The 72,089-nt window shown below is 39.7% G+C and overlaps 2 pseudogenes across 1 annotated transcript; both read left to right on the top strand.

The window, feature by feature from the left end:
• Positions 1–37,887: 37,887 nt before the first annotated feature.
• LOC142873453 (olfactory receptor 2T12-like) lies at positions 37,888–38,738 on the top strand (annotated as a pseudogene).
• Positions 38,739–41,184: 2,446 nt separating this feature from the next.
• On the top strand, positions 41,185–42,355 carry LOC105862173 (katanin p80 WD40 repeat-containing subunit B1 pseudogene; annotated as a pseudogene). The gene has a single exon (XR_001149933.3). The product of XR_001149933.3 is annotated as a katanin p80 WD40 repeat-containing subunit B1 pseudogene (transcript).
• The last annotated feature ends 29,734 nt before the right edge of the window (positions 42,356–72,089 follow it).

Below are 72,089 nucleotides of genomic sequence, written 5' to 3'. Positions count from 1 at the left end.
CCCAGAACCATTAGACAAGAGAGAGGAAATAAGAGTGTGTCCGAATGGGGACAGAAGGGATCAAACTATCACTCTTTGCTGACAATCCTGTATTATATCTAGAAAATCCCAAGGATCCAAACAAGAGACTCCTAGAAGAGATAAATTAATTCAGTAAAGTCTCAGGATACAAAAATAATGCACAGAAATCAGTGGCATTCACATACACCAATAACAGTCAAGCCACAAATCAAATTCAAGACCCAACACCTTTCATAATAGCATCAAAGTAAATTAAATATCTGGTAATGTATTTAACTAGGGGGTGAGAGACATATATAGGGAGAACTATGAAACGAGAAAAGAAATAGTAGAAGATGTAAACAGATGGAAAACCCTACCATGCTCATGGATTGGCAGAATCTATATTGTTAAAATGTCATTCTACCTAAAGTGATCTACAGAATTAATGCAATCCCTACCAAATTACCATCATCATTGTTTACAGATCTATAAAAAATAATGCTATGCCTCGTATGGAACCAGAGAAGACCTCATATAGCCAAAACAGTAACTATCTAACTACAGCCAACTGATATTTGACCAATCAGACAATGTACACTGGGGAAAAGAAACCCTATTCAATAAATGTTTCTGGTGATATTGCATAGCTACATGCAGAAGAATGATATAGGACTATATTTCTCATCATTCACACAAATTAATTCAAGATGGATAAAAGGCTAAAATGTAAGACATGAAACCGTAAGATTCTAGAAGAAAATATAGGCAAAACTCTACTAGATATCAGGAAAAGAATTTATGACTAAGACTTCAAAAGCAATTACAGCAACAACAAAAATAAATAAATGGGATTTGATTAAACTAAAACCCTTTGGCATAGCTAAGGGAATAATCAACAGAGCACATAGACAATCTATAGAGTGAAAGAAAATATTCACAAAGTACAAATCTAATAAATTGCTAATATCCAGAATCTACAAGATTCTCAAGCAAAGTAGCAAGAAAAAAACAATGTCCTTAAAATGTGGGCAAGAGACACAAAGAGAAACTTTACAAAAGAAGACAGAGAAATGGTCAACAAACTGGGTATCTACCCAAAGGAAAATAATTCTTTTTAATCAAAAAGACTCCAACATTCAAATGTTTATTGCAGCACAACTCAACCCATGTGTCCATCAATTCATGAATGGATTAACAAAATGTGGCATATGTATATCATGGAATACTAATAAGCCATAAAAAGGATGAATTAATTCCTTTTGCAACAGTTTGGATGGAACTGAAGACCACTATCCTAAGTAGAGTATCTAAAGAATGAAAAAAACAAACACAGCATGTACTTGCTATTAAATGGAACTAATTAATGAGCACACATATGCACAGAGGAAAGTAAAACTCAGTGGAAATCAAACATGGAGGATGAGGGAGGAGAGGAGGGGCAAAAACCTACCTAACAGATACAGTGAACACTATCTGGGTGATGGGCACACTTGTATGAGTGATGCAAGCATTACAAAAGTGATCCATGTAAAAACATTTGTATCCCCTTAATACTTTTAAATAAAAAATAAGAGAAACAACAGAATATTCTCTGCCCTCAGCACTTCATATTTGAATTTTGGTTTCAAACTAGCTGAAAACATAAAAAGAAGAAAAAAGTATAAAGATTGATGACTGGTACACAGTATTGTCATCAAAGATTATAAAATAGTTTATATAAAAAAACCAAAAATAAATTAAAAACCATTTATGGGAATTAGGAGAAGTTAAGAAATCCTTAGAATAAATATAAAAACATTTAATTGAATAAGAGATTTAGAAAATTTATTTGAAAAATATATAAGTGAGATAAGAACAAAGCATCATACATGAATTTGATTTTTCAGAATTTAGGTTTTCAATAGAAAGCCAAATAATTCATAATCTTGATGGACATTAAAAAAGAATATATTCATGGTCACAGAGAGGTTTTCAGAGCCTAGAAGCTCAAATAATAAAAAAATGAGAAATTTAAATGTTTTTGCTTAAGAAAATTTCATTGTGAAAGGACATGACACAGAATAAAATGAAAGCCATAAACTTGGAGAAGAAATGTGCAATATTCATAACTACTAAATGATAAAAAATATAAAAAGAATATTTGCAAATAAATATTATGAAATCCCAAAAGAAAAAATAGATAAATTGCATGACTAATATTTCTACAGAAAAAGAAAAAAGGATTTTCATTAAATGAGTGAAAAAATGTTTTACCTCATTAGAAATCAGGGAAATGCAAATTATATAAAAATATTAATGCATTTCCTAGTTCACAAATTAGAAAAATTGAAAGTTTATCAATATCAAGCATTAGTTAGGATGAAGGATACTAGGAATTTTTATGCACTTAAAATAAGGACGTAAAACTCAATGGAAAGAAACCAGAGGAAGGGGGCAGTGGAGAGGTACCTATAGTACCTAATAGGTACTATGAACAGTATTTGAGTGACAGGCAAACCTATAGCCAGGACTCAAGCATTACTAAAATGATTCATATCACCTAAACATTTGGACCCCTATAATATGGTGAAATAAAAGAAAAACATTCTGAAATAAAAAAACAAAGTGCAAGGGGGAGGCTCAAGATGGCAGACGAGAATACCGCCAGACAGAGTGTCTCTGTAGAAAAGACAGATTCTAGCAGAAATTAGAAAAAAGAAGCAAGAAGATGAGCATACAGCGGACGAGGGCCAGAAGGAGGGGTACCTGAGACCCCAGGAGACTCCACGGGAGGAGGTTGCGGAGGAGAACTGGAAGTTGAGACCATGGGAGCAGCCCAGAGAGCAGCGGGAAGGGTGGGTGGATCAGTCACTTTTCCCCTCCCCTGCATCTGGGACTGCTGGTGGGCTCCCCAGTGGCTGGAGAGACCTGCGGACACCAGCCCAGAGACTGCCGCCGCCAGTGAGCAGTAAGCCTGTAGTAGACATGGCACCAGGCTCCCAAATCCCTCGGGGCACCTCCGTGTGCACAAACCCGAGCCGCGTGGCAGGGACCATATTGCCTCCTTTTCCCCTCCCCCAACCCTACCTGCAGCTGCCCAGAGAGACAATATAGCCACCAACAGGAAGCACCTCCAGGGAATGGGACCTTCCCTTTTGGGAACCTACAGCTGACTAAGGGGAACTCAGACTGTGAGCTCCCTACCCGCCAGCCCTCCCAGGTCAGCTGGCAAAGTGATCCCAGGAGAACGGTGCAGGCCCTGAGGCTGAGAGACATAGACCCAGCTTGGGCTCCCTATGGGCGAATTGGGACTGGCACTCCTCTCCCTGCTGGGGATATAGTTTGAACTCTGGGACTCAGAGGTCAGACCTGCAGATGAGATCCCATGCACTGAGGTCTCGCATTGCCTGGGACACAGAAGGGATATACGTGAACAGCCTACGGAGGTGTGTGTGCCTCCAGGGGCAGATCAGCATCCTGGAGGGCAACCCTCCTCCAAAAAGGAGGCCATACGCCCAACCCAGGTGGCATTCCTGTGCAGGGATACTCCCCGCCAGCATCAGAGTCTGGGGAGGCCTGGTGGCGTCTGGTCTGGCATGCTGGCAGAGGCCCAGGAGTAGCTGCGGAGTTGGAGAGGGTGGAAAGAAGCGAGGCCCACTCCAGACTGCTGGTCTCAGACAGCCACAACCCACACACAGATTGTCTGATTGAGCGGAACCATTCAAGCCCCTCCCTGACAGCTTTTATTGGAAGCAGAAAACAGAACTTTGACCCCTGCTAACTGCATTGGTGGTGCCTGAGGGTAGGCTTACACAACCCAGCTCCACTCAGACTATCTCCTAGACCAGCTCTCACTAAGGAGGAGAAAAGGACACACCTGGAAGTCCAAGGGCCCCACCGACCACCTGACGCACTAGAGTGCCTCTCTACAGGAACAAGAGCTGATAACAGGACACAAAAACAACAGCGTAGCCTGTTCCTCCAAGCAGGTGACACCTACTGACAGGGAGGGCAGCCTGCACAGCCTTTTCACAGCACCTACTGACTCATTATACAGGGAGTGGTCGAATCTCACCCACAGACACCACCTACCGGCTCAGAAACTAAACAAGGCATGTGAATACCCAAACAAAAACCTAAAGGAAAGAAACAACAACTGATCAACATGGCAAGAAATCAGCAAAGGAACTCAGGAAATATGAAGAACCAAACGGAAAACACACCCCCAAAGAGGAGCACCAGCCCCCTAGAAAAGGACACCAACCAAAATCAGGCAACCAAAATGACAGAAGAGGAATTTTGTATGTGGATCATAAGAACACTCACCGACCTGCAAGAACAACTCAATGGCCAACACAAAGAAACCACAAAAAGCCTCCAGGACCTAGAACAACAGTACACTAAAGAAATAGACACAATAAAGAAAAGTTTAACCAAACTTCTGGAAATGAAAACTCAATTGAGGGAACTACAAAATACAGTGGAAAGTCTCAAGAACAGGGTAGATCAAACAGAAGAAAGAATTTCAGAGATTGAAGATAACACCCTCCAACTAAATAAAATAGTCACAGAGATAGAGCAGAGAAACAAGAGAAAAGAGTAAAGCCCGCAAGAGATTGGGATTATGTGAAGAAACCTAATGTGAGGGTCATAGGGTTACCAGAAGGGGAAGAAGACAACACTCAAGGGTTGGACAAGCTATTTGAAGATATAATAGAGGAAAATTTCCCAGGCCTTGCTCAAAATCTCGATATACAAGTTCAAGAAGCTCAGAGGACCCCTTGGAGATTCAATGCAAACAGGAAGACATCACGAAATGCAGCCATCAGACTGACCAAAATATCAACTAAAGAGGCCCTTCTAAGAGCTGTAAGATGAAAGAAGCAAGTAACATACAAGGGAAAGCCAATTCGAATAAAACCAGACTTCTCTAAGGGCCCCATTCTCACTCTTCTGAAACAAAACAATGCCCAGCCTAGAATCATATTCCCTGCAAAACTAAGCTTCATATATGAAGGAGAAATGAAGACATTCTCAGACAAGCAAAGTCTCAGATAATTCACCAAGACAAGGCCAGCCCTAAAATAGGTATTCAAAACAGTGTTACGCACGGAATACCATAATAAAAACTCACAAATATGAAAACAACCAAAACCCAAAGATTAAAGGCCAGATATTACAATAGCTCAAGTGAGAAATCAAAGCAACAACATCCAACCCAACAGAATGAACAGTAATCTACCTTACCTATCAGTTCTCTCAATAAATGTGAATGGCTTAAACTCTCCACTCAAGAGATAGGCTGGCTGAATGAGTAAGAAAATACAGTCAAGTATATGCTGTCCTCAGGAAACACATCTAACCTGCAAGGATGCAAATAGACTAAAAGTAAAAGGGTGGAGATCAGTATTGCAAGCAAGTGGAAGCTAAAAGAAGGCTGGGGCAGCAGTCGTAATTTCAGACAATTTAGTTTTTAAACCAAGAAAAGTAGTGAAAGACAAAGAGGGTCATTATATAATGGTGAAGGGCACGATTCAACAAGAAGAGATAACAATTTTAAATATATATGCACCCAACTTAGGTGCACCCAGTTTCACAAAGCAAACCTTACTGGATCTAAGCAAATGGATTAATAGAAACTACATAATCACTGGAGATTTCAACACCCCACTGACGGCACAAGACAGATCCTCCAAACAGAAAATTAATAAAGAAATAATGTACTTAAAAAAACTCTGGAACAGGCCGGGCGCTGTGGCTCACGCCTGTAATCCTAGCTCTTGGGAGGCCGAGGCGGGCGGATTGCTCAAGGTCAGGAGTTCAAAACCAGCCTGAGCAAGAGCGAGACCCCGTCTCTACTATAAATAGAAAGAAATTAATTGGTCAACTGATATATATATATAAAAAATTAGCCGGGCATGGTGGCGCATGCCTGTAGTCCCAGCTACCCGGGAGGCTGAGGCAGAAGGATCACTCGAGCCCAGGAGTTTGAGGTTGCTGTGAGCTAGGCTGACGCCACGGCACTCACTCTAGCCTGGGCAACAAAGCGAGACTCTGTCTCAAAAAAAAAAAAAAAAACTCTGGAACAATTGGGTCTGACTGACATTTACAGGACATTCTATCCAAAATCCACTGAATATACATTCTTCTCATCAGCTCACGGGACATTCTCTAAGACTGACCATATCCTAGGACACAAAGAGTAAATCTCAAGAAATTTAAAAAAATAGAAATCATACCATGTACCTTATAGGATCACAGTGGAATAAAAGTAGAAATCAATCCTAACAGAAACTCATATTTCTACACAAAAATGTGGAAATTAAACAACCTCCTACTAAATGATTATTTCATAAATGAAGAAATCAAGATGGAAATTAAAAAATTCTATGAACAAAATGACAATGGAGAGACAAGTTATTAAATCCTCTGGGACACAGCTAAAGCAGTTCTGAGAGGAAAGATTATCTCCATAAATGCCTATAACCAAAAGACAAAAATATCACACTAGACAATCTAACGAAACAACTCAAAGAGCTGGAAAAGAAGAACAGACCAACCCCAACCCCAACAGAGGAAGTGAAATCAACAAGATCAAATGAGAACTAAATGAAACTAAAAACAGGGAAGCTATTCAGGAGATTAAATACAAAAAGTTGGTTCCTTGAAAAAATAAACAAAATTGGCATGCCATTGGCTAAGCTAATGAAAAGCAGAAAAGAGAAATCTCTAATAAGCTCCATCAGGAACAAAAAGGAGATATCACAACTGATCCCAAAGAGATACATGATATAATTTATGAATACTACAAAAATCTTTATGCACTCAAACTGGAAAATGTGGAGGAAATAGGCAAATTTCTAGAAACATACAGCCTCCGTAGGCTCAACCAGGAAGAAATACATCCCTGAACAGACGAATCTCAAGTGCTGAAATTGAAACAGCAATTAAAAATCTCCCTAAAAAGAAAAGTCCCGGTCCAGATGGTTTCACACCCAAATATTAACACACTTACAAAGAAGAACTAGTACCTATCTTGCAGAAACTATTCCACAACATCGAGAAGAACAGAAACCTCCCGACACCTTTTATGAAGCGAATATTACTCTGATACCAAAACCAGGAAAGGATGCAACAAAAAAAGAAAACTACAGACCAATATCCCTAATGAATATACATGCAAAAATTTTCAACAAAATCTTAGCTAACCGAATCCAGACACTTATCAAAAAAATAATCCACCACGACCAAGTGGGCTTCATCCCAGGGATGCAGGGATGGTTCAACATACGTAAATCTATAAATGCAATTCACCACATAAACAGAAGCAAAAACAAAGACCACATGATTCTTTCAATAGATGCAGAAAAAGCTTTTGACAAAATTCAACACCCTTTCATGATACGAACACTTAAGAAAATAGGCATAGAAGGGACATACTTAAAAATGATACAAGCCATATACGACAGACCCATAGCCAACATCATATTGGATGGGGAAAACACTAAAATCATTCCCACTTAGAACTGGAACCAGACAAGGCTGCCCACTATCTCCACTTCTGTTCAACATAGTGCTGGAAGTCCTGGCTACAGCAATCAGACAAGAAAATGGAATCAAAGGTGTTGAAACAGGGGCAGAAGAGATCAAACTTTCACTGTTTCCTGATAATATGATATTATATGTAGAAAAACCCAAAGATTCAACCAAGAAACTCCTGGAACTGATCAATGAATTTAGTAAAGTCTCAGGATACAAAATCAATACACAGAAATCAGAGGCATTCATATACGCCAACAACAATCTAATTGAGAACCAAATCAAAGACTCAATTCCCTTCACAATAGCAACAAGGAAATTAAAGTACCTAGGACTATACTTAACCAAGGAAATGAAAGACCTATACAGGGAGAACTATGAAACACTGAGGAAGGAAATAGCAGAGGATGTAAACAGATGGAAATACATACCAAGCCCGTGGATTTGCAGACTTAACATCATTAAAATATCTATACTACCCAAACTGATCTACAGATTCAATGCAATACCTATTAAAATCCCATCAGCATTCTTCACAGATATAGAAAAAATAATTTTAGGCTTCGTATGGAACCAAAGAAGACCCCGAATATCAAGAGCAATTCTAGGCAACAAAAACAAAATGGGAGGCATTAATATGCCAGATATCAAACTATACTACAAAGCTGTAGTAATTCAATCAATATGGTATTGGCACAAAAATAGGAATATTGACCAGTGGAACAGATGTGAGAATCCTGATATAAAACTATCCTCATATAGCCATCTAATCTTTGACAAAGCAGACAAAAACATACATTGGGGAAAGAATCCTTTTTAAATAAATGGTGCTGGGAAAACTGTATAGCCACCTGTAGAAGGCTAAAACAGGACCCACACCTTTCACCTCTGACAAAAACCAACTCACGCTGGATAACAGACTTAAACCTAAGGTATGAAACTATTAGAACTCTAGAGGAAAGAGTTGGAAACACTCTCCTAGACATCGGCCTGGGCAAAGAGTTTATGAAGAAGTCCCCAAAGGCAATCACAACAGCAACAAAAATAAATAAATGGGACATGATCAAACTACAAAGCTTCTGCACAGCCAAAGAAACAGTCATGAAAGTAAACAGACAACCTACAGAATGGGAGAAAATTTTTGCATCCTACGCATCTGATAAGGGACTGATAACTAGAATATACTTAGAACTCACGAAAATCAGCAAGAAAAAATCAAATAACCCCATTAAAAAGTGGGCAAAGGACTTGAACAAAACTTTTCTAAAGAAGGCAGAAGAATGGCCAACAAACATATGAAAAAATGCTCAACATCTCTAATCATCAGGGAAATGCAAATCAAAACCACAATGAGATATCACTTAACCCCAGTGAGAATGGCCTTTATCAAAAAATCTCCAAACAATAAATGCTGGCGTGGTTGCGGAGAGAGAGGAACACTCCTACACTGCTGGTGGGACTGCAAACTAGTTCAACCTCTGTGGAAAGCAATATGGAGATACCTTAAAGTGATACAAGTGAATCTACCATTTGATCCAGCAATCCCATTGCTGGGCATCTACCCAAAAGATCCAATGACACTCTACAAAGAGGGCACCGATACTCGAATGTTTATAGCAGCACAATTCATAATTGCAAGGCTGTGGAAACAGCCCAAGTGCCCATCAATCCAAGAATGGATTAATAAAATGTGGTATATATACCATGTAGTACTATTCAGCTCTAAGAAACAACGGTGATATGTGGCACATCTTATATTTTCCTGGTTAGAGCTGGAACCCATACTATTAAGTGAAGTTTCCCAAGAATGGAAAAACAAGCACCACATATACTCACCAGCAAATTGGTATTAACTTAGCAGCACCTAAGTGGACATATAGGTACTACAGTAATAGGGCATTGGGCAGGTATGAGGGGGGAGGGTATATACATATATAATGAGTGAGATGTGCAACATCTGGGGCATGGTCATGCTGGAGACTCAGACTTTTGGGGGGAGGGGGGAAATGGGCATTTATTGAAACCTTACAATCTGTACCCCCATAATATGCCGAAATAAAAAAAAAGTGCTGTGCAGAAGAACAAAATCTACTTAATTTCTAGATGCATAAATACTAAAATTAGTAAGTTCCAATTCTAGAGCCTATAGATGTGAGCAGTGACACTCAATAAAGTTCTATCAGTATTTTGGCCAGGGAATATGTTACATGTATAGGTATTTAGCAACAATGACCATTAACCACTAATTTCACCCTTCAAATCTTAGTCATTGCAACAGACAAGTATTTCCTACACATTTCTGAGGCCCCTAATGTGATACACACACTTACATAAGAATTATTTCATAGATTAATGGACCCTTAATTACTTCATTTTTATCTGTGTTTTTACATTTGTTTCTTGGGTCCTGGATTATTATGTTTTGGAAACCTTTTGTAAGTCTGCAAAGGACAGTAATTTTCAAGTATCTCATTATTCCTTTCCTCCCATTCACAATATTTTGGCCATGGGAGACCAAGTCCTTACTCTGATCTTTCCAGTTGGGTTCATACGAAAAGGAGGGGGAGTCACTTTGCTCACTTTTGAGGTTGGTAACCTTAAAAAACCACCTTCTCAATTCCAAATAACCAATCCCCAGTCCTTTTTCAGATGGTCGCTTTGCATGGTGATGTGGCAACTCATGTTCTGAATATTCTCTCTGGTGGTAGCTAAGGTAAAAGGAATGTCAGTTGGTATTAATGTCTTACTATGTCCTCCAAAAATCATATGTTGAAATTTATTCACCGATGTAAAGCTATTTAGAAGGTGATTAATTAATAAGGCCAGAGACCTCATAAATGGATTGGGGTTTTATAAAACGGCTTGAGGGAATCAGTTCACTCTTTTCTCCTCTTCTGCCATGTGAGGACACAATGTTCAGTTCCTTTAGGGTTTTTGTTGTTGTTGTTTTCCCCTCTACCATTTGAGGATGCAGCAAGAAGGCCCTAACCAAATACCAAATATTGATGCCTTGATCTTGAATCTCCCCACCTCCAGAACTGTGAGAAATAAATTTCTATTGTTTATAAATTACCCAATCTCAGGTATTTTGTTTTAGCAGCACAAATGGACTAAGATATATGTTACCAGGGTTCTGCATAAGAAATATGGCAAAGAGAGTTGTCTGCTTATGAGGCAAACTCTACTCTGAACAAATCAGTTTTAAACTTGAGCCAATCTAAGACATGATCACATGTATCTTCTGCAAAATTATAACTTTTCGATACCTGCCAAAGGTATATTTAACTCATCTATGAGGGAATCAATAGGATGTTAGTGCTGGTGTAAAGGGCATTTCAGTTGAACAAGGCTTTTTATAGTTGTCTGAGAAAGCCATACTGAAATAAATGCTTCTAATTTTTATTTTTACTTTGAGATTTTGTTGTATAATATGAAAAATGTTTGGTCTTTGTCCCTAGTTCTTGGCACATACCTCCCAAATCCCTTGTAATTTCCTGAGTGATAACAATGATAAGAGAATCTGTTGTTCTAATGAGGCAACTCTTGACAGAGCCCTAGATCTCTTATAGATGGGGCTTGTCAGGAAGACCAAGCTTTGATCAGAAGCTTGAAACTTTCAGTCCCATCTCCCAACCTCTTGGGAAGAGAAAGGCTGGAGATTTAGAGAGTCAAACAGCATCCATGATCATGTCCACCTAACATAACCTCCATAGGAATCCCCACATGACAGGGTTCAGGGAGGCTCTGAGTTGACAAACGCATCTGTGTGACCAAAGGGTAGCACACCCCAACTCCACAGAGACAGGGGCTCTTGTGCTTGGAATCTTTCTGCACTCTTCCACATGTATGTCTTCATCTGACTGGTCATTGGTACACTTTAGAATAAGTTGTAATAGTAAGCATAGCATTTTCCTGATTTCTCTGAGTCATTCTAGCAAATTATCAAACCTGAAGGAGGGTAGTTGTGGGAACCTTTGATTTTGTAGCCAAGTCAGCAAAGGCTGCCCCTTTCATTAACCATTTTTGGTTAGGCTGCCCCTTTTTGCAAGGCTGCCCCTTTCATTAACCATTAACATTATTTGCAAACCTATAAAAAATAGAAGTTTATAGATCAAAGGGTTATTTTGAAGATTAAATAAAATGCATGTGCATGCATGTAAAATGCTGAGCATATTCACTAGCATGCAGAGATGTCATAAACAAAAGCTATTACTATTATATCCTACAATTATAAGAAATTCAATAATTTCTTTATTTCAGGCAATTAAGTCACATCAGTTCAGTTCAAGGATTATCAATGAGCAAAATTGCAGTTTTTGCCTCTACTAATTGATTAATTAAATTTTCTGCCCTTAATAATGCCATATCTTCTCACCTTCCCATTCACAATGCTTTTGCTTTTAACAAAACCTGGATGCTAAATTTTTCACTGAATTCTTACCCTTAGGAAATATTTAAATCTATGTTTACTTGCTAAAGGTGATTAGCCTTTTGAAGTACCATTGCTCCAGGAGAGGTATGTTGTAGGTGTAGGAAACTTTCAGTGGTCATATAGAATTCTTCTACTAAATATGGCATGAGGTCAGGAGCACAAAGCAATATCCACAACACCAGTGTAAGTAAATACTTCTAGCCTAGCGATCAGAAAGATCCAGCCCCGTATAGATGTCTCATTGACTGTGATTCTCTACTACAAAGGTGAGTCTAATTTGGTTGACAATTATTTTTCCATTATATTAGGAAGTTATTTCAAATAATTCATATTTATTATGTCTTTGGTATTGTATATGTAAATTTTGAATGGTTAAGTAACCTTTGTAAAATGGTACCCATAAATGATACAAAGTAGAAGTCTTTCTATTGTCCACATGATGACCTGAAAATATAACTTGTGGTCTATGTCCACCCAGAACCATCAGGACAAAAATTCTTCTTGAATAAACAGTCATTTCAAGTCCCAGTCCAGATGGCTTCACACCTGAATTTTACCATACTTACAAAGAAGAACTAGTACCTATCTTGCAGAAACTATTCCACAACATCGAGAAGAACAGAAACCTCCCGACACCTTTTATGAAGCGAATATTACTCTGATACCAAAACCAGGAAAGGATGCAACAAAAAAAGAAAACTACAGACCAATATCCCTAATGAATATACATGCAAAAATTTTCAACAAAATCTTAGCTAACCGAATCCAGACACTTATCAAAAAAATAATCCACCACGACCAAGTGGGCTTCATCCCAGGGATGCAGGGATGGTTCAACATACGTAAATCTATAAATGCAATTCACCACATAAACAGAAGCAAAAACAAAGACCACATGATTCTTTCAATAGATGCAGAAAAAGCTTTTGACAAAATTCAACACCCTTTCATGATACGAACACTTAAGAAAATAGGCATAGAAGGGACATACTTAAAAATGATACAAGCCATATACGACAGACCCATAGCCAACATCAGACTGAATGGGGAAAAATTGAAATCATTCCCACTTAGAACTGGAACCAGACAAGGCTGCCCACTATCTCCACTTCTGTTCAACATAGTGCTGGAAGTCTTGGCTACAGCAATCAGACAAGAAAATGGAATCAAAGGTATCCAAATAGGGGCAGAAGAGATCAAACTTTCACTGTTTACTGATGATATGATATTGTATCTAGAAAACCCCAAAGATTCCACCAAGAAGCTCCTGGAACTGATCAATGAATTTAGTAAAGTCTCAGGATACAAAATCAATACAGAGAAATCAGAGGCATTCATATACGCCAACAACAATCTAATTGAGAACCAAATCAAAGACTCAATTCCCTTCACAATAGCAACAAAGAAATTAAAGTACCTAGGAATATACTTAACCAAGGAGGTAAAAGACCTCTACAGGGAGAACTATGAAACACTGAGGAAGGAAATAGCAGAGGATGTAAACAGATGGAAATACATACCATGCTCGTGGATCGGCAGACTCAATATCATCAAAATGTCTATACTACCAAAACTGATCTACAGATTCAATGCAATACCTATTAAAATCCCATCAGCATTCTTCTCAGATACAGAAAAAATAATTTTACGCTTCTTATGGAACCAAAGAAGACCCCGAATATCAAGAGCAATTCTAGGCAACAAAAACAAAATGGGAGGCATTAATATGCCAGATATCAAACTATACTACAAAGCTGTAGTAATTAAATCAATATGGTATTGGCACAAAAATAGGAATATGGACCAGTGGAACAGATGTGAGAATCCTGATATAAAACCATCCTCATATAGCCATCTAATCTTTGACAAAGCAGACAAAAACATATGCTGGGGAAAAGAATCCCTCTTCAATAAATGGTGCTGGGAAAACTGGATAGCCACCTGTAGAAGGCTAAAACAGGACCCACACCTTTCACCTCTCACAAAAACCAACTCACGCTGGATAACAGACTTAAACCTAAGGTATGAAACTATTAGAACTCTAGAGGAAAGAGTTGGAAACACTCTCCTAGACATCGGCCTGGGCAAAGAGTTTATGAAGAAGTCCCCAAAGGCAATCACACAGCAACAAAAATAAATAAATGGGACATGATCAAGCTACAAAGCTTCTGCACAGCCAAAGAAATAGTCATGAAAGTAAACAGACAACCTACAGAATGGGAGAAAATTTTTGCATCCTACGCATCCGATAAGGGACTGATAACTAGAATATACTTAGAACTCACGAAAATCAGCAAGAAAAAATCAAATAACCCCATTAAAAAGTGGGCAAAGGACTTGAACAGAAACTTTTCTAAAGAAGACAGAAGAATGGCCAACAAACATATGAAAAAATGCTCAACATCTCTGATCATCAGGGAAATGCAAATCAAAGCCACAATGAGATATCACTTAACCCCAGTGAGAATGGCCTTTATCAAAAAATCTCCAAACAATAAATGCTGGCGTGGTTGCGGAGAGAGAGGAACACTCCTACACTGCTGGTGGGACTGCAAACTAGTTCAACCTCTGTGGAAAGCAATATGGAGATACCTTAAAGTGATACAAGTGAATCTACCATTTGATCCAGCAATCCCATTGCTGGGCATCTACCCAAATGATCCAATGACACTCTACAAAAAAGACACCTGCACTCGAATGTTTATAGCAGCACAATTCATAATTGCAAGGCTGTGGAAACAGCCCAAGTGCCCATCAATCCAAGAATGGATTAATAAAATGTGGTATATGTATACCATGGAGTACTATTCAGCTCTAAGAAACAACGGTGATATAGCACATCTCATATGTTCCTGGTTAGAGCTGGAACCCATACTACTAAGTGAAGCATCCCAAGAATGGAAAAACAAGCACCAGATATATTCTCCAGCAAACTGGTATTAACTGAGTAGCACCTAAGTGGACACATAGGTACTACAGTAATAGGGTATTGGGCAGGTGGGAGGGGGAGGGGGGAGAGTATATACATACATAATGAGTGAGATGTGCACCATCTGGGGGATGGTCATGATGGAGACTCAGACTTTTGGGGGGAGGGGGGGAAATGGGCATTTATTGAAACCTTAAAATCTGTACCCCCATAATATGCTGAAATAAAAATAAAAAAAAAACATTCATTTCAGTCAAATGATTGATTTCCTATTATAGAATTTTTTCACTCAATAGTGTGGCTGTTTCAAGGAATTCTCCATGGTATCTCAACAGCTTTGGACATAGAGCCACTGTCTTCATGGAGGGAAAGATGGCAAAAAGAAGAGAAAGGAGGTTGTTGAATGGAATTCTAATAGTCTAGAACAATGACTTGTGTTTGCTTTCAAGTGAGTATAAATGTGGGAAAGGAGATTGTAATCAGTTTACCTACCAGCATCAGAAGGGACATGGTTTTGAGACTAACAGACACAAAGTTTTTCAGACACTTCTAAATAAATGGCTTTGAATAGATAAGAAAAAATTAAGGGCAAGATATACTGCTACTTTAAAAATAATGAAAAAATCTCCTATTCTTTCTCTAAAGGATGCATACATGTATAGTTAGAAAACTATCTAATAGTTCTGTTCAAATTCTTATAATTTTCTGAGCTAATGGAATGAATTGCCTTTTAACTGAGATATGTTCACTTAGCAAGAAAAATTGTTAGGAACCGAGGCCTTTGAGTGTCTTAACCCATAAATACCCTGAGCTGTCAGAAGGTGCTTAATGGCCTTCCAAGAAAGATCACAAGATATTCCAGGGTGGCGCCAGAGGCTGTTTGTGACTGATAAACCCTCCAGGGTTGGTGCCAGAGGCTATCTGTGACTGATAAACCCTAGGATGTTTGTAACTGATTGACCCTAAACTGTTTTTGACCGATCAACCCTAACCCCCCACTGCCCCTCCCTACTTCTTTGTTTCTGTGTGCTTATAAAACCAACGAAAAACCTAGTAAAGCAGACCTTGACAATCCTTTGCTTGGTCTCATTCCTTTCTCTCGCCCATCTCTTTCAGGCATGGTCCCCCTTGACCCCCGTGAGTAACAGAAGGTCCCGCGGGTCGGGACAAGTGGCGCCCAACGTGGGGCTCGAGGTACGGACCTTTTTCGGATGACGCCAGCGCAAGCTCCTCGGCCGAGAAACCCTTAGAGAGACCTCCATTCTGCCGCTTACAGAATCGACGGTCTGGTGAGTAGATTTTTTACATTGTCATCCCATTGAGATGGGCCATTCATTGTCTAAAGAGGCCGTTTTTATTAAGGATCTCAAGGCCTCACTCAGAGAGAGAGGAATTAGAGTTAAGAAAAAGGACTTAGTAAAGTTTTTTGTATTCATTGACTGAGCTTGTCCATGGTTCATAGTTGATGGACCTGAAATTCACCCACACAAGTGGCAAAAGGTAGGTAGAGATTTAAACAATTTACTTCTGAATCAAGGCCCAGATGCCGTCCCTGTATATGTTTTCTCGTACTGGGGACTAATCAGAGATATTGTTGAAGGGGCAGATTCAGATCCCAATAAGAAGCAGCTGCTCTCTGTAGCGGAATTTTGCCTCCGACCCCGTGTCACGGTCCGCTTCGAGAACGTCGTTAGAGGTGGCCAAAGGGTTGACTTCCCCTAATAATCCTGAGAGACCAACATGCCCTTCCCCTTGCCCCTCAGTTTGTATTAATATACCCCCGCCAGACCCATCGGTTGAGCTCCAGACATCTAGGGACGAGACCCCAATTAGTAGGCCAAACACCAAGACCCTCTACCCTCCCTTACCCGAGGGTACTGCCCCTCATGCATTCAACTACCCGGTATTCAAGAGACAACCCCTCCGAGAGTCCCTCGACACCACAGAGAAAGCAACCCTCGAGGAGGAAGCAGCCCGATATCACAATCCCGAATGGCCGCCTCTTGCCGCGGCACCCCATAGACTCCTCCTTACGCGCCTCAGCTTTCCGCACCTTCATTAATGCCTCCCCTTACAATGCCCTTGCTTTTGCGTGCCAAAGAAGACTTAAGTCAAAGGGTTACGCAATTAAAGGATGTCTTACAACTTCAAAAAGAGTTTTCCCAGCTTTCCAAAGACTTGTCCTCCCTCCAAGATACGCTTAAAGATTCGGTCTTCATTAGCCACCCACATCATGAGACCGCCCAATCATATGCCACCTTAAATAAAAAATCCTTAAAGTCCTCTCATAAAGCCCTAGCATTCCCAGTAGTTACCCAGTCTGGTAGCCAGAAAGACCTTACCGCCCCTTCCTCAAGCCAGTTCCCGCCCCATGATTCAGATAATGAGGATACAGAAGAGAGAGAAAGGGAAAGTGAAGGTGATGACCCCCCGGAGGAGGCAGTCCCGGGGCCCACTGCAGAGCCCACTGAGTTCCACAGACTAAAACTTAAGACTTTAAAAGAATTAAATTCTGCTGTTAGGATGTATGGGCCCAATGCACCCTTTACCTACTCCCTCCTAGAGGCAGCCTCAGGGGGCGGCTACCTGCTCCCCGGAGAATGGATCAAACTAGTACAGGCGGTCCTTTCTCGCGGGAAGTTCCTCTCATGAAAGGCCGACTTTCTCAACAGCTGTCAGACTACGGCTGCTAATAATTTAAAAAACCCCAATTCTGCATCTTGGACCCTTGAAAAACTTAGCGGACAAGGAAAGTTTGCCACTGAACAGCGCCAAAGGGGACTCCCAATTGGGCTTTTGTCTCAGACCGCCGCAGCCGCCTTCGGCGCTTGGCAAGCACTTCCCTCTATGGGATCTGTTCTCACTCCCCTGACAAAAATCACCCAGGGAGCTCAAGAGGGCTTTAGTGAATTTGTAGGTAGGCTTTTAGAATCTGCTGAGAGGACCCTCGGACAAGAGGATGGCAATAACAAACTCCTCAAACAATTGGCCTATGAAAATGCCAACAGCACCTGCAGGGCCATCCTCAGGGGCAAACTTAAAAATAAAGACCTTAATGACATGATTAGAATGTGTAATGATGCTGACCCCTTCGCCCATAAGGTATCGCAGGCCGTACAGCTTGCGGTTGGGGCCGCCATCCAAGGAACCACGGCACCGAGAGACTGCTTTAAGTGCGGTCAGCCAGGGCACTTTGCAAGACAGTGTCCCTTAGCCACCTCCTCTGCTGCCCCTAACCTCAGTGGACCACCAGGCAGGCCAACTCGGCCCCCCTTCCTCTGTCCTCGCTGCAAGAGGGGATATCATTGGGCTAGTGAGTGCCGCTCTAAGACCGATGCCCTTGGAAATCCCTTGCCCCCCTTTCGGGAAACGGCCTGAGGGGCCAGCCCCGGGCCCCTTGCCCTATTCAATTTCAGTCGGCCTCGGGGAACAGCCGACAAGAGGATCCCCAGCCCCTAGACTCCTCCGAGCAACCACAGGGAGCGCAGGAGTGGACTTGTGTGCCTCCTCCGACACAATATTAAGACCTGAGGATGGTGTTCAAATTTTGCCTACTGGCTCCTTTGGACGCCCCCCTCCCCCCCGGCTAACATGTTCTTTTTTATTCTGGGCCGAGCCTCCTCCACTCTTGCAGAGCTCATAGTCCACCCTTCCGTAGTAGATAGTGACTTTACAGGGGAAATTAACATCCTAGCCAGTGCGCTTACTGGCCCTGTGTGTGTCTCTAAGGGACAATGCTTAGCTCAGGCATTACCCTTGCCCCTTAATACATCATTCCCAGCCATCGCCTCTACCCGAGGTGCTTCTTACCCTGGCTTTTCTGATCTCTATTGGGTCCAAGCTATCACCAAGGAATGGCCCACCCTGAAGCTAAAATTAGATGGTAAACTTTTTGAAGGCCTTCTTGATTCAGGCGCCAATTCCACACTTATTGCCTAAGACGCCTGGCCCGATTCATGGCCACTGCAGCCCTCCCTTACGCACTTGCAAGGTATAGGGCAGTCTAATAATACTCTCCAGAGCTCAAAAATTTTGATGTGGGAAGACCCTGAGGGAAACAAAGGCACCACTCAACCCTTTGTAGTCCCAAACCTACCCATTAACTTGTGGGGGCGTGATATTCTTGCACAAATGAATGTCATTATGTGCAGCCCCAATGAAGTTGTGACCAGCCAAATGCTTAAACAGGGATTCCTCCCAGGACAGGGTTTAGGCAAAGAGGGTCAGGGACTAAGAGCACCCGTAACCACCCTCCCTAAGTCAGACAGATCAGGACTAGGGTTCAAAGACCATTTTTCGTAAGGGCCATTGATCCCCCTGCACTTCAGGCAGATAAAATCACTTGGAAGAGTGACTCACCTGTCTGGATCAATCAGTGGCCCCTCCCATCTAACAAGCTAGCCGCAGCTACAGCGTTGGTGCAGGAACAATTAGCTGCCGGACACATAGAGCCCTCTACTTCACCATGGAACACCCCCATTTTTGTCATTCAAAAAAGGACTGGCAAGTGGCAGCTGCTACAAGACTTACGGGCTGTTAATCAAACAATGGTTCCCATGGGAGCACTCCGCCTGGTTTGCCTTCCCCCGTAGCTATCCCCAGAGGCTACTATATGATAGTCATTGACCTGAAAGACTGCTTTTTCTCCATACCATTGCACCCAGACGACTGCAAATGCTTCGCATTCAGTCTCCTGGTAGTAAACTGTATAGGGCCCTCCCCGCGTTTCCAATGGCGAGTATTGCCTCAAGGCATGGCCAACAGCCCTACCCTTTGCCAAAAATATGTGGCTCAGACAACTGATTCTTTTAGAACTCAACATCCTCAAATATATATAATTCATTATATGGATGACATTCTTTTTGCCGGAGCCGACGAGGCAACCTTACATCAAGTTACCATGCAGGTTGTCTCGGCCTTACAAGCTCGAGGCCTCCACTTGTCCCCTGAAAAGATTCAGGTTTGCCCCCCTCACCTGTTCCTAGGCTTTGAATTGTTCCCCAATAAGGTCCTCTCCCAAAAGGTGCAAATCAGAAAAGACTCTCTTCAATGCCTTAATGATTTTCAGCGCCTTCTAGGCAACGTTAATTGGCTTCGCCCATATTTAAAACTCACCACAGGACAGTTAAAACCCCTATTCGACATCCTGCAGGGAGATGCCAATCCAACTTCTCCCTGCTCCCTAACTAAAGAAGGGCAGCAAGCGCTTAATTTAGTCGAGCAGGCCATAAATGCCCAGGCCATTGGCTACTTCTCCCCCGATTCCCCCTTGTACTTCATTGTCCTCCCCACCCCCTTCTTGCCCACGGGACTCTTTTGACAGGGCAAGCCTCTTTTTTGGGTTCACCTATCGGCTTCCTCCCCTAAAGTCCTTCCCACCTACCCTTACTTAGTAGCTAAGATTATTCGCTTTGGCGAGAAAACTCCCTTAAGCTCTTTGGAAAAGATCCGGATGTCATAATACTCCCTTACAATGCTTCTCAAATTCTGTGGCTAATACAAAATGATGATGACTGGGCAGTTAACTGTACATCTTTCCAGGGCAAACTAGATAATCATTACCCCCCTGATAAACTAATTCAGTTCCTCTATCGGATACCTGTAATATTTCCCCAAAAAACAAGAGTCTCCCCCATTCCCGGAGCCGTCTTAGTCTTTACCGACGGATCCTCCTCGGGCACCACGGCTTATAGCATTAATGGCCAGGTCCACAGTTTTCCCACCGGGTTATCCTCTGCTCAACTCGTTGAGTTAGCAGCCTTAGTCACGGTTTTCAAAAACGTAGATCAGTCGCCATTTAACTTGTATACTGATAGCTCTTATGTTGCTCATGCTGTTGCCACCTTAGAAACTGTGCCTCATATTCGGCCCTCCAACAATACCACTCAAATGTTCCAGCAACTACAAAGACTCATTCACTCCTGTTCTGCGCCCTTTTTCATAGGCCATATTCACGCCCACACTGGCCTTCCTGGGCCTCTAGTCTCTGGAAATAATCTTGTTGATCAGGCAACCTGCGTTGCAGGCGCAGTCCACACTATCACTGTTGATCCTGTCTGCGCTGCATGCCAGGCTCATGATTTACACCATCTCAATGCCCATACCCTCAGGCTTAAATTCTCCATTACTAGAGAACAAGCCAGAGAAATCGTCTGCCAATGCAGGGCTTGTTTTACCCTTCTCCCTGAGCCACACCTAGGAGTCAACCCTCGAGGCCTGATCCCTGGAGAGCTCTGGCAAATGGATGTCACTCATTACCCCCCTTTTGGAAAGCTTAAATATGTACATGTCTCTGTAGACACTTGCAGTGGATTTATCTTTGCTTCCCTACAAACAGGCGAAGCCAACCACCACGTTATTAGTCATATTATAGCCTGTCTCACCTCCCTCCCTCAGCCTAAAGTTATTAAGACTGACAATGGCCTGGGATATGTCAGCTCCAACTTCAAAAGGTTTTGTGCTCAGCTAGGCATTAAGCATATTACAGGCATTCCATATAACCCTCAGGGCCAAGGTATTGTAGAGAGAGCTCATCAGACGTTAAAAAATACGCTCTCCAAACTGCAATCGGGAGGAGGAATTTTGTACCCTTTTACAGGTAATTCCAAAACCCTGCTTAATCACGCCCTGTTCATTTTAAATTTTCTCACCTTTGACACCGCCGGTAAGACAGCCGCCGACCGCCTTTGGCACCCATCCACCACCGATACTTATGCACAGGCCTTATGGAAGGAGCCGCTTATAGGCAAATGGCTGGGGCCTGACCCTGTCCTCATATGGGGAAAAGGACATGCCTGCATCTACAATACCCAGGCAGGAAACGCCAGATGGCTACCAGAGAGAGCGATTAAGTTATATAACCCACCCAGGGAATCCCCTGAGAAGAATTCTTAATTCTGTTCTCTTCCAGAAATACAATGACTCCCCGAGAAAAGGCGCTGCCCCTCCTATGCCTAATTCTAGTCGTGACCAAGAGCACCATCTCAACCAACATCCATCAGATCTACAACTATACATGGCAGGTAATTAATGAGGCAGGAGACGTTGTTAATTCCTCCTCATGTCTCTCCGCCGTTATACCATGGGATCCATTAAAAATTGACCTATGCGTATTAGCTCTTGGGGCTAAAGACCCTGCATGGGGCCTTCCCGCACTTTTCGCCCCTCAGCCAGCTCCTCCAATGACTGACTCCTCCCCAGGCTTTTGCTCCTCAGGAGCCGGACGCTCTGCAATGAGATATAAAGACCTTTATGTTTGCCCAGGGGCCCATCGACCTCGTACCAACAACTACCAATGTGGTTACACCCCTGACTTCTTTTTTTTTTTTTTTTTTTGAGACAGATATCTCACTTTGTTGCCCAGGCTAGAGTGAGTGCCATGGCGTCAGCCTAGCTCACAGCAACCTCAAACTCCTGGGCTCGAGCGATCCTTCTGTCTCAGCCTCCTGAGTAGCTAGGACTACAGGCATGCGCCACTATGCCCGGCTAATTTATATATATATATATATATATATATATATATATATTAGTTGGCCAATTAATTTCTTTCTATTTATAGTAGAGACGGGGTCTTGCTCTTGCTCAGGCTGCTTTTGAACTCCTGACCTTGAGCAATCCACCCGCCTCGGCCTCCCAGAGAGCTAGGATTACAGGCGTGAGCCACCGCGCCCGGCCGCCCCTGACTTCTTTTGTGCTTCCTGGGGCTGTGAGACCACCGGTGATACCTATTGGAATCCCTCCTCTTCCTGGGATTATATCACCGTCAAGAAGCAGTTTCCCCATCAAGCTCCTTCGTCCCCTTACGCCCCAGAACCACCCACTGATCCTCAGTGTAACAACCAATGGTGCAACCCCCTGTTAATTTTATTCACCGAAGCTGGAAAAAAGACTTCTTGGGATCAGTCCAGGGGATTTGAGTGGGGGCTTAGACTTTACATATCTGGAAAAGACATTGGTCTCACATTTAAAATCAAATTAATTAAAAGCCTCCCCAGAGGTCCTACGGTCACAATAGGTCCTAACCATGACCTACACCCACCTCGACCTCACAGTCCCTCCAGGGGCCTACCCTCCTCCCCAGCTGTGTCCCCTTTTCCGTTTAGCACCTCCCTATACCAACCTACCCTGCCCGAGGGGCCCCCCTCCTCTGCAGAACTAATTCTCACCTTAGTCAACGCCTCTGTCAGGACCATCCAAGAGGCCAACAATTCAGAATATCAGGAATGTTGGGTATGCTACTCCCCCCGGCCTCCCTTCTATGAGGGTGTTGCTACATTTGGTAAACTATTATTTACTAATGACACCAGCAAACTCAGATGGGGCCTGGAGACCCATGATGGCCTGACACTCAGCCAAGTCACAGGCCTAGGCCTTTGCCTTCTTAGCCCAAGAATGCTTCCCCCTGCACCCTTAGAAAAAATATGTAATCAGTCAATTACTGTCGACTCCACCTTTCAGTATATTCAGGCACCTAACACCTCTTATTTTGCTTGTTCCTCCGGTCTTACCCCGTATGTAGTCACTGCAACGTTTCTTGAGCATAGGGAATATTGTGTGTTAGTCATGCTCCTCCCCAGACTCACTATACATCCTGCTGACAAATTGCTCAGACTTTGGGAACGCGGCATCACAATGCCCCGGAGAAAGAGGGAGCCCATCACGGCCATAACACTCACAGTTGTCCTAGGCCTTGGTGCCACAGGGGCTGGAACAGGCATAGCCTCTCTGGTCACCTCCAACCAGCAGTACCTGCAGCTCTCTGCTGCCATCGATAATGATCTCCGAGAGCTACAGCAGGGCCTAAAGTATCTTAAAGAGTCCCTTGCTTCGCTTTCTGAGGTAGTGTTGCAAAATAGAAGGGGCCTAGACTTAGTGTTCCTCCAAGAGGGAGGTTTGTGTGCAGCACTTAAAGAAGAATGTTGCTTCTACGCAGACAAAACAGGCCTGGTAGAAGATAGCATTGAAAGAGTTAGACAAAGCCTAGAAGATAGAAAAAAACGGAGGGAACAGAGTGAAGAATGGTATCAAAATTGGTTTTCCACATCCCCCTGGCTATCCACATTGCTTCCCAGTGTCTTAGGGCCGCTTGTAGGATTTCTGTTGCTCCTCACCTTTGGGCCTTGGGCATTCAAAAAACTAACTGACTTTGTAAAGTCACAGGTGGACGCAGCCACACAAAAATCGGTCTCCGTGTTTTACCAACGGCTGGAACAAAGAGGCTCCAGAGAAGACCTCCATACAGAGTCTCCCCATACAGCCACAGAGAGTCTAAATTTTTCAAACCTTGCCTCAGCCATGGAACGCAGTTGGTTCCAAAGGCTGTGGAGACGCCCATGATGGGATTATCGTGATGCCCGTACCAGGTGCACGCCCCCACCAGCAGTGAGGTAACTCCATGATGGGAATATTGTAGGTCCATGCCTGGGGGCACACTTCATAATCAGAAGTGCCGGAGCTGGATGCCACCTACATAGTCTAAGACAGAGGCCTCAACTTCACATTGATCGCCCAATCTTATATTTGGGGTGCTGGTCGCGGAAGCCCATCGCGTAGCCTCAGACAGGCTCTCCACCAACTTATACAAATCTCCCTCATATTAATAAAGAGAGGGGGAGATATTAGGAACCGAGGCCTTTGAAGGTCTTAACCCATAAATACTCTGAGCTGTCAGAAGGTGCTTAATGGCCTTCCGAGAAAGATCGCAAGATATTCCAGGCTTGGCGCCAGAGGCTGTTTGTGACTGATAAACCCTCCAGGGTTGGCGCCAGAGGCTATCTGTGACTGATAAACCCTAGGATGTTTGTAACTGATTGACCCTAAACTGTTTTTGACCGATCAACCCTAACCCCCCGCTGCCCCTCCCTACTTCTTTGTTTCTGTATGCTTATGAAACCAACGAAAAACCTAGTAAAGCAGACCTTGACAACCCTTTGCTTGGTCTCATTCCTTTCTCTCGCCATCTCTTTCAGTCATGGTCCCCCTTGACCCCCGCGAGTAACAGAAGGTCCTGCGGGTCGGGACAAAAAATTAGCTATATAATACCAAAAATTTCTTTATTCAAAAAATGGTTTGAATGATCATCAGTAAAGATGATCAAGCTGCATTAGCTCTGTATACATGAAAGAAGCAATGCATTTAAACTAATTTTTCCATTAAATTGTCTCATTGCCATAGCATGCTGAAAAGACTAATTTATTACAGCATTATATATATCATAATTTTTCAGTGTAAGAGTGGGATACAAATTTATTTATTTACTTGTTGCATTTTTACTTTAAAGAGCAACAGTTACAAATTAAAGTGATATTTTATTTAGACACACACTAAATGTGTGTGTATCTATATCATTGGTCTAGTTCTTCCCCTCTCTCTGCTCTTCTCTCTCTCACACACACATTTTACTCTACCTCTAGAGTAAGAATATTTACTTCTGAGAAAATATAACTATTTAGAATGTGGAGTTTATTTTGTTCAAACCTTAGAATTTCACCTTCATGTTGCCATAGCATTTGGTAAGATGATCTAACTGACATTTTATGATATGTATTTCAAGCTTCTGATTATGTGAAGAAATGGAAGCATGTCACCTAGACTGAAAAATCAAGTTAAAATTAAAAATGCAAATTTTATTTCAACATACAAAATGACTTCGGAAACTGTTTCAAAACTCTTTCATATGCAAACATTATTTAATTCCTTGAGTAATCTGTTTAGAAAGTTTATAACTTAAAACATATCAGTAAACAAAAAACAAAAAAAAAACAAGTTTAAGCAGCACAATTCACTATTGCAAGGACATGGAAACATCCCAAGTGCCCATCTATTCATGACTGGATTATTAAAATTTGGTATATGTTTACAATGGAATATTATCCAATTCTAAGAAATGACAGCGAGCTAGCACCGCTTGTATTATCCTGGATTGAGCTTAAGTCCATTATCCAAAGTGAGGTGACATAATATCAGAAAAATTGGCTCCACATGTACTTGCTATCAAATTGGTACTGACCGATTATCAACATGGTGCCCAAATGAGCACCATGTTGGAGTGGTGGAGTTCACCAGAGATTCGGGGGTTGGAGGGAAAGACCCATATCTGAGGGATGTGGCAAACAGTGTAGAGGGAAAGGGTATACCTCCAACCCTTGCTAGGTAAAGGCAAAGTTATAAAATCTAACCAAAATGCAAAAAAACCACAAAACATTTATTGGGTGTGGGGCAGGTGGGAGGGGGGTGGAGGGGATGGTTATATATCTACATTATAAGTGCAATGTGCATTGTCGGGGGGATGGACACTTTTGAAGCTCTGACTTGATGAGGGAGGGAAGGCAAGGGCAATGTATTTAACCTTAACATTTGTACCCCAATATTATGTTGAAATAAAAAAAAAATAAAAAATGAAAAAAAAAGAAACTTGCCACTCACCAGATAGATAGAAAATGACAGGAATTAATCTTTTTTCTATAATTTGTTTATTTTTTTTCTTAATACACATTAAAATTCATCTTTAGCTGCTCAGATACAAAATGTTATTTCTGATACTCCCTAAAATTATGTGGCATACTACCAGTGGGACTCTCTCTGTCATCCAAGCTGGAGTGCTGTGGCACATAGCTCACTGCAGCCTCAAACTCCTGGGCTCAAGGAATGTTCCTGCCTCAGCCTCCTGAGTAGCTTTGACTATAGGTGTGCACCACCATGCCCTGCTTATTTTTACTTTTTTTTTTTTAGAGACTTGATCTTGTTGCTCAGGCTGGGCACAAATTCCTGGACTAAAGTTATCCTCCTGCCTCAGCCTCCAGAGTAGCTGTTATTACCTGGCACGGTGATAGCAATGATTCTTAAAACAGGACTTCTTTATCCCAAGTCCAGTGCTCTTTTATCCATACATTATGGATCAATATCCCAGGGCAGTTTAAAGTTATAATGGAGGCAGTGGAAGCCTGTGGTTCAGGAGTCAGGGGACTGTGACATCTATACAAGAAAGGCACTTTAAATAACATATAAAACAAGGCACTGCATATACTAGATAGAAAGAAGGTGACATAGATCAACAAGGCTTGGCAAAGACTTGATTAAGTAAAGTTTTTGCCTATTTTGCCTGTTTTTTGCCTAAAATCTTTGTTTATTTCCCAGATACCCAAAGCTTAAACAAGTCATCTCAGAGATGCTGGTGTTACTATGTGTTGTAGTGCCCCTTCACATCTGGACGCTTGTGTGGGGGACACAGCAATTCAAGAGCCACAGGCTCTGTCTTTCTTCAGGCACCTGAATGAGACCCCCATGTGTGAGATGGCTCTGCAATAAGTGGGCTCTGTCTACCACCTACATTTTATACCATTAGGGTATTCACCAAATCATGCCCTGGTTAAAAACATCATCACCATCTTGTTTCTGCAGTAATCAATGACAAGACAAATTCCACACAAGGAGCTCATAGTCTTAACATCTTTGTACTTTGAATGAAATTAGTCTGAACTGTCTGTACCAGAAAGAGGTTTACAACTCAGCATACCTACAGAAGCCGTGCATTTTTACATTTTTATGCTAATAAAAGATGGAAATTAGCTCCTTGCGGCTATGCTCTCTTCACCTCCTTAAGAGTTTCTAAGTTTTTTTCTTTGTATGAAGTTTTTTTTTGTTTCTTTTATTTCATCATATTATGGGGGTACAAATATTGTTAAGGTTACATATATTGGCTTTGCCACCCCTCCCCCCTCGCCAAGTCGGAGCTTCTAGCACGTCCATCTTTGCCTAGGCCAATGTCTGATAGTGTTTTTCCAACATCTTTTTCTAGGATTATTAAGGTTTCATGCCTTACGTTTAAATCTGATATCCATCTTGAGTGGATTTTTGTGAGAGGTGAGAGATATGGATCCTGATTCAATCTTCTGCATGTAGCTATCCAGTTTTCCCAGAACCATTTATTGAAGAGAGATTCTTTTCCCCATTGTATTTTTGTCTGCTTTATCAAAGATTAGGTTACCATATGCAGATGGTTTCATCTCTGGAAACTCAGTTCTATTGCAAATATCAATGTTTCTGTTCTTGTGTCAGTTCCAGGCTGATTTAACTATTATTGCTTTATAGTACAGTTTGAAGTTAGGAAGACTGATGCCTCCCAGTTTGTTCTTTTTACTTAAGATTGCTTTGGCTATCCAAGGTTTTTTTTGGTTCCATACAAAGTGAAAAATTATTTTTTCTAGATCTGTAAAGAATGATGGTGGTATTTTGATGGGGATTGCATTGATTCTGTAGATGAGTTTAGGTAATATTATATTGATTCTACCAATCAATGAACAAGGTAGATTTTTCCATCTGTTTACATCTTCTACAATTTCCCTCTTTAGTGTTTCATAGTTCTCCTTGTATAAGTCTTCATATCTTTCATTGAATGTACTCCTAGATATTTAATTTTCTTTGGAGCTATAGTAAAAGGTATAGCATTTTTTATTTGAGTTTCAGCTTAATGGTTCTTGGCATATATGAATGATTCTGATTTGTGCATATTGATTTGTAACTTGAAATTTTACCAAATTCATTTATCAAATCCAGGAGTCTCTTGGATAAATCCATGGGGTTTTCTAGATATTTCTAGATATTTCATATCATCAGTGAAGAGTGATAATTTGATCTCATCTGCCCCCACTTGGATGCCCTTAATACCCTTCTCTTGCCAGATTGCTATGGTTAGGACTTCGATCACTATGCTGAATAGAATAAAATAGCCCCAAATCTCCTTTTTTTTGAGGATTTTTGCATCTATATTCATGATGGATATTGGTCTGTAATTTTCTTTTTTTGTTGTGTCCTTTCCTGGCTTTGGTATCAAGGTGATATTGGCTTTGTAGAATGAGTTAGGAAGGATACCATCCTTCTCAATGATGTGGAATAGTTTCTGTAGTATAGGTATGAGTTCATCTTTGTATGTTTGGTAGAACTCTGAAGTGTAGCCATCTGGTCCGGAACTTTTCCACGTGGGGAGGTTGTTAATTACTGCTCCAATTTCTAAGCTTGAGATTGGTCTATTCAGGAATTCTGTTATCTCCTCGGTGAACTTAAGGAGGTTGTATGAATCCAGGAATTTGTCCATTTCCTCTTTGTTATGTAGTTTTGGTGCATATAGATTCTTATACTAGTGAAACATAATGTTTTTTATTTCTGTGGTGTGTGTTGTGATCTCTCTTTTTTCGTTTCTTATTGAGTTTATTAGAGTCCTTTCTCTTTGACTCCTTGTCAATCTAGCAAGAGGGTCATCGATTTTGTTTATCTTTTCAAAAAACCAGCTTCTGTTTTTATTGATCTTCTGTATAATCCTCTTGTTCTCCATTTCATTAAGTTCTGCTTTGATCTTCATTGTTTCTTTTCTTCTACTAGGATTGGAATTTGTTTGCTCTTCTTTTTCCAATTCCTCAAGTCTATTCATTAGGTTGTCAGTATCTAATTATTCTGGTTTTTGTACATGAGCATTTATTGCCATTAGTTTTCCTCTCAGGAAAGCTTTTGCTGTATCCCACAGGTTTTGGTAACAAGTGTCTCTGTTATCATTTTGTTCGAAGAAACTCTTGATTTCCCTCTGAATTTCCTCCTTGACCCAATAATTTTTCAATAATAGATTGTTTATTTTCCATGATTGTGTGAGGCATTGAGTGTTTCTATAAGAATTGCACTGTAATTTTACACCACTATGGTCAGAAAAGATACAAGGCATAATTTCTATGTTCTTGAATTTTTTGAGATCTTATTTGCAGCCTAGGATGTGGTCAATTTTGGAGAAGGATCCATGGGCTGCTGAGAAGAATGTAAATTCAACTTTATTGGTGTGGAATGTTCTGTAGCGATCTGTTAGACCTTTTTGATCAAGAGCTCTATTCCAGTCCATTATTTCCTTTGCTTATTTTCTGTTTGGAGGATCTATCCAGATCATTCAGTGGAGTGTTAAAGTCCCCTGCTACTATGGTAGTGTTGTGTAACATGGTGTTTAGAGTAGACAAGGTTTGCTTTATGTGATTGGTGCTCCTTCATTGGGTGCATAAATATTAAGAATTGTTAAATCTTCTTGTTGGATCTTCTCTTTCACCATTATAAAATGGCCATCTTTATCCTTTTTTACTTTTGCTATTTTAAAGCTTATGTTGTCTGCAAATAGTATTGCTACCCTAGCTTTCTTGTGACTTCTGTTTGACTGGATTATAGTTTTTCATCCCTTGACCTTGACCTTTCATCCCTTGACCAGCTGGGAAGCATCTTTGTGAGATAGATGTGTTTTCTGTAGACAGCAGATACTAGGCTTGTGGATTTTTATCCACTCTGTCAGTCTATGTCTCTTCAGTTGACAGTTTAAGCCATTTAACATTAATTGAGAGGATTGAAATTGGAGGTAGATTTCCATTCATATTATTGGGTGAAGTCTTGTTGCTTTGTCTTACTCCTTGAGCCATCATGTAGTTTGAGATCTAACCTTTAATTATTTGAAGATTTTACTTTCAGGAGTGTCTATTGCCCTGTTTGGTTAGAAATGCGGGTCTGAGAACTTCCTGTAGGGCTGATCTGGACTTCACAAATTCCTTCAGTGATTGCTTACCTGAGAAGGACTTTATTTCTGCCTTATAGATGAAACTTAATTTTTCCGGTTAAAGAATTCTAAGTTGGGCTTTGTTCTGTTTTATTTATTTATTTATTATTTATTAATTTATTTTTTTGATCAAGAATGTAACCAGATATTTTAGAGGGTTAAGGATAGGCACTCAATCCCTCCTGGCTTGTAAGGTTTCCGATGAGATGTCTGCTGTTAGTCTGATAGGTTTTCCATCATAGGTTAATTGTTGTTTTTGCCTCGCTGCATGGAGGATTGCTTCTTTCACATTTACTTTGGTCAGCCTAAAGACCATGTGGCGAGGTGATTGCCTTTTCATGTTGAGTCTCCCAGGAGTTCTGTGTGCTTCTTATATTTGGATATCAAGATTTCTGGCCACACTCAGCATATTTTTCTCCATTATTCCATGAAATAAGTTTTCCAGCCCTTGTGATTGTTCTTCTTCCCCTTCCAGAATCTTGATCACCCTGAGACTCAGCTTTTTTTTACATAATCCCACACTTCTTGTAAGCTTTGGTCTTGTTTCTTGTTTCTGTGTTCTCTTTCTTCCTCTTATTTTTTTTAGCACATATGCATAATATTCGAGCTCTGAGATTCTTTCCTCTGCATGGTCCATCCTGTCCTTGATGCTTTCCACTGTATTATGTAGTTCCTTGATTGTTTCCTTCATTGCCAAATTTCTGATTGGTTTTTCTGTATAATTTCAATTTATTTGGAGAATTTTTCATTCATTTCCTGAATTGTTCTTGTGGTTTTTCTATGTTGGGATTCTATTGTCTCTTTAATTCTATTGAGTTTTCTAACAATCCATATTCAGAATTCTTCCTCTGTCAGTTTAAACATATCATGTAAGTTGGTGTTGGTTGATGGAGGTCAAGTATTTTCTTTTGGAGGTGACTTTTCCCTCTGCTCCTTCATGTTTCTTGTGATCTCCTGCTGCTTTTTTCTCATCTGGGTATTTTGTCAAGGACTGGAGGTGTTGGAACTGGGTTATGAGCCAAATTCTGGGATGATCTTTGGCAGGGTTGGGAAAATGTGCTGTGGTCCTGTATCATCTTAGAGGAGTTTGAGTCTGTTGGGTTATCTTTGATCTAATGTCTTCACCTTCTGTCTACTGAGATTAATGGGTTTAGGCCCTTTGCTTGGAGACTCAGGGGTTAGATCACTCTTGTGAGAGTGAGTTCACTCTCAATCCCTAGGTTGAAGTGGGAGGCACTATGATAAGCTCTGAGATTATGCTGTCTTTTGTTACCTGAGGTTTCTAAGAGTCCCAAACCAGAAAAAGACCTGCCACATCACTTAGTGTTTGGCAGGGTGAGGTCAGTCCATTTCACACGAAATTCCAGTGGGCTGGTCACCGCCAAGGGTCTTCTTCAACCCTAGCAGATCTCAGCTCAGACAATAGATTCCCTCACCCCTCTGCAATTCCCAGGAATGGGGCTTTCCCTTTGGCTGGAGGCACTGGCTATCAGGCCACAGTAAAGAAATAAAGAGGGGATTCAGCTTGATAGGCTGCTCTGATAGGCTGTTAGAGCCATCTTTCCGTGGCCAGCACCAGAAGGGAGGTGGAAGCAAAGTGGAGGTGACAGTCTTGCAACCTGGATTTCAGGTTAAACAGCCTCTTTCTCAACTCTGCCCGGAGGCGGAGTCAGATCCTTTGGTGCAAAGCACTCGGACCCAAATCATAGGAGGGTGTGGGTGATGATGCCTCCCCAGGCTATATCTGGACAAGCAGCCTCCTTTGCAACTTTGCCTTGCCAAGATGGGCTCTGCTCTCTAGACACAGGGCACAGGCAGTTGTGTGCAGTGATAGACTGCCCAAGATCAACCTGGCGGGGCAGCAGCATGAACCAGCACTTTGCGCTTTCTGCCCCTTTAAACAAAGAATTCGAGACAAGTGGCAGGAAAGGGAACAGCCTGTTTCTCAGCTCTTCCCAGAGGTGTAGTCGGACCCCCTGGTGCAAAGCACCCAGAGTCAGGTCACAGGAGGGTGTGGGTGATAATGTCTCTCCAGGTTATATCAGGAAAATCAGTCTCCTTCACAACTGCACCTTGCCAAGACGGGCTCTGCTCTCTGGACACAGAGCACAGATGGTTTGTGCAGCAAGAGACTGCCCAAGATCAATCTGGTGGGGCAGCTGCATGAACCACCACTCTGCACTTTGTGCCCCTTTAAACACAGAATTTGAGACAAGCAGCAGGAATGGGAACAGCCTGTTTCTCAGCTGTGCCCATAGGCAGAGTCAGACCCTTTGGCATGAAGCACCTGGTCCCAAGTCAAGTTCCCTCCCTCTTCTGCCCCCTCACTGGTGGAGTTTGAGTGGCCAGAGTCCACTGAAAGGCTCCACCAAGGGGTGAAAACTTCCCCTTTTCCACCCATCACTGGCAGAGATTGGGCCACTGAAGTCCTCTGGAAGGGTCCACTGAGGAGAGAGCTCCCTCCTTCTTCCGCCCCCTCACCAGTGGAGCTTGGGCCACCCGAGTCCACCAGACAGCCCAGCCAAATGAATGATCTGTCTCACTTTTCTGCCGCTTCAAAAGTGAAGCATAAGCCACTGGTGTGTACAGACCTCCCAGCCAAGGAGTCCCTGCATGGTGCACTGGAGAGTTCAAATTGCTTTCCACTCCTGTCTCCTCTCTGAACTGCCTGACCATCTATGTTACCTCTTAGCACTGACTTCAGGCGCTTCACTGCTTGTGTGGGTGTGGGGGTCGGTGAAGGAGAAGGCGTCCCCCCTGTGGGATGGATCACACAGTCCCAACTGGCTGGCCTCAGAGTGCAGCCAGCTTGTGCTCCAATCCCTGCTGAACAACTCGGACTCTCAAAACTTTGTGGACAATCCACTGAATCACTTTCCTCCTTTGCCCAGCACTGCTGACCCTTGAAGCTTCCCTGCAATTCTGTGAAGCTGATCCTGTGGGAGTACTACCCACTAGAGTGATTTAGATCGTTTTCTTCACCTCCCACTCTGAGAATGGAGAGCCAGGAGGTCATCCCTAATCTGCCATTTTTGACAATATTGCATGAAGTTTTAAAAGCTTAAACACTAAAATGTCTTTCTTAGCCTCAATGTTTTAACAGCTCTCAACCTCCAAACCCTTCCGAGTGAAATTGTGCTCACTTTTGTGGGCTCAGTCATTTTGATTGTGTCTCTTAAGAAGATAAATTTATGTAGTAAAATATTTTAAAAATCTAATCATAAAACCAGCTTTTGGTTATGTTGATCTTCTGTACAGTTCTTTTGTTCTCAATTTCATTTAGTTCTGCTTTGATCTTAGTTATTTCTTTTCTTCTGCTAGGTTTGGAATTGATTTGTTCTTCCTTTTCCAATTCCTTGAGACTGTTTATTAGCTTGTTGATTTTTGAGCTTTCTGTTTTTTGAATGTGAGAATTTAATGCTATTAGTTTTCCTCTCAGGAATGCTTTTGCTGTATCCCACAGATTTTGATAACTTGTGTCCCTGTTATCATTTAGTTCAAAGAAACTTTTGATTTATCTCTGTATTTCCTCCTTGACCCAATAGTCATTCAACAATAGATTGTTTAATTTCCATGACTTTGTGAAGTGATGAATGTTTCTGTTGGAACTGAACTTTAATTTTATACCACTATGATCAGTGAAGGTACATGGTATAATTTATATTTTTTTGAATTTGTTGAGGTCTGATTTGTGGCCTAGTATGTGATCAATTTTGGAGAAAGTTCCATGATCTGATGAGAAGAATGTATATTCAGCCTTAGTTGGGTGTAATGTTCCATAGAAATCTGTTAGACCCTTTTGTTCTAGAGCTCTGTTTAAGTCCATTATTTCTTTGTTATTTTATGTTTGGAAGATCTTTCCAGTTCATTCAGTGGGGTGTTGAAGTCCCTGGCTACTATGGCATTATTTTTGATCATGCTATATAGATCAGACAGGGTTTGCTTTATGTATCTGGTGCTCCTGAGTTGTGTGCATAAGTATTAAGAATTGTTAAGTCTTCTTGTTGGATCATCCCTTTCACCATTATATTAATGGCAGTATTTTTCATTTCTTACTTTTGCTATTTTAAAGGTTATGTTATCTGAAATAAGTATAGTTACCCCTGCCTTCTTTTGACTTCTGTTAGCCTGAATGATTGTTTTCCATCTCGTGACCTTGAGCCTGAAAGCATCCTTGTCAGTTAGATGAATTTCCTATAGACAACAGATACTAGGCTTGTGGACTTTTATGCACTCTGCCAGTTTATGTGTCTTCAGTTGACAGTTTAAGCCATTCACAGTTATTGAGAGGATTGATATTTGAGGTATATTTCCGATCATATTGTTGGGTGAATTCCTATTGTTTTGTTTTAATGCTTGAGCCATCATGGAGTCCAGGTTCTAGACTTTAACACTTGAGTAATTTTACTTTGGAGAGTGTCTTTGTGCTGTTCAGTGTATAATGCAGGTCTAAGTACTTAAGCTGTGCTATAAGGATACAGCAACTAAAACAACATGATACTGGCATAGGAAGAGAGATATAGATCTTTGGAACAAGACTGAGAATGCAGATATGAAACCTCCTGTATATTGTCATCTAATGTTTGACAAAGCAAAGAAAAATATACACTGAGGAAGAGAATCTCTTTTCAAAATGGCACTGGGTAAACTGGATAAGATTGAAACTGGATCCCCACCTCTCATCCCTCACAAAAATCAATTCACGTTGGACAATAGACTTAAACCTAAGGTATGAAACCTTAAGAATCCTAGAAGAAAATGTCAGGAAGAACCTTTCTGATATCAGTCTAGGCAAAGAATTTATGAAGAAGACTCCCAAAGCAATCACAGCAGCAACAAAAATAAATAAGTGGGACCTGATCAAATTAAAAAGCTTTTGCACAGCCAAGGAAACTATCATTAGTGTGACTAGACAGCCAACAAGAATGGGTGAAAATATTTGCTCTCTACACATCCAATAAAGGGCTGATAACAAGAATCTATCTAGAACTCAAAAATATCAACAAGGAAAAATCAAACAATCCTATCAACAAATGGGCAAAGGACAAGAACAGAAACTTTCCTAAAGAAGACAGAATAATGACCAGAAAACATGTAAAAAATGCTCAACATCTCTAATCATTAGAGAAATGCAAATCAAAACCACAATGAGATATCACCTAACCCCAGTGAGATTGGCCTGTATCAAGAAATCCCAAAACAACAAATGCTGGTGAGGCTGTGGAGAGACAAGAACAATCTTACACTGCTGGTGGAACTGCAAATTCATGCCATCTCTGTGGAAAGGAATTTGGAGATACCTCAAAGAGCTAAAAATAGAAATACCATTAGATCCAGCAATAGCACTATTAGGCATCCACTGAAAGGAACAAAAGTCATTAAATAATAAAAACATATGCACCCAAATGTTTATGGCAGAACAATTCACTGTTGCAAGGATGTGTAAACAACACAAGTGCCCATCAATCCATGAGTGCATTAATAAAACATGGTATATGTATACAATGGAATACTATTCAATTATAAAAAATGGCAATAATCTAGCACTTCTTATATTATCCTGGATAGAGCTTGAGCCCATCCTCCAAAGTGAGGTATCACAAGAATGGAAGAATAGGCACCACATGTACTCACCATCAAACTGGCACTGACTGATCAACACTAATATGCTCACAGGGTAGTAATATTCTTTGGGGATTGGAATGTTGTAGTGGGTAAACTCACAACTAGTGGATGTGGTGAGTGAGCATTGTAGTAGAGGGGAAAGGTCATGCCTCAAATCATGGTTTGGGTGTGGCAAAGTCATAGCATGCAACCAAAATGTTCATACCCCCATAATATCCTAAAATTAAAAAAAAACATTTGATAGCCAAAACAACTTTAACCCTCATAAGTTCTAATTTTAAAAATCTTAAAGAGAGGGCCGGGCGCTGTGGCTCACGCCTGTAATCCTAGCTCTTGGGAGGCCGAGGTGGGCGGATTGCTCAAGGTCAGGAGTTCAAAACCAGCCTGAGCAAGAGCGAGACCCCGTCTCTACTATAAATAGAAAGAAATTAATTGGCCAACTGATATATATATAAAAAATTAGCCGGGCATGGTGGCGCATGCCTGTAGTCCCAGCTACCCGGGAGGCTGAGGCAGAAGGATCACTCGAGCCCAGGAGTTTGAGGTTGCTGTGAGCTAGGCTGACGCCACGGCACTCACTCTAGCCTGGACAACAAAGCGAGACTCTGTCTCAAAAAAAAAAAAAAAAAAAAAATCTTAAAGAGAAACGTAAAATATCAATTTAGATGTTTTTAAAAATAGCATTTTCCCCAATATTTTTGATACTTTGCCTGTGACTAATAATGCTCCATAGAGATAAAACCATTTTAAAAATGTTTCCTTGTCCTTTTCATCACCTTACTATTTACTATAGTTATTGCCATTCTTTCCTCGCATTTATCAACATCAAAGATACTCTAATGTTTATTTTCCATATTCATCTGGCCCCTCTAGGTCTCAAATGCTGTATATGGTATGGCCAATGTGTAGGGCATGTCTACAAGCCCCAAGAAGCCTGGGAAAGAATTTTGCATTTATTTGAATTGTGCTGGGAAAATGCTGAGGATTTCAAAGCAGGAGGAAATGAACTAGAATGCCTGCACTTTAAAAATCAGGGCAATAAAAGTTATTTTAATGAAATTTAGAACAGAAAATTTTCATTAGTTATATGGGATATTATTATTGTAGTTCAAAGGAAGAATTTTTTATATTTATACTTATATATTCCATTCTGTGGTTCTTGTAACCCACAGTAAAATAAACTGGGGACCTCTTGTTTATTTTTAAAAAGGCCAAATTTGAGTAAGTTTAGATTTCAAAAAGCTGAATATAAATTATCTGTGATTCAAACAAATCCAAATGGTAAATCATAATTCAGTGTTTTTTTTTCCCCTCAACTGGTTAAATTGGTTTTCAGCATACACGACAAAAACACAATAATAGTAATGTAAGTAATATGAAAATAGTAAAAGTAACTCTTCACCATTACTTAGTCCTTGACAGTTTTTTAAATATATTTTGATTTATTTTGGTCTACAAATATGCTCCTACATGAAGTACATATATAACCTCAGATAAAACATTAAAACTTGAGCTGTGGAGAAGTGGAATGCCAACCTGAGGAAAGCCATGCTAAGTGGCCCACAGAGCTTTGAATCAGGACCTTGGATTCCATATCAAGCACATATCCAGAAGCTATGTAGTTAAAAAAAAGATTTTTAGATGATAACGGCCCCTTGCTTCTCAGCTTTTGCATTTTCAGTGTCACACTATTAGAAATTATGGAGAAGAAAAACAATACTTCAGACATTCTCCCAGGACTCTTTAAGTACACAAGACCCCACCTTTTCTCCTCACAGTGTGCTGACAGTAGCCACTGCTTCTCTCATGGGCAATGCCCTCATGCTTCTCCTGACTCACCAGGACCACCAGCTCCACACACCCATGTACTTTCTACTGAGCCAACTCTCCTTCATGGGTGTGATGCTGGTTGCCACCACTGTGCCCAGAATGGCTGCTGGCTTTCTGACAGGCAAAAAGTGCACCTTGCCTGCTAGTTGTCGGTTTCAGATTTTTGTCTCACTCACCCTGGGAGGTGGAGAGAGTTTCCTCCTGGCAGCCATGTCTTATGACCACTATGTGACTATTTGCCACCCATGGAAATACCCCAGCCTCATGAGCTGGAAATTATGCCTGAGAATGACTTTGGAGTCTTAGATCCTGGGCAGGGCTGATGGACTCAAGTAGGCTGTAGCTACCCTGAGCTTCACATACTGCAGAGGACAGGTATAAATCATTTCTTCTGTGAGGCTCCAATGCTGGTGCATTTGGCTTGTGCTGATACATGTGTCTTTGAGTATGTCATATACATCTGCTGTGTGCTGATGCTCCTGGTCCCCTTCTCCCTCATCCTGACCTCCTATACTCTCATCCTTGCTGCTGTTCTCCACGTACTTCCACAGAGCCTTCAGGGAGACCTTTGCCACCTGCTCTTCACATCTGGCTGTGGTGGGACTGTCTTATGGAGCCACAATTTTTATCTACACGAGATCCAAATCCTATAGGCCAGCTACCCATGTTAAAGTGAAGTCAGCCTTCTATACCATCTTCACCCCTATGTTGAACCCCTTGCCTACAGTCTGAGGAGCAGCAATGCCAAGGAAGCCTTGGAGGAAATGCCTCTAGGGAAATGTGTAAACCTAAAGTACCAGCAAACATAGTCCCATGGTTCAAGGTGACCTAGTAGCAAATGAATTGAATTCTTGAATTTATTAACATTTTTAATATGTTATAATTCTCTCTCCCTTAGTAATGCATGAAGAGAAAGTTAGGTTCATTTATCTATGTGATAAGAAGTTGCTAAGAATTAAGTGAGCTAATTGTGCTGAGAGATACCATTTCTTTTTTTTTTTTTTTTTTTGAGACAGAGTCTCACTTTGTTACCCAGGCTAGAGTGAGTGCCGTGGCATCAGCCTAGCTCACAGCAACCTCAAACTCCTGGGCTCAAGCGATTCTGCTGCCTCAGCCTCCCGAGTAGCTGGGACTACAGGCATGCACCACCATGCCCGGCTAATTTTTTCTATATATATTAGTTGGCTAATTAATTTCTTTCTGTTTATAGTAGAGACGGGGTCTCGCTCTTGCTCAGGCTGGTTTTGAACTCCTGACCTTGAGCAATCCGCCCGCCTCGGCCTCCCAGAGAGCTGGGATTACAGGCGTGAGCCACCGCGCCCGGCCTAGATACCATTTCTTGAGCATTTATTTGCTATGCTCCATGTTAAGCAATTTCTCTAGATTACTTTGTCTCCTATAACAACCATATAATATTATTGACATCATCTTCGACTTTCTACATGAGAAAATGAAGGCATGGAACATTACATATTTTTCCCAGTATCACACAGTGGGCAAATACTAAAATGTTAACTCCAAAGCCTGTACCCTAACCTTGAATATTTTATTTCTGTCTGGTAATCTACTTTGAATGCTGTTTCCTATGTATGTACTCTATGAATTTTTAAGAACTAAATAGAGAAATGCCACCAAGGACAAATTAAAGCATTATGCTTTAGCTATATTTTAAAATATAGAATCATGACAAAAGGGGAAGTACACAACAAAAATCTCAGTGCTATAATGTCACCAGCATATTTTTACATTTTTTTTCACAGACTTTCTATTTGATGTTTAAAGGCAACCTTTTAAAATGTATGTAACTTTTCATTTAAGTTAATATCTTTTACCAGGCTCTAGTTGTAATTGCAATGGAGAATTGTTTTAAATCATGTCAGAACTAAACTCTCTTTCTTTAATGTTACAGATGTTGCCTATGATGTTTTAAGGTTATGTGGACTTATTATGGACCTATAGCTATGGATATGAGCTTGGAGATGTGTGAAATCATGCTGATTCTTAACAGACTAGTTGGTGATAATGAGTCATCAAAGCCAAGTGGGACTCGACAATCTTTTAAGTTATGTTGGTCATCTTACTTCTAAAAATGTGTAGATAACTAAATATATTCCTTATGCAAAATATGAAATATCTCTGAAGGGTTTCGGGGCCTTTGAAAAAAACAAAGAAATAGGATTATTTTTTATATTAGATGAAGACACAAGCTAGATAGAGATGGCAGAAAGCTATGGCCATCAAAGCCAAACTGTAATCACAGATTGGATAACGCATTGTTTTAGAGGATTTCATGATAGAGCCTAGATTTACTATAGGTACAACACACTAAAGACATACACTGTGTTTTCAACATACAGTAGGAAATAACTAAGAGCTTCCAGGGACAATGTATCTTCAATATTGGGTATCTGAGAGTTAAAACAGCATTTCAGGACGACCTCAATTTCAAGAGGGACAGATTTTAGAACAATGAAAGGAATTTCCTACTTCATCTAGAGCTCCAGGTGCTATTAATATTATACAGCAGTATATTTCAGATAGTACCTTAACCAATGCATATAGATCCTGGAAAGAGGTCCGGAGAGAAGGGTACTCAGTAAACTCCAGTCTCCTGGGAGGAACTGCTCTCAGGAGAGAGCAGTTGTCTTTCCAAGACTAAGAGTTTGCTCTTGATAATTTATCTCTTCACAGTGTTAGAGTGGAAAAAATAAAAGAATCACTAAAATTCTGTCATTTATGTTGTCCAGAAATCTTCTCTTAGAATGGATAAAATTAACAGAAGTAAATGCAGTCATGGTAATTTCACTACTTGTTCCATATACATTCACCATCAGAAAAGTATATTTTAGGAAACATAGAGCTAAAAAAGTGGTATATTAAGCCCATAATATTTGTTATGCATAAAATATTTCAACAAGACAGCTAACAAGTCTAAAATATAGGAGGATAATCAAACAAACAAAACAGAATTAACATTATCTATAAGCAAATGTAAGATATTAATAAAAATTGATCAAATACTATAAAAATAGAAACACATTTTACAGAAATGCTATTATAGACTATATTTAAATTACCCAGTGAAATTAAATATAAAATAAAGGATAAAAGTAAAATTGCAAAAGAGTTTTAGAAATTAGATATGTTCATTTCTTTGTTATTTGAGGGAGCTTCTGCCCTTATTTCCTTAAGGTTTAAATAGAAAAATCTTTAAAATGTATTAGCAGATTTCATTATTAATGCTTTATAGTACAGCTTGAAGTCTGGAAGACTTGTTGTGGGTGTTGTGGGTGATTTAAAACCACGAGGCGGTCCGGGGCCAGGCGACAAGAATTCCCTCTGCCTGGATGTTTGGAAACTCTCTGCCAACTTGATTGGTGGATCTGGGGGGATCCACCCCCACCCCACAAGGAAAGGACAGTCCATTTTGTGGGTGGGGCTTCAGGTGCCAGCCAGCTGAAGGATGGCCACTCCTGTGGTCACCAAGACGGCCTGGAAGTTGCAGGAGATCGTCGCGCACGCCGGCAATGTGTCCTCGCTGGTGCTGGGCAAAGCCTCCGGGCGGCTGCTGGCCACGGGCGGGGATGACTGCCGTGCCAACCTGTGGTCCATCAGCAAGCCCAACTGCATCATGAGCCTGACGGGTCACACGTCCCCAGTGGAGAGTGTCCGCCTCAATACCCCCGAGGAGCTCATCGTGGCCGGCTCCCAGTCGGGCTCCAGCCGCGTCTGGGACCTGGAAGCTGCCAAAATTCTTCGCACACTCATGGGACACAAAGCCAACGTCTGCAGCCTGGATTTCCACCCATATGGCGAGTTTGTGGCCTCTGGTTCCCAGGACACGAACATCAAGCTCTGGGACATCAGGAGGAAAGGCTGCGTCTTCCGCTACAAAGGCCACAGCCAGGCCGTGCGCTGCCTCCGGTTAAGCCCCGATGGGAAGTGGTTGGCATCGGCTGCAGACGACCACACGGTGAAGCTCTGGGATCTCACTGCCGGCAAGATGATGTCCGAGTTCCCTGGTCACACGGGGCCTGTGAACGTGGTGGAATTTCACCCCAACGAGTACCTCCTGGCTTCTGGCAGCTCTGACAGGACGATCCGCTTCTGGGACCTGGAGAAATTCCAGGTGGTGAGCTGCATGGAAGGGGAGCCGGGGCCTGTCAGGAGCGTCCTCTTCAACCCCGACGGCTGCTGCCTGTACAGCGGCTGCCAGGACTCCCTGCGCGTCTACGGCTGGGAGCCCGAGCGCTGCTTCGATGTGGTCCTCGTCAACTGGGGCAAGGTGGCTGACCTGGCCATCTGCAATGACCAGCTGATAGGCGTGGCCTTCTCCCAGAGCAACGTCTTCTCTTCCGTGGTGGATCTGACGCAGGTCACCAGGACAAGCACGGTGGCCCAGGATTCCGTGCAGGACAGCCGGCCCCTGCCAGGGGCCGGCTGATGCCTCCCACTTTGTTCTTTTTACTTAAGATTGTTTTGGCTATACAAGGTCTTTTATGGTTCCATACAAAGTGAAGAATTATTTTTTCTAGATCTGTAAAGAAAGATGATGGTGCTTTGATAGGGGTTTCATTCTGTAGATGACTTTAGGTAATATGGACATTTTAACGATACTGATTCTACTAATCCGTGAACAAGGTAGATTTTTCCATCTGTTTCCATCTTCTACAATTTCTTTTTTTAGTGTTTCATAATTCTCATTGTATCAGTCTTTCGTATCTTTCATTAAATATTAAATCAGCCTGGTACTGACACCAGAACAGAGGCATTGATCTTTGGAAGAGGACTGAATTTCCAGAGATGAAACCATCTGCATATTGTCATCTAATCTTTGATAAACCAGACAAAAATATACATTGGGGAAAAGAATCTCTTTTCAATAAATGGTGCCGGGGAAAACTGGATAGCTACATGCAGAAGAATGAATCTGGATCCCTACCCCTCATCTCTCACAAAAATCCACTCAAGATGAATTACAGAATTAAACCTAAGGCACGAAAACTTAAGAATCTTAGAAGAAGATGTTGGGAAGACCCTTTCAGACATTGGCCTAGGCAAAGAATTCTTGAAGAAGACCCCCAAAGCAATCACCGCAGCAACAAAAATAAATAAATGGAATCTGATCAAATTAAAAAGCTTCTGCACAGCCAAGGAAACTATCATTAGAGCAAATAGACAACCTACAGAATGGGAGAAAATATTTGCTCTCTACACTTCAAGTAAAGGTCTGATAACAAGAATCTATCTAGAACTCAAAAGAATTAACAAGAAAAAAATCAAACAACTCTATCAAGAAATAGGCAATGGAAATGAACAGAAACTTTTCCAAAGAAGACAGAATAATTGCCAGAAAACATGTAAAAAATGCTCAACATCTCTATTCATTAGAAAAATGTAAATCAAAACCATAATGAGATATCACTTAACACCAGTGAGATTGGCCTGTATCAAAAAATCCCATAACAACAAATGCTGGAGAGGATGTGGAAAGACAGGAACACTCTTACACTGCTGGTGGGACTGAAAATTAGTGCAATCTCTGTGGAAAATAATTTGGAGATACTTCAAAGAGCTAAAAATAGAAATACCATTAGATCCAGCAATAGCATTATTAGGCATCTACTCAAAAGAGCATAAGATATTCAATAATAAAGACATATGCACCCAAATGTTTATGACAGAACAATTCACTATTGCAAGGACGTGGAAACAACCCAATTGCCCATCAATTCATGAGTGGATTATTAAAATTTGGTATATGTTTATAATGGAATATTACTCAATTTTAAGAAATGATAGTGAGCTAGCACCACTTCTGTTATCCTGGATTGAGCTTGAGCCCATTATCCGAAGTGAGGTGACACAAGATCAGAAGAATAGGCCCACATGTACTCGCCATCAAATTGGTACTGACTGATTAACACTATGGTGCTCAAAGGGTGGTGCTGTTCACCAGGGATTTGAGGGTTAGGGGGATAGATCTGAGGGATGTGGTGAGAATTGTGGAGGGGAAGGGCAAACCTCTAACCCTTCCTAGGGAGAGGCAAAGATATAAAATGCAACCAAAATGCTTGTACTCTCATATTTTCTTGAAATTAAAAAAAATGAAATAAACCTATAAAAGGCTAAAAAAAAATAAAATGTATTAGCAGACATGTTTTCTATGCATCTATGATGTAACAGCAGGAGTACCTGATAGAGACAGAATAAGCAAGAGCACAAATGATAGGAACAGAATTCGGAATGGGGAATGGCCTTGCATACACAGAGCTCAGCACCTGGAAACGTTGGATTGAAACTAGGCATTGGCCTAATTGGGCACATCACCCACTGCTTTCAATCCCTTCTGGCTCTCTCTTTCATATTCCTTACACTCTCTTCAACATGTCACTTTTAAGTAATTAAGAAAAACAGTATTTCAGTTAAGAATTTACTTTATTCATCTTCAAGGTATAATTTACTTACAGTAATAGAGATGTATTTGTTTAATAAAAATTTAAATTGTACAGTTTGGTGAATTTTACATATTTATATATACCTGTGTATCTGCATCTAAGATCAAGACAGAATATTTCTATTACCCTGGATTTTTCCCTTGTGCCTTTTCCCAATCAATATAGTTTGTAAATTGAAGTGAATCAAGTACACCTTTGAACCACAACTACACTTGGTAAGGTCACTGATAGGCTATCATTAAGGAAATGATCAATTTTCAGCCTTCAGTGTATAGCCCTTTTGTTGATATTTGACACAGTTGGTGACTCCCTCCTTAATGTCTGTTCATTTGTCCTTTAGGTTATTTATCTACCTTTCTTTCTCTCCCTCTTATATCATTGATTTCTCCTTTGCAATCTTCTTAATGAATTCTCTTCATATAATTGGACTCTAAAGTTTGAAGCACCCCAAGTCAGTCCTCTACTCACTTCTCTATTGACACATCCTTGGTGATCTCTTACAGCTCTGTGACTTCAGGTATCATTTGCACTTGATGACTTCCAGGTTACATGTGTGTCCTGATTCCCTCCTTATCTTGAGTATTATTTCTTTAATTATTCCAATTGGATGTCTCTCATGATTCTCAGTCTGAACACTTTTTGCCTTTAAATATTTTCTCCAATAATTCATTATGAAAACATTAATATAGAAGTTAGAAATAATATAATAATCATGACATATCTTCCCTATAACCCTTAAAGTTATTATTTTACAATGTTTTATTCATCCTTCCCCTATGTTGAAGTATTTGATGGTAATGGAAGAAATCACACCACTTTATTCCTAAATTCCTCAACAGATATCTTCTAAGAACAAATACAATAAAATATATAACCACATATTATAATATCTATGAAAAATAATCAAATCATTATGTTGACATCTAATACTCAGAACATATATGCCAATTCCCCTTATATTTTCTAAAAATAATATTTTGTGTCTATCATTTTTTATATCCAGAACTCACTAAATTTTATGTATTGCATTTGGAAGTTATGACACATTAGTTTCAATTAAAGAATATTTTATCACTATTTTACTCAAATGGAACTATAGATTCAACCACACAAGCTACTCTGTTTCCAGTGTTCACCTCAAAAAATAGCAACACACATGCTTGCAGACCTTTTTCTTTTCATTTCTTATTAGCAAATCATTTTGGTTATGCCCTTAAAAATATATATTTGAAGCATCTCATAATTTTTTCATAGTAGAAAATAGTCTGTTCTGAAACTTTCTTGAATCATTCATGGTATGCTACCATTACCATTTGACTGTTGACTTAATATAGTATAATTACTAAAATATATCATTAGAAAAATCATTTTTATAAACTTATTTTATCTCCTTATTTTGACAAATAAAGTTTGAGGTGAGTCAATATTAAAAAATCACAAGTAAATTAGGAAATCATATGAAAAGTATGTATATCATTTCAAAGGCCTTATAATGAAAACATCAAGATACTAAATAATAAATTTTGATGAAAGAAAAACTATAATTGGGCACTAAATAAGCATATATAACATTGACATGCAATGAGATATGTGGTTTTTGTGGTAAATTTTACTTCTAAAGAGTATCAATTTCACCAATTACATTAATAAGCAGATTTCTTGATTATAAATTATATTAACAAATTTATGAATACATTAGATTCTCAAGGCTTTATATCCCTCTTTGCCTGAGGAATTGGTTTTGTGGTGCTTGTTTCTTCTATCACTAAGTTGTAAGACCTCTTTGAAAGTTCCCAATTGTAGAGCAATGTAGGACTAAGAGAGCAACATTTATTTGCATCAGAAAGAGAGCTATAACACTTAACACAAAGGAGCAATTGTCAGTAAGTAAGCACAAAGTCAGTCAACACATTTCAAAGAATTCCAGGGTACATAACCTTTATAAACAATATGGTAATAAAATCATGACTTTTTAGAGTAATAATGACTGTACACAAATCAAGGAAAATAACATTGTTTTCAAATATATCCAAATATAATGGAAATGAACAGCCATATTCATATGATATGGAGCAAGATGAGGCTTACATATACAGAAATTCATCAATGAAAAATAACACAAGAGGTTGAACACATAACAAACAAAACCAGAAAATATTTCCTGAAAAATATTTTAAGGGCTTTATTATTTGTTTAGTGAGAAATATGGATTGTTTTATCAGAACTTCATGATCATGTGTTACTTAATTTGATAAATAATTGTGAACTAAAATCCTCAACCCCTCGTGGCCAGAGGAATATTCAAGGGCAAAGTTGCCTGCCAGGAGGAGGGAGGTCAGACAGGCCTTATCATGCCCCCCTCCCTTCTTGGAGATTTCCTTTGTAACCCATTAATAGGCCTGAGGGTATGCAAGACAAACCTGCAGGCCTTCTATTTGCAACAAATGGTGGCTTACCTCTGGTAAACAGTTTATGTTAAAACATTCCACCTCTTTAGACAAAGCATGTGTCTTTAGCCAATTACAATCTAAAGAATCTTTAAACCCACCTATAACCTGTAAGCCCCCCCCCCCCCTTCGAGATGGCCCTCCTTTTTGGGCCAAACCAATGTATACCTCCCACACATTGATTGATGGCTTTACCCATAACCCTTGTCTCTAAAATGTATAAAAACCAAACTGTAACCCAGCCACAGCGAGTCCACTTGCCCAAGGCCTCTTGGCAGTGGCTCCGGGTCATGGTCCTCAAATTTGGCTCAGAATAAATCTCTTTAAAATTATTTTACAGAGTTTGGCTTTTTTCCGTCGACAATTTTGGCGTAGTCGGCAGGACCTCAGAGAAGACTCAGGGCCGCCTAAGGAGCAGCGCGGACTCGGCGCCAGGTACCGGCACGGCCCTTTTAGGCCTCCGACTCCGAGCTTCTCCTTTGGCGGGAACTGGTAAGTCCTCCTGAGATCCGGACCTCCCGTTTTTGGTTGATGGTCTTGGTTTATTCTGAGCTGGTTCTTTTCCTAGGAATTGTTGTTTGGGATCCTAATTTAGTTTTGGAGGTGCATTCTAAAGGGCTTTCTCCGTTGCCTTTTTTCCACTTAAGAGTGAGGAAGGGCAAAGAAAATGACTCCTGTTGGGGCACCCCAGTTGGTTTGTGGCATCTCTACTTGCAAGTATTTTTGTAAACGAAAAGATTCAAAGGCATGCCAGGTTTTCTAGAGCTCCAGCTGGTTATAGCTAATTCTTGTGCACAAGGTTTTAAGAAAGGGCAAAATTACATCAAGAAAAATTCAGAGCTGAAATGGTCGACCCCCCACTATTAAAATGTCTCAAGCTATCTCTCTTTCTTTCTGGCTACTCTAAAAACTGCTAACTTTTTCTAGTGATGTTAAGATAACTCATTGTTTGTGGTATTTACAATTGAAAGGCTACCTGGAGACCTTGCAGCCAGTTCCAGCTAAAATGCTAACATAGAAAACTCATTTTGCACTGAAAAAAAAAATCAAACTACCATAAAAACTGCTTTACCCAAAACTTTGATCCACAGGCCTAATTAAGTTACCTATCAGGTCAACTAAAGTTTGCCAGGTGTACAAGTTCCAGTCTCGTCAGAAGAAATTTAGATCCAGCTTTCTTTTACAGACTGGTGAGTTTGTGTTACCATTTCATGGCTAACATTCTAAGGTAAAATTTATCAGAACTTTTTGTGTATGTATGCTTCTGAGAGAGTGTATATGTTTGGGTATGTTTTATGTCTGTCCATGTATCACATGTTTGTGCTTATAGGTTTCGGACTGTTTTAAAATTAAGGAAGCGCTCATAAATTAAACCCAAATGCTTCATGTGAATTTAGTAACCGTTGGTAAATAAGCTGTGTTGTTATTAATAAATAAGGTGTTATTAGTAAAGTAATAGTAAAAATGCTTTCAAACTGTCAGCATACATTTGTTTTTGCCTGGGTTTTACTGGACATTTTTAAGTTCTTGACGTGTAAAGGTTTGATAAAAATGTAAACTCGGCCAAAGACAAAGTAATGGGTGATTTTTGATAAGTAAAGTAAATTTAATATTTGGTCAAATGATATTAACTGAATCTGGGTTACCAACAAAAATACTTAATGTGTTTAACTTTAAGGTAAAAATGCAAATGTGCCTGAGTCAGCAAATTAGAATAAATAAAACAACAAATAGAGGGAAAAAAAAACAAATTTAATCGTTAAAGGTGTATAAAAAAAAACATTTTGGTTTTGATCTTTTAATCCTAACTGCAGAAATAGTTTACCTCCACTCATTCAATGCCTGTGCACAAGGTGTGTTCAACTCATTTAACAGTACTGTTAGGGATTCAAAGTTGTCCTGAAAGTTGAAAGATCTTAAATTGAAAGCTTTAGTGTTACCTTGGTCTTGTCCATTTTTGTCCTACTCTTTACAATCTAGCTGGTTATGATTACATTGTGTTACTGTAATAATGTTTTTGCCTAGAAAAAAATTTCTAAATTATTAATTTTTATATAGCAATTTATTTTAAGATAAAAAGTGAATGATGGTTAAAATCCATGAGAATCTCAAAGTAATCTTACTCTATAAATGTGCTCAAGTTTATGCACTAAACATTGTTTTGAGACCATTTAGATAGTTTTTTTTAACAGCTTAATCTTGAGCCTCATGTAAAAAGCATGTTACCACTTTGTATCATTGTTTGAGGTGCTAACAAATGATGCTGAAAGTTTTTTTCCTCAGTCTACAGCCAGGAGATCTTATGTTGATGGGATCAAAAAAAAAAAAAACTAGCTTAAAATAAAGGCTTCAGAAGCAAAATTTTTTGACCTTGCTTGCCTCTTGTGCCAATTCTTCCCTGAAGCTAGCCATAAAACCTAAAATTATTCTATGTAAAATGGCCATAAAGCAATTATCTGACCTACTTTGTTTGTACTTTGTTTTACTGTAAAACCCCATGCCAGAAAGGGCTTTGTCCTACACCCAGAAGGGAAAATGCACACTCAAGAGGCCAAGCAAAATCTAAATATAAAATGCCTGGCTGGTTCTGCCACTAAGCCTGTTAGAATTAGCTCGTATCCTTTTTGTCCAATCATCTTTCTACACAGCTGTCCATACTTTAAACATAAAAAATGGACAATTTCCCCTGCATCTTTGTGTTCATTCTAAAAACGTCCATGTATAAGTTTTAAGTCCTTCTCTTATTAATCCTATTAATTTTAATGTCAGTAGATTTTCAGCAAGCCTTTAGGAGAACAGTGGCCTTTGCTCCCAAACTTTGGGTGCCAGAGACATTCCCCTATGATGCCAATAGATTTTGTTTGGGGATGTGATATTTTGGAAGGATCTAATTAGCAAATACCTTTAAACAAGATATTCTAAAATGACTACTATGTTTACAAAATTTAGAAGTGATGTTATATTTTGTTTAAAATAACAAGTCTTATTTAAATGCTAATTGTTTCTGATAAGATTTGAGTTTGTATTTTAATCCGTGTTCTGTTATATATATCTAGTTTACAGGGTATAAAAATGGTTAATAAAGTAACTTAAACTTTTAATAGCTAAGATCTAAGTAAGGTGCTAATATAGATGAATTAGGTAAATACAAATGCAATAAATGCAAATAAATCTTAAAGTCATGTTAAGTTAAAAAATAATCATAAAATGTCATTATATGTCCCTTATAAATGGGTCATTTGTAAGGTAAAGTACTAGAACATCAGTTCTTAAATATAAGTTTAAGTTTATACCTTCATAGCTTTATATTTAGGAATATTAATACAATTGGTGACTAACAGTTCAAAGTTAATTTAACTTCCTAAGTTTTTCTAAGAGTTAATATTATGATCAGTACGTGTAATTAAAACTTCTAGATAAAAAAAAGAACAATTCTGTACAAAAATTCTTTTAAATAAAATGTTATACAGCATAAGTATTAGTTTTGTTAAAAGATAATTTTGTTTAGGCATTTATGGAAACAAACTTTCCTCTCAGGACTGCTTTAGCTGTGTCCCACAGGTTTTGATAACTTGTGTTTGATAACTTGTGTTGTCATTTAGTTAAAAAAAAAAAAATCTTTTGATTTCCATCTTGATTTCCTCATTTATGAAGTGATCATTTAGTAGAAGGTTGTTTAGTTTCCATGATTTTGTGTAAAAATGAGAGTTCCTGTTAGGGTTGATCTCTACATTTACTCCATTGTGATCTAAAAAAGACACGGTATAATTTCTATTTTAAAAAAAAAAAAATTGTTTGAGATATGCTTTGTGTCCTAGGATATGGTCAATCTTAGAGAATGACCCATGAGCTGATGAGAAGAATGTATATTCAGTGGTTTTGAGGTAGAATGTGCTATAAAATGTCAGTCAGGCCCATTTGTTCTAGAGTTCTGTTTAAGTCCATTATTTTGTTTAATTTATTGGTTTCTTTGAAACTACTTATTCAATATGTAAATAATCATTAAAAATTAAGTGGATATAAAAGTTAAAGGTTATAAAAGGTTTATAAAAGTCTTATAGTCTTATAGGTTAAAATTAGATAGATTTGTTTATAAGATTTTATTAAAATTAACTTTGATCATTAATACACTAATACAATGAAATTTGGTTTTCTCTTTTAAACTAGATTGTCATATGATAGGAATAACAAAAGATTTTTTATTCACCTTTTAATAAACTGCAAAAAAAAAAGACACAGATTCAGTTTCCTTATTAACTTATACTGCAGTCTGTCTATTAGGTCTTATAGTTGTTTGAGACACTGAGTCTCCTTTCTCAAAAAATAGGATTTTGGCACTTAAAAAAATATATATATATTTGAATTATTAATTTGGCTATAATTTTACAGTAACCTACAATCTTGTTTCATGACAACTGTCTTATGATAAACAATTCATGACTTCCTACTTAAAAAGATGTAAAGGGACAATGAATATAGAAATATGTTTTTGGTAAGAAAGGTTAATGTAAGGTAAGAAAGGTTAACAGAAAGTAATATAAAGAAAGGATCTTGCATGAAATTTTTGTCCTAAAATGAATGGTTATTTAGGAAAAGGGAATGTTAGGACAAAATCGAAAGTTTTAAGGTATGTTTTGTAAATGGTGTATGGTATGTGCAGGTGAGAATAAAGTTTATAAAAGAAAATTTATTAAAGAATTTTGGCTAAAACAAAGATTTCTGTCAATATTAATTTACTCTTAATGAAATAACATGATGTGTATTCATTTTAATTTTATAACATATTTTTTTTTCCTTTTAATATAAAAAGTAGTGTAGTACAAAAGGTTTTTGTTTAATTTTGGTAATTGGCATTTTATGCTTTGGTAAAACATTTTATACTCTGTCAGATAATCCCTGTGCTCTCTTTATTAGGTTCTGACTAACCAGAAAAACTAAAAATAAAGGGTTAAGATTTATATCCATATAACTTTATCACCTTTAGATTTATTTGATGTCTCTCTTTCTTTGTTAAATTATTTTATAGTGGTTTGTGATTATATATGAACAAATGCTTTAAGCCTTTGATATTTGATGACCTTTCCAAAAGTTAAATTCTAAATCCAGCCTTTTGACCTTAAACTAGCTTTTTATACATTAGGATCACTAAAAGTCTAAGAAAGACATTAGATTTATTTAATGTGTCAAAACCATCCAGGGAACATTGTCAAATATAAAATGGTGTTTAATTTTCTTTGGGCTATACTTGTATAAGTATGTTATTAATATACTAGTTTTGTAAATTATTGGCATGTCTTGGTATGTGTATCAATAATAATTATGGTTATGTAAATTGCTATATGTCACATAATAACCAATTTGGTTTGTCAATTGTCTGTAACCATGGCTGGTCAAGTTTTATCATCTTTTAAGTTATTATTTTACTTTGATTCATCTCAGAAAGTGGTTCTTTCTGGCTAAGTCTAAAATTGGCTTCTTCATGGAAAGGACTGACAAATCCACTTAAATACTGGTTTCTAATAACTTTAGAGATTATATATACCACTGGACTAAAACAAAACAAAGTTCCAAGACTTTAATTAAAAATCTGATATGACCATGAGTATAGCTAACTCAAACCTCATGAGATGGAACTAAATTTTCATATAAAGACTCTTTATTTAAAACATTACTAATTCTTTTGTTTTCTAGAGTCCTGACAAATTTTAGGTAATTAGCAAATTTACCTGATCTCTGGGACCTTAAAACCATGGAATCTGCAAAAGCCTTGTTCAAATATCCTCCCTCTGAGCCCAGGGAATATTGCGGAAGAGGGGGCGTGCCAGATTGTAAGGGCCAATTCTGAGGGATGGAATTAGTTACCCTCCAGATATAGGAGGGACGCTCAAAAGCCTAAAGGAATACTAAAAGAAATACTTTGTCTTTTCAGGCCACATGTTGCAGATATCCATCCCAATCATAAAAGTTCTTTTTTTTCCTGCTTTTTATAAACTTAAAACTTACTGAGTGTAATTTTTATCAGTTACAGATTATACAAAAGAAAATATAATGAGTAATTTATCAGCCACCTTAGTATAAATTACTAAACTTCCTTAGCTTAAATGTTAATTAATGATGCTTATATTTGCTACAAGTCTACCACTAAACCCAAGAATATAGTATATCTCAATACTTGTAGGTAAATTAGTTTTGTAGCCTTGCCTTTAATATTTTGCATTTTACTCTTATGTCATCTAAAAAATTTTAGCATATTAATGAGTGCCTGTCTACCTCCCATCCTGTATGGCTTATTTAATTGGCTATAAGCCCCAGTTTGGCTCTTCGGTCCTCTTGACCACAAGGGTCCCACCGAGGGACTAGATGGACCCAGGGCAGGTAGCCACACCACCCTGGCAACGGATGGGACAAAACAAAAGTTTGGCCATAGATGCTGCCTATGACAGATCTTGGCCAAAGGGGGGGAATTGTGAACTAAAATCCTCAACCCCTACCGGCTGACTGAATGGACCCCCTCGTGGCCAGAGGAATATTCAAGGGCAAAGTTGCCTGCCAGGAGGAGGGAGGTCAGACAGGCCTTATCATGTCCCCCTCCCTTCTTGGAGATTTCCTTTGTAACCCATTAATAGGCCTGAGGGTATGCAAAACAAACCTGCAGGCCTTCTATTTGCAACAAATGGTGGCTTACCTCTGGTAAACAGTTTATGTTAAAACATTCCACCTCTTTAGACAAAGCATGTGTCTTTAGCCAATTACAATCTAAAGAATCTTTAAACCCACCTATAACCTGTAAGCCCCCCCCCCCCCCCCCCCCCCCCCCCCCCGCTTCGAGATGGCCCTCCTTTTTGGGCCAAACCAATGTATACCTCCCACACATTGATTGATGGCTTTACCCATAACCCTTGTCTCTAAAATGTATAAAAACCAAACTGTAACCCAGCCACAGCGAGTCCACTTGCCCAAGGCCTCTTGGCAGTGGCTCCGGGTCATGGTCCTCAAATTTGGCTCAGAATAAATCTCTTTAAAATTATTTTACAGAGTTTGGATTTTTTTCCGTTAACATAGTGTATGTTTATAAATTTAAATTGTGGCTGAGTACCACCTTAGGTATTATTTATACATTTCATATACTTTTCTATTTTTTATTCCAGATAATTTTAATATCCAGAAATATTTAATTGAATCACATATAACTGTCTCTTCAAGACTCTGCAGATCAAATTAAGCAAACCAAGATCAGCAACATTACTCAATTCATTTTTAACAAAATGTGTTTCTGTATATTTTTAAAATTTTATATACATATAAGTTTAAACATTTGCAAAGTGCAATGAAAGTGTGATTGGCAATAAAAACTAAAGTGTTGTATTTTTTTAAGTCGATAAATTGTTTTCATATAGTTTCCATATTACTCACATGATTTGAATGCCTCATTGTGTACTTTTAGGAAAGAGACATTTTTGTTGGGTTATATTACAGCAATAAAACAAACTTTTAGCACTATCATTTTATGTAAGAATTTTATGTAGTGAAATGCACATAAATGTGTATTTCAATAACTTTTGAGAAATTTATACACTCATGTAACTAACAATCTAATAAAGATTTAGAATATATTCATCATCCCAGGAAATTCTCTTTTGACTCATTCCGAAGAATTCTTGACCTCTACCAAAAAAAAAAAAATTAAAACATTATTCTTATTTCAATTATCATAAATTAATTTGCTTGTTCTTGAAATATGTATATGTATGCATATGTGTATATAACGTTAAACAAAATTTATAGTAGGCCATCATTTTGGACTAGATTCCTACACCAGGCCTACAACAGACCTACAACAGACCAGACTAAATCAGAATAAAGTCCCTCATCAAATTGAACTTTGAAACGGTCCAGTTAAACAAACAAATAAACAACAGGAAATTCACAGCAATCAATCAGAAAAGGCCCAGTTTACCTCAGAGGGCATGATGAGGAAGTACCCTCTGTTTAGTCCTATAAGGAAAGTAATTTTGAAATGACCAATCTGTATTTTCCGTTTCTACTTTTCTTTAGCTCATTCATTGCTGCCTAAAAGCCAACCTCCACTTCTCAGCTCATTGGAACACTCATTCCATGTTATAGGATAAGATGTTATTTGGTTCTAGAATCACTAATAGCCAAATATCTTGAAATTAAGTTTGTTGTAATTTTGTCTTTTAACTATATCTACCTACCTGTCTATGAAGTATATATACATGTGAAGTGTATACATGTAATGTGTAATTTTTAATGTCTGCTTCCTTTTGTTAAATGCAATCTTAGAAGATATGTGCATATTCCATAGGTTAAAAATATTATACATACATGCATAGACATACATAACATACCAACAGAAGCAGATCTTATAGTTTTCATTCTAAAATTTTAGCCACATGCCTGGTAGAGTAATAAAGAACTCAGCAATTTATAAAAGAATATTTGGAACTGAATTGTGTTTCTGGCAGCTGGATCAAGATGAAATTATCTGCCCAGATGGCAAAAGCATTTTAATAATATTTGTGGAAAAGACTTAACATCTTTTATTTGCCCAATTTGAGACATTTTCCCCCAATTTGCATATCAAAAAGATATCCTTCAGGTCCTAGAGGCTACAGCATAAAAATTTTGCATCTCAAACTCACAGAGCTTAAACTTCAGTCTTAAATACCATCATCTGCCAAAAGAACAAAAGCTAATAAAAGGTAAAGGTAAAGGACCAAGAAAAGCACCTTAAATAAAGGTCAGTAAATACTTCCTCCATTCTTTAGTAATTTAGTCCTTCTCTTTTCTTGGTGTAGAGAGTAGGACACCCTTACAAGTACAGATTATTTCTGACATATTGAGGATTTCTTGATTTTCAGTGGGCTCCATTGATGTATAAATTTGTTTAAGTTAAAACTTCCCCATGGTAGCCACTGTAATTCTGTTTCATTTGGTAAGGTTTACCCATTTTTCTAGAAAAGCACAGATTCTGGGTGTTCCCAGTTAGAGACCTAGACTCCTTGGATTCCTTGAAGCCATCATTTCCAGTCTTCCCAAACCTTGCCTACCTGAGGCCTCTTCCTACACCCAGTCCAGTTTCTGTTAAATAAGTCTAGCTCTGGAACTAATCCATATTTTTTAAATGCTCAAATAGCATCATAAAGTTAAGGACACAAGTTATGGAGCTTGGATCCAAGAGCATCCTACTGACAGGGACTTTCAGATGTGCAGTGAGCACAAGGGGCTCACTGAGTACTCACACCCTGGTTCCCAGCTGCGCCCAGGGGTCATTATTGGGATTTTCCTTTGAGTATCTCTCTGACATCCAAACTCTTTAAAAGTACACAGACACACATTACAATGTTAAAGAGTTTACTTGAGCATTCAGTGATTCATTAATTTAAAAAAATATGTTTTCATTTTATGTGAGCAAGTAACTACTTTATATTTCAGGTCAAACTGCTAAATATAGTTTTCCAGCATGATAGTTGTACACTTTACCTCTCCACAACCAATATATGAGAGCTCTTAGTATCCCCCGTAATCACTAGCATTTGGTGTTGTCAATATTTTTAATTTTAATTCTTTTTTTTTTTTTTGAGACAGAGTCTCACTTTGTTGCCCAGGCTAGAGTGAGTGCCATGGCGTCAGCCTAGCTCACAGCAACCTCAAACTCCTGGGCTCAAGCGATCCTACTGCCTCAACCTCCCAAGTAGCTGGGACTACAGGCATGCGCCACCATGCCCAGCTGATTTTTTGTATATATATTAGTTGACCAATTAATTTCTTTCTATTTATAGTAGAGATGGGATCTCGCTCTTGCTCAGGCTGGTTTCGAACTCCAGACCTTGAGCAATCTGCCTGCCTTGGCCTCTCAGAGTGCTAGGATTACAGGCATGAGCCACTAAGCCCGGCCTCATCCCCCCCTGCCTTTGCCTCCAAGAGTGCTAGGATTACAGGTGTAAGCCACTGCACCCGGCCAGTTTTAATTCTTTTAGTGTTATGTAGCTCTATCATTTATCTATATCTAATTTGCCTAATTTATGTGTATGAAGTTGTTTGCAGTTTGTCCTCATTATATTCTTCTGATACATGTAAGGTGTGTAGTAATATGTCTGTTTTATTTCTGGTGATGGTAATTTGAATTTTTGTCAGTCTTTCTAGAAGGTTCCCAATTTTATATATCTTTTTCAAAATGGTCTGAATTTGTTTTCCCTGAATTCATACTTTGAAATCTAACCTCCAAAGTGATAGTATTAGAAGGAGGGCCTCCAGGAGGTGAGTAGGTCATGAGGGCTCCACCCTTACGAATGGGATTAAAGTCCTTCCAAAAGAGGCTTCTGAGGGCTGTTTCTCCTTTTATTTGTCTTCCTGTCTTCTATTATGTGAGGACAGTGTTTCTCTCCTCTGGAGGACACAGCATTCAAGACATCATCTTAGAAACAGGGACCAGGCCCTCACCAGACACTGAACCAGCAAGTGCCTTCACTTCAGACTTCCCAGCCTCCTGACTGTGAGAAATAAAATGCTGTTCTTGGGGGGTGGAGCAAGATGGCGGACAAATAACACCACCAGACAAAGTGTCTCTGCAGAAAAGACAGATTCTAGCAGAAATTAGAGGAAAGAAGCAAGAAGACGAGCATACAGCAGACAAGGGCCGGAAGGAGGGGTACCTGAGACCCCGGGAGACTCCATGGGAGGAGGCTGCGGAGGAGAACTGGAGGCTGAGACCACTGGAGCAGCCCGGAGACCAGCGGCAAGGGTAGGTGGATTTGCTGTTTCCCCTCCCCTGCATTTGGGACTGCTGGTGGGCTCCCCAGCGGGTGGAGAGACCTGCAGACACCAGAGACCGCTGTCGCCAGCCAGCGGTGAGTCTGTAGCAGACGTGGCACCAGGTTCCCAACTTCCTCCGGGCACCTCCATGTGCACAGACCCGAGCTGCGCGACAGGCGCCATATTGCCTCCTCCTCCCCTCCGCCGACCCTAACCGCGGCTGCCCAGAGAGAAAATACAGCCACCAGCCAGAGGCACCTCCAGAGAAAGGGAACTTCCCTTTGGGGACCCTACAGCTGACTCAGGGGAACTCAGACTGTGAGCTCCCTACCCGCCCGCCCTCCCAGGTGCTGCTGGCACGGTGTTCCCAGGAGAACGATGCCGACTCAGAGGCTGAGAGACATAGACCCAGCTTGGGCTCCCTGTGGGTGAATTGGGACCGGAAATCCTCTCCCTGGTGGGGATACAGTTTGAACTCTGGGACCCAGAGGTCGGACCTACAGACCAGATTCCCTAGCTAGCATTGCCCGGGGCACAGAAGGGTTATACGTGAACAGCCTACTGAGGTGTGTGTGTGCCTCCAGGAGCGGATCGGCGTTCAAGAGGGCAGCCCTCTTCCCAGGAGGAGGCCGTGCGCCCAACCCAGGTGGCATTCCTGTGCAGGGAACCTCCCTGCCGACATCACAATCCTGGGAGGCCTGGTGGCTTGTGGTCTGGCCTGCTAGCAGAGGCCGAGGAGTAACTGTGGACTTGGGGAGGTTGGAAAGAAGCGAGGCCCGTTCCAGACTGTGGGTCTCAGACAACCCCACCCCCACACCCAGACATTCTGTCTGAGCGGGACCATTCCAGCCCGCCCTGACAGCTTTCCCTGGAAGCAGAGAACGGAACTTTGACCCCTGCTAATGGCCTGAGGGCAGGCTTACCCAACCCAGCTCCGCCCAGAACAAGAGCTGATAACAGGACACAAAATCAACAGCATAGCCTGTTCCTCCAAGCAAACGCCACCTACTGACAGGGACGGCATCTTGCACAGGTTTTCCACGGCACCCACTGACTCAATATACAGGGAGTGGTCCAATTTCACCCACAGACACCACCTAACGCCTCAGAAACTAAACAAGGTGTGTGAATACCCAAACAATAACTTAAGGAAAGAAACAACAACTGATAGACATGGGAAGAAATCAGCGAAAGAACTCGGGAAATATGAAGAACCAAACGGAAAACACACCCCCAAAGAGGAGCACCAGCCCCCTAGAAATGGACACCAACCAAAATCAGGAAACCAATATGACAGAAGAGGTATTTCGTATGTGGATCATAAGAACACTCACCGAGCTGAAACAACAACTCAATAACCAACACAAAGAAACCACAAAAAGCCTCCAAGATATGGACAAAGAAATAGACACAATGAAGAAAAGTGTAACCGAACTCCTGGAAATGAAGAATCAATTCAAGGAACTACAAAATGCAGTGGAAAGTCACAAGAACAGGGTAGATGAAACAGAAGAAAGAATCTGAGAGCTTAAAGATAACACCCTCCAATTAAATAAATCAGTCACAGAAATAGAGCAGAGAAACAAGAGAAAAGAGCAAAGCCTACAAGAGATATGGGATTATGTGAAGAAACCTAATGTGAGGGTCATAGGCTTACCAGAAGGGGAAGAAGACAACACTCAAGCGTTGGACAAGCTGTTAGAAGATATAATAGAGGAAAATTTCCCAGGCCTTGCTCAAAATCTTGATATACAAGTTCAAGAAGCTCAGAGGACCCCTGGGAGATTCAATGCAAACAGGAAGACGTCACGACATGCAGTCATCAGACTGACCAAAGTATCAACTAAAGAGGCCCTTCTAAGAGCTGTAAGAGGAGAGTAGCAAGTAACATACAAGGGAAAGCCAATTCGAATAACATCAAACTTCTCTAATGAGACTTTACAAGCAAGGAGAGACTGGGGCCCCATTCTCACTCTTTTGAAACAAAACAATGCCCAGCCTAGAATATTATTCCCTGCAAAACTAAGCTTCGTATATGAAGAAGAAATAAAAACATTCTCAGACAAGCAAAGTCTCAGATAATTCACCAAGACAAGACCAGCCCTACAAGAAGTACTCAAAACAGCGTTACGCATGGAACATCATAATAATAACCCACGAATATAAAAACAACCAAAACCCAAAGATATTAAAGGCCAGATATTACAATGGCTCAAGACAGAAATCATAGCAACAACATCCAACCCAACAGAATGATCAGTAACCTACCTTACCTATCAGTTCTCTCAATAATGTGAATGGCTTAAACTCTCCACTCAAGAGACATAGGCTCGCTGAATGGATAAGAAAATACAGGCCAAGTATATGCTGTCTTCGGGAAACACATCTAACCTGCGGGATGCATATAGACTAAAAATAAAAGGGTGGAGATCAATATTCCAAGCAAATAGAAGCCAAAAGAAGGCTGGTGTGGCAGTTCTAATTTCAGACAATTTAGTTTTATACCAACAAAAGTAGTGAAAGACAAAGACGGTCATTATATAATGGTGAAGGGCACAGTCCAACAAGAAGAGATAACAATTTTAAATATATATGCACCCAACTTAGGTGCACCCAGATTCATAAAGCAAACCTTACTGGAGCTAGGCAAATGGATTAATAGCAACTCCATAATTGCCGGAGATTTCAACACACCCCACTGAACGCACGAGACAGATCCTCCAAACAGAAAATTAATAAAGAAATAAAGGACTTAAACAAAACTCTAGAACAACTGGGTCTGACATTACAGAACATTGTACCCAAAATCCACTGACTATACGTTCTTCTCATCAGCTCATGGGACATTCTCTAAGATTGACCATATCCTAGGACACAAAGAAAATCTCAAGAAATTTAAAAAAAATAGAAATCATACCATGAACCTTCTCAGATCACAGTGGAATAAAACTAGAAATCAACCCTAACAGAAACTCACATTTCTACACAAAAACGTGGAAATTAAACAACCTCCTACTAAATGATTACTTCATAAATGAAGAAATCAAGACGGAAATTAAAAAATTCTATGAAGAAAACGACAATGGAGAGACAAGTTATCAACTCCTCTGGGACACAGCTAAAGCAGTTCTCAGAGGAAGTTTATCTCCATAAATGCCTATAACCAAAAGACAAGAAGATCACAAATAGACAATCTAATGAAATGACTCAAAGAGCTGGAAAAAGAAGAACAGACCAACCCCAAACCCAGCAGAAGAAGTGAAATCAACAAGATCAAATCAGAACTAAACAAAATTGAAAACAGGGAAGCTATTCAGGAGATTAATAAAACAAAAAGTTGGTTCTTTGAAAAAATAAACAAAATTGACACACCATTGGCTAAGCTAATGAAAAGCAGAAAAGAGAAATCTCTAAAGCTCCATCAGGAACAAAAAAGGAGATATCACAACTGATCCCAAAGAGATACAAGATACAATTTATGAATACTACAAAAACCTTTATGCACACAAACTAGAAAATGTGGAGGAAATGGACAAATTTCTAGAAACACACAGCCTCCCTAGGCTCAAACAGGGAGAAATAGATTCCCTGAACAGACCAATCTCAACAGCTGAAATAGAAACAGCAATTAAAAATATCCCTAAAGAGAAAAGTCCCGGTCCAGATGGCTTTACACCTGAATTTTACCATACTTACAAAGAAGAACTAGTACCTATCTTGCAGAAACTATTCCACAACATTGAGAAGAATGGAAACCTCCCCGACACCTTTTATGAAGTGAATATTACTCTGATACCAAAACCAGGAAAGGATGCAACAAAAAAAGAAAACTACAGACCAATATCCCTAATGAATATACATGCAAAAATTTTCAACAAAATCTTAGCTAACCGAATCCAGACACTTACCACAAAAAGAATCCACCACGATCAAGTGGGCTTCATCCCAGGGATGCAGGGATGGTTCAACATACATAAATCTATAAATGCAATTCACCACATAAACAGAAGCAGAAACAAAGACCACATGATTCTTTCAATATATACAGAAAAAGCTTTTGACAAAATTCAACACCCTTTCATGATACGAACACTTAAGAAAATAGGCATAGAAGGGACATACTTAAAAATGATACAAGCCATATACGACAGACCCTTAGCCAACATCATACTGAATGGGGGAAAATTGAAATCATTCCCACTTAGAACTGGAACCAGACAAGGCTGCCCACTATCTCCACTTCTGTTCAACATAGTGCTGGAAGTCTTGGCTACAGCAATCAGACAGGAAATTGGAATCAAAGGTATCCAAATAGGGGCAGAAGAGATCAAACTTTCACTGTTTACTGATGATATGATATTGTATCTAGAAGACCCCAAAGATTCAACCAAGAAACTCCTGGAACTGATCAATGAATTTAGTAAAGTCTCAGGATACAAAATCAATACAGAGAAATTGGAGGCATTCATATACGCCAACAACAATCTAATTGAGAACCAAATCAAAGACTCAATTCCCTTCACAATAGCAACAAAGAAATTAAAGTACCTAGGAATATACTTAACCAAGGACGTAAAAGACCTCTACTGGGAGAACTATGAAACACTGAGGAAGGAAATGGCAGAGGATGTAAACAGATGGAAATCCATACCATGCTCGTGGATCGGCAGACTCAATATCATCAAAATGTCTATACTACCCAAACTGATCTACAGATTCAATGCAATATCTATTAAAATCCCATCAGCATTCTTCTCAGATACAGAAAAAATAATTTTACGCTTCTTATGGCACCAAAGAAGACCCCGAATATCAAGAGCAATTCTAGGCAACAAAAACCAAATGGGAGGCATTAATATGCCAGATATCAAACTATACTACAAAGCTGTAGTAATTAAATTAATATGGTATTGGCACAAAAATAGGAATATGGACAGTGGTACAGATGTGAGAATCCTGATATAAAACCATCCTCATATAGCCATCTAATCTTTGACAAAGCAGACAAAAACATACGCTGGGGAAAAGAATCCCTTTTCCATAAATGGTGCTGGGAAAACTGGATAGCCACCTGTAGAAGGCTAAAACAGGACCCACACCTTTCACCTCTCACAAAAACCAACTCACGCTGGATAACAGACTTAAACCTAAGGTATGAAACTATTAGAACTCTAGAGGAAAAAGTTGGAAACACTCTCCTAGACATCGGCCTGGGCAAAGAGTTTATGAAGAAGTCCCCAAAGGCAATCACAACAGCAACAAAAATAAATAAATGGGACATGATCAAACTACAAAGCTTCTGCACAGCCAAAGAAATAGTCATGAAATTAAACAGACAACCTACAGAATGGGAGAAAATTTTTGCATCCTACGCATCCGATAAGGGACTGATAACTAGAATATACTTAGAACTCACGAAAATCAGCAAGAAAAAATCAAATAACCCCATTAAAAAGTGGGCAAAGGACTTGAACAGAAACTTTTCTAAAGAAGACAGAAGAATGGCCAACAAACATATGAAAAAATGCTCAACATCTCTAATCATCAGGGAAATGCAAATCAAAGCCACAATGAGATATCACTTAACCCCAGTGAGAATGGCCTTTATCAAAAAATCTCCAAACAATAAATGCTGGCGTGGTTGCGGAGAGAGAGGAACACTCCTACACTGCTGGTGGGACTGCAAACTAGTTCAACCTCTGTGGAAAGCAATATGGAGATACCTTAAAGTGATACAAGTGAATCTACCATTTGATCCAGCAATCCCATTGCTGGGCATCTACCCAAATGATCCAATGACACTCTACAAAAAAGACACCTGCACTCGAATGTTTATAGCAGCACAATTCATAATTGCAAGGCTGTGGAAACAGCCCAAGTGCCCATCAATCCAAGAATGGATTAATAAAATGTGGTATATGTATACCATGGAGTACTATTCAGCTCTAAGAAACAACGGTGATATAGCACATCTCATATGTTCCTGGTTAGAGCTGGAACCCATACTACTAAGTGAAGCATCCCAAGAATGGAAAAACAAGCACCAGATATATTCTCCAGCAAACTGGTATTAACTGAGTAGCACCTAAGTGGACACATAGGTGCTACAGTAATAGGGTATTGGGCAGGTGGGAGGGGGGAGGGGGGCGGGTATATACATACATAATGAGTGAGATGTGCACCATCTGGGGGATGGTCATGATGGAGACTCAGACTTTTGGGGGGAGGGGGGAAATGGGAATTTATTGAAACCTTTAAATCTGTACCCCCATAATATGCCGAAATAAATAAAATGCTGTTCTTTATAATTTACCCTGTCCTTGGTATTTTGTTATAGTATAGTAGTAGAAACAGACTAAGGCAAACATCTTTTTGTTTCATCAATATTTTTCTATTGCTTTTTATTTTTACCTTCCTTCACTTCTGCTTTCCCCTTTATTATTAATTTCCTTCTGCTTCATTTGACTTCATTTTGTTGTTTTATCTAGTTTCTTAAGTGATCATTTAGACTATTTATCTGAGTATTTTTCTCTGCTCTACTCTATGTACAGTCATGCACTTTTTAATGATGGGGATACCCTTTTTTATTTCAGAATACTATGAGGGTACAAACATTTTGGTTACATTTTATGTCTTTGTGTGGCCTAAGCAAGCGTTAGAGGCATGCCTTTTCCCTCTACAATGCTCACCGTGTCCTTTAGTTGTGAGTTTACCCGCCTCCAATCCCCTAATCCCTGGAGAATATTACTACCATGTGAGCACCATAGTGTTGATCAGTCAGTGCCAATTTGATGGCAAGTACAAGTGGAACCCATTCTTCTGATCTTGTGATACCTCACTTTGTATAATGGGCTCAAGCACTATCCAGGAAAATATAAGGGCTGCTAGATCACTGCCATTTTCTATAATTCAGTAACATTCCATTGTATACATATACCAAATTTTAATGATTCACTCATGAGTTGATGGGCACTTGGGTCGTTTCCACATCCTTGCAATAGTGAATTGTGCTGCCATAAAAATTCGGGTGCATATGTCTTTATTATAGAATGACTTTTGTTCTTTTGGGAAGATGCCTAATCATGCTATTGCTGGATCTAATGGTATTTCTATTTTTAGCTCTTTGAGGTAGCTCCAAATTCTTTTCCACAGAGCTTGCATCAATCTGCAATCCCACCAGCAGTGTAAGAGTGTTCCTGTCTCTCCACATCCTCACCAGTATTTGTTGATTTGGGATTTCTTGATACAGGCCAATCTGACTGGTGTTAGGTCATATCTCATTGTGGTTTTGATTTCCATTTCTTTAATGATTAGAGATGTTGAGCATTTTTTACATATTTTCTAGCCATTATTCTGTCTTCTTTTGGAAAATTTCTGTTCATCCACTTTGTCTATTTATTGATGGGATTGTTTGATTTTTTTTGAGTTCTAAATAGAATCTTGTTATCAGCCCTTCATCAGATGTGTAGAAAACAAATATTTTCTCCCATTCTGTAGGCTGTCTATTCACTCTAATGATAGTTTCCTTGGCTGTGCAAAACTTTTTAATTTAATCAGGTCCCACTTAATAAATTCTTTGCCTAGTCTGCTGTCTGAAAGTGTCTTCCCTACATTTTCTTCTAGGACTCTGAAGGTTTCGTGCCTTAGGTTTAAGTCGGTTATCCATCTTAAATTGATTTTTGTGAGAGGTGAAAGGGGTGGATCCAGTTTCATTCTTCTGCATGTAGCTATCAAGTTTTCCCAGCACCATTTATTGAAAAGAGATTCTTTTCCCCAGTGTATATTTTTGTCTGCTTAGTCACAGACTAGATTACCATATGCTGACGGTTTCATCTTTGGATTCTCAGTCCTGTTCCAAAGGTCTATACCTCTATTCATGTGCAGTCTCCCATGCTGTTTTAGTTAGTATACCCTTGTAGTACAGCTTAAAGGCTGGTAGACTGATACCTCCCAATTTGTTCTTTTTCCTTAAGATTGCTTTGGCTATTCAAGGTCTTTTCTGGTTCCATACAAAGCATAGAATTATTTTTTCTGAATCTGTAAAGAATGATGATGGTACTTTGATAGGGATTGAATTAATTCTATAGATCACTTTAGGTAGTATGGACATTTTAACGATGTTGATTCTGCCAATCCATGAGCAAGGTAGATTTTTCCATCTGTTTACATCTTCTACAATTTATTTTCTTAGTGTTTGGTAGTTTTCCCTGTATATATTTTTCACATCTTTAGTTAAATATATTCCTAGATATTTAATTTTCTTTGAGGCTATTGTAAAAGGTATTGCATTTTTTATTTGAATTTCGGTTTGACTGTTATTGGCATATATGAATGCCTCTGATTTGTGTGCATTTATTTTGTATCCTGAGACTTTACTGAATTCATTTATCAATTCTAGGAGTCTCTTGGTTGAATCCTTGGTGTTTTCTAGATGTAATATCATATCATCAGCAAAGAGTGAGAGTTTGATCTTATCTTCCCCTATTTCGATACCCTTAATTCCCGTCTCTTATCTAATTGCTCTAGCAAGGATTTGCAGCACTATGTTGAATAGCAATTGAGATAGTGGGAAATCTGGTCTGGTTCTGGTTCTGAGTGTGAATGGTTTCAATTTTTCCCCTATCAAAATGATATTGGCCATGGGTTTGTCATAAATGGACTTGATAATTTTAAGGTATGACCTGCCTATGCCTATTTAGTTAAGAGTTTTTATCATCAAAGTGTGTTGGACTTTGTCAAATCCTTTTTTCACATCTATTGAGAGAATCATATGATCTTTGTTCTTGCTTTTATTTATGAGGCAAATTGCATTTATAGATTTGTGTATGTTGAACCAGCCTTGCATCTCTGGAAGAAAGCCCACCTGGTCATGGTGAATTATTTTTTGATGTGCTGTTGAATTTGATTTGCTAAAATTTTGTTGAGGATTTTTACATCTATATTCATGAGCAATGTTGGTCTGTAGTTTTTTTTGTTGTGTTCTTTCCTGGCTTTGGTATCAAGGTGATATTGGCTTCATTGAATGAGTTAGGAAGGATACCATCTTTCTCAATGTTGTGGAATAACCTACATAGTATAGGTATGAGTTCTTCTTTGTATGTTTGGTAAAACTCTGAGGTGTAGTCATCTGGTCCGGGACTTTTCCATTTTGGGATGTTTTTAATTGTTGCTCCAATTTCTGAGCTTGAGATTGGTCTATTCAGAAATTATATTACCTCTTGAGTGAACTTAGGGAGGTTGTATGTTTCCAGGAATTTTTCCATTTCCTCCTCATTATGTAGTTTTTGAGTTTTGTAGTTTTTATAAGGTTTGTATAGTAATCAAAAATAATGTTTTGTATTTCTGTGGTGTCTGTTGTGATCTCTCCTTTTTCATTTCTAATTGAGTTTATTAGAGTCCTTTCCCTTTGAATTCTTGCCAATATAGCAAGAGGGGACACCTTTTGGGAAATACAGCAATAGTCAATTTCATCATTGTGTAAACATCACAGATAGCACTTACACAAATTTAGATGGTGTAGCCTATTAGACACCTAGGCTATATGGTACAGCTTATTGCTCTTGGCTACGAACCTTTACAGCATGTTACTGTGCTAAATACTGTATACAGTTCTAAGACAAAGGTAAGTATTTGTGTATCTAAACATAAAATATATAACTTAAAATGATTTTTAAAAATGGCAAACATGTATAGGGTACTTACTATGAGTAGAGCTTACAGGACTAGAAAAATTGCTCTGGGTGAGTCAGTGAGTGAGTAATGAATGAATATGAAGGTCCTATGACATTACTGTACACTATTGTAGACTTTGTAAAACTGTACACTTAGGCTACAACACTAAATTTGTTAAAAAGTCATGTTTTCTTTAACCACTTAGGTACCAGCGTCGACTATAGTCGATAGCCACAGATGAATGCACACAGCGGCTTTAGCTGACAGCCATAATATGAAGGTGCACAGCCGAGCCTTGACTTTAGCTGACAGCTGTGATATGACTTTTCTAATTTTTCATTCCTCAAAATAAAATTGTGAACATTTAAAAATAACGTAATAAAAACATATATGTATATGTTACCTATTCTGATTTACATTACAAGTAAAGCCTCCTGTAAAGTAAAACAAGCTTTCAGTGCTTTCAAGCTCTCCTCATCACACAAGAGCAAAATGGATTCATCGTCAATGCACAGCACAAACTATCGTGCGGACTATGAGTACCGGTTGTGGGCAAGGTTTTGTGGCCAGTGACCGCAGTACTGAAGTGGTTAATAATAAGTTAACTTTATTTTACTGTAATTTTTTTTACTTTATACACTTTTAATTTTGTTTTAACTTTTTGTGATAACACTTAGCTTAAAATATATATTGTACAGCTATATAATATTTTCCTTCTTTATATCCTTATTCTGTAAACTGTTTTCTATTTTATACCTTTTTGTTTCACTTTTTAAACTTTTTTTGTAAATACTAAGACAAAACACACACATTAGCCTAGGCCTACACAGGATTAGTCAAGGTCAGGATCATCAATATTACTATCTGCCACCTACCCTTTCTACAGGAAAGTTTTCAGAGACAATAATATGTATAGAACTGCTTCTGTGATAGCAGTGTCTTCTTCTGTAATACCTCCTGAAGGACCTACCAGATGTAGTTTCGCAGTTGAATGTTTTTGTGAGTAGAAAGAGAGCATTCTAAAATAAAACTAAGAAAAGGGTATAGTAAATACATAAGCAATTATGTATTTATTATCAACTATTATGTACTGTACATATGCGGTATACTTTTTTATCACTGGCAGCACCACAGATTTATATGCCAGTATCAACACAAACACATGAATGATGCATTGCACTACTAGGCAACAAAAATTTTACTGCTCCATTATGATCATATTTGTTGTCCATCACTGACCAAAATGTCATTATGCAGCACATGATTGTATTTAGTGCTATACATTTTTCTTTGTATGTTGCTTTAGCTATATCTTATAAATTTTAAAATCTTGTATTTTCACTTCTATTCAATTTTATATATTTTAAAATTGTACTTGAGTTATTATCTTTGATTCATTGATTATCTAGTAATATGGTATTTAGTTTAGAGATTTTCCAAATGTTTGAATATTTTCACATTATCTTTTTGTTATTAGTTTCTAGTTTGATTTTTTTTGCTAAGAATATACTCTACATGATTTCAAATCTTTTAAATCTGTTGAATTTTTAATGGGTTTATTCCACTTAATATTTGCCAGACACTCGAAAAGAAAGTACACTCTGTTTTGGTGGGTAATATTATCTATAAATTTCAATTAAATCATTTTCTTTGATGCTTTTGTTTGTTTTCTAGGGCTGCCATAATAAAGTACCACAACTGGGTGGCTTACCCACCAGAAATGTATTGTTTCACAGTTCTAGAGGCTACAATTTGAGATAAAGTTGTTGAGAAGGGTTAAGATTTTTTTCAAGTTTTCAAGAGGGAAAAATCTCTTCCATGCCTCTCTTCCAGCTTCTAGTGGTTTGCTGAAATTATTTTACTTTCCTTGACTTATAATGTATTACCTCAATTCTGCCTTTATCTATACATGGGACTCTTCCTGTACGCGCCTCTATGTCTTGACTTTACTTTTTAATAAGAACACCATTATATTAAGCTAGGGCCCACACTAATAACCTTTTATTGATTTTATCATCTACAAATACCCTATCTCCTAACAAGGTCACATTCACAGGTACTGTAGGACTTTGACATATTTTAGGAGATGTACAATTCAACCCATAATAATTGCATTGATTAGCTTTTTCATATCCTTCTATATCCTTGCTGATTTTCTATATTGTTCTCATCTATGTTGACAGAGTTTTGGATGGCCCAACTATACTTGTTGATTTGTCTATTTCTCTAGTAGTTCTAGAAGTTTTTGCTTCATGAATTTTGCAGCTGTGTTTTGATACATATACATAAAAGATTGTCTTTTTAGTGAATGATCATTTTTATCTTATGATGTGACATCTCTCTGTCTCTAGTTATATTTTTTTTCTCTGAATTCTGGTTTATCTGACATTAATCTCTCCCCTCTTGTTTTCTTTTGATTAATGTTTGCATGTGTATGTTTCTTTCATAATTGTACTTTCAACCTATGTATGTTATTATATTTGAACCTAGTTTACTATAGACACTTGTAGTTGGATCACTTTTTAAAATCCACTCTGCCAATCTTTGTTATTTGTTTAATGTATTTAAACTGTTAAATTTAATTTAACCAGGAGGATCAAGATGGCGGACGAGAAACACCACCAGAAAGAGTGTCTCTGCAGAAAAGACAGATTCTAGCAGAAATTAGAAAAAAGAAACAAGAAGGCGAGCATACAGCAGATGAGGGCCAGAAAGAGGGGTACCTGAGACCCCGGGAGACTCCACGGGAGGAGGCTGCGGAGGAGAACTGGAAGCTGAGACCGCCGGAGCAGCCCGGAGACCAGCAGCAAGGGTAGGTGGATTTGCTGTTTCCCCTCCCCTCCATTTGGGACTGCGGGTGGGCTCCCCAGCGGGTGGAGAGACCTGCGGACACCAGCCCAGAGACCGCGGCCGCCAGCCAGTGGTGAGCCTGTAGCAGATGCGGCACCAGACTCCCAAATCCCTCGGGGCACCTCCGTGTGCACAGACCCAAGCCGCGCAGCAGGCACCATATTGCCTCCTTCTCCCCTCCACCGACTCTACCCGCGGCTGCCCAGAGAGACAATACAGCCACCAGCCAGAGGCACCTTCAGGGAACGGGACATTCCTTTTTGGGACCCTACAGCTGACTAAGGGGAACTCAGACTGTGAGCTCCTTACCCACCAGCTCTCTCAGGTGCTGCTGACATGGTGTTCCCAGGAGAATGGTGCTGACTCAGAGGCTAAGAGACACAGACACAGCTTGGGCTCCCTGTGGGTGAATCGGGACCGGAAATCCTTTCCCTGGTGGGGATACAGTTTGAACTCTGGGACCCAGATGTCGGACCTGCAGACCAGATCCTGTGCACCGAGGTCTAGCATTGCCCGGGGCACAGAAGAGATATTTGTGAACAGCCTGCTGAGGTGTATGTGCCTTCGGGGGCAGATCAGCGTCCTAGAGGGCAACCCTCCCACCAAAGGGAGGCTGTGCACCCAGCCCAGGCAGCGTTTCTGCCCAGGGAACCTCCCTGCCGGCGTCACAGTCCGGGGAGGCCTGGTGGCTTGTGGGCTGGCCAGCTGGCAGAGGCCCAGGAGTAGCTGTGGAGTTGGGGAGGGTGGAAAGAAGTGAGGCCTGCTCCAGACTGCGGGTCTCAGACAGCCCCACCCTCACAAGCAGACTTTCTGGCTGAGCAGGACCATTCCAGCCCCGCCCTGACAGCTTTTCCCGGAAGCAGAGAGCAGAACTTTGACCCCTGCTAATGGTATGGTGGTGCCTGAGGGCAGGCTTACCCAACCCAGCTCCACCCAGAACAAGAGCTGATAACAGGACACAAAAACAACAGCATAGCCTGTTCCTCCAGGCAAGCGCCACCTATTGACAGGGACGACATCCTGCACAGCCTTTTCACGGCACCCACTGACTCATTATACAGGGAGTGGTCGAATCTCACCCACAGACACCACCTAACGGCGTAGAAACTACACAAGGCGTGTGAATACCCAAACAAAAACCTAAAGGAAGGAAACAACAACTGATCGACATGGGAAGAAATCAGCAAAGGAACTCAGGAAATATGAAGAACCAAACAGAAAACACACCCCCAAAGAGGAGCACCAGCCCCCTAGAAATGGACACCAACCTGAATCAGGCAACCAATATGACAGAAGAGGAATTTCATATGTGGATCATAAGAACACTCACCAACCTACAACAACAACTCAATAACCAACACAAAGAAACCACAAAAAGCCTCCAGGACCTAGAACAAAAGTTCACTAAAGAAATAGACACAATGAAGAAAAGTTTAACCGAACTCCTGGAAATGAAGAATCAATTCAGGGAACTACAAAATACAGTGGAAAGTCTCAAGAACAGAGTAGACCAAACAGAAGAAAGAATCTCAGAGATTGAAGATAACACCCTCCACCTATATAAAACCATCACAGAGATAGAGCAGAGAAACAAGAGAAAAGAGCAAAGCCTACAAGGGATATGGGATTATGTGAAGAAACCTAATGTGAGGGTCATAGAGTTACCAGAAGGGGAAGAGGACAACACCCAAGGGTTGGACAAGCTGTTTAAAGATATAATAGAGGAAAATTTCCCAGGCCTTGCTCAAAATCTCAATATACAAGTTCAAGAAGCTCAGAGGACCCCTGGGAGATTCAATGCAAACAGGAAGACGTCACGACATGCAGTCAGACTGACCAAATATCAACTAAAGAGGCCCTTCTAAGAGCTGTAAGATGAAAGAAACAAGTGGCATACAAGGGAAAGCCAATTCAAATAATACCAGACTTCTCTAAAGAGACTTTACAAGCAAGGAGAGACTGGGGCCCCATTCTC

Source organism: Microcebus murinus, chromosome 10 (genome assembly GCF_040939455.1).
Source record: "Microcebus murinus isolate Inina chromosome 10, M.murinus_Inina_mat1.0, whole genome shotgun sequence".
In the NCBI taxonomy this organism is placed as follows: domain Eukaryota; kingdom Metazoa; phylum Chordata; class Mammalia; order Primates; family Cheirogaleidae; genus Microcebus; species Microcebus murinus.
The sequence above is the reverse complement of the archived record's forward strand: the minus strand, read 5'-3'. Positions and strand labels throughout refer to the sequence as shown.